Source organism: Hordeum vulgare, chromosome 1H, assembly GCF_904849725.1.
Source record: "Hordeum vulgare subsp. vulgare chromosome 1H, MorexV3_pseudomolecules_assembly, whole genome shotgun sequence".
NCBI classification, from domain to species: domain Eukaryota; kingdom Viridiplantae; phylum Streptophyta; class Magnoliopsida; order Poales; family Poaceae; genus Hordeum; species Hordeum vulgare.
This window is the reverse complement of record NC_058518.1, coordinates 36,309,626-36,381,714: the sequence shown is the minus strand read 5'-3', so window position 1 is coordinate 36,381,714 and position 72,089 is coordinate 36,309,626. Positions and strand designations below refer to the sequence as shown.

Here is a 72,089-nt window from a genome sequence, read left to right as displayed (position 1 = left end):
AACACCGACTAACTGAGTGAAAGCATAAGCATGAATGTAAAGTCGGTGAGAACACGTACTCCCCCAAGCTTAGGCTTTTGGCCTAGCTTGGTCTACTCCCAAGGTGGGAAATAACCAGCTCCAGGATACTCTGGAGCAGACTGTGGCTGCCACTGCTGTGTGAGCTCCTCTGGCTCCCACTGATAAACTGGCGTCTGGTACTCGACTAGCGGCTCGGGCACGGGTGCCTGTGGTTGGGTCAAGCCCCAATATGCGTAGATGTCCGCGGGCATAATAATGTACCTGCCTGCATGAAGATCAAACAAAGAAGGAGCAGGCAAAGTAATAGTTTCTCGAGTACCCTGACTAAACACCAGGTTATAAATCATCCGTCTACTAGCGTCTCTATCCAGAAAATCATGGCGAACCATGGTGTCATAATCCAGATATCTCTCAGGGAGAAGCATCTCTCCTTCCTCTCCCAGTCTAATCGGTATCTCAAAGTTTCTAGCAAGACGGGTAGCATAGATACCTCCATAGACAACACCTTTAGAACGATTCAGGTTCAACCGTTGAGCTACTATAGCGCCCAAGCTATAAGTCTTATCGTTATAAAGGCCTTCGTGCAAAACCGCAGGGTCTGGAGAACTAAGTGATCCAGCCTCCCCACGGCCAATCAAACATTTTCCCACAAATAGTGAGAAGTACCGAAGCACAAGAAAATGTATGCTAGCAATTCTAGTGCGAGACACTCCTCTCTCTCTCCAACGGCAATAGAACCAATGAAATCCTCCAAGTCCCGTGGACGAGGGTCACGAATATCCCCAACATAAGGTAATTTGCATACATTGCAAAAGTCCTGCAGCGTCATGCACTGGGGAACATCGTATATCATGAACTCAACCATGGGAGGATTCTTCCTCCGATAAAAGTTGAAGCTTTGAACGAAAATATTGGTGAGGAGGAGGTATTGTGGGCACTTATCTTCAACAAACGTAGTAAGACATGCGTTCTCCACCAAGTAATAAAAGTCTTCATAAAGTCCGGCGACGTGCAAAAATTCATCACTTGGCCACTCTCACGCTCGAACTTCTGTGACTCGAGGGACTACGTACTTGGGGTGGTTCTTCTCATCCTCCTTGGTGTTACGGCTTGAAGAGCCTCTCAAGAACCTCCTCATCTCTTCCTTTTTCTAGCTCTGAAAAATTCTGAAATTTTTAGAGACTTCAAAAGAAAAGTGAATAAGGGTTAACCCAACTTGTAGCAACTACTCCTACTAGTGCCTAGAGACCGTATCACGCGCTAAAACTACTTGGAACCAGCTAAAATCAACTTTTCTAGCACAAGAACAGGGTCACCAAGGTAGCAAGAATTCGCGAAGGATAAAGCACTAGAGCAAAAACTAATTGGACCAATGGAGGAGTCAGTTACCAAGGAGTAATTTACCCAAAACAGTTCAGAGAATGGTGCTTTGAGCAAGGAGATCGAAAATCACAGCCAAATGAGCAAGAACATGGGTTTGAGCTGCGAAACAATGTTTTCTGGAGGTGGAAGAAGGGGCTGGGAGCTGGAATGAGTGGAGGGGATGCCTGAGGGACCCACAAGCTTGCACCCCGCCACCAGGGTGGTAGGTGGCGGTGGGGGGTCTTGTGGCCCACTGGTCAGCCCCCCTGACCAGCTCTCAGGCCTAGAAATTTTCAAAATTTCCAGAAAAAATCATACTAAATTTTCAGGACCATCGAAGAACTTTTATTTTCGAGGTATTTTTCTCCCGGACGCTAGAACAGAAAACAGGAAAAGCTAAACTGATTATATCATTTTTCTTCTAAGCAACAGAAAATGAAGACTCAAAACAGAGGTATGTGACTCTCTGATTCATCTGTCTCATGGTCATCGAAAGAAATCCGTCAATGGGATTGATCAAGTCCTTATGACAAAACCTTCTCGAATCGCAAAAGAGAACGGAGAATTTTCGAAAACCACTAAGTCACCTCAATGGGGATATGAATCTCCCCGACAAGCAAATCATACTTCATCTTGACACGAGGAATAGGGCATTCAAAGCTCCCAATAATAATCGATGAAGTCTTTTCGATAGCATTGATGCAATGTACTGGATATCGTTTCTTCGGAAAGTGCACTGTGTGCTCGTTACCGTTGACATGGAAAGTGACATTGCCTTTGTTGCAATCTATAACAGCCCCTGCAGTGTTTAAAAAGGGTCTTCCGAGGATGATAGCCATGGCATCGTCCTCGGGAATATCCAAGATAACAAAGTCTGTTAAGATAGTGGTATTAGCAACCGCAACAGGCACATCCTCGCAAATGCCGATAGGGAAAGCAGTTGATTTGTCGGCCATTTACAGAGAAATTTTAGTGGGTGTCAACTTATCCAACTCAAGTCTACGATAAAGAGAGAACGGCATAACACTAACACCGGCTCCAAGGTCACATAAGGCAGTTCTTATGTAGTTTCCTTTAATATAGCAAGGTATAGTGGAACTCCGGGATCACCAAGTTTCTTAGGAGTTCCACCTTTGAAAGTGTAATTGGCAAGCATGGTGGAGATCTCAACATCTGGTATCTTCTGTTTATTAGTCACGATATCTTTCATGTACTTGGCATATGGAGGCATCTTGAGCATATCAGTTAACCGCATCTGCAGAAAGACGTGTCTTATCATCTCAACGAAGCGCTCAAAATCCTCATCATCCTTTTTCTTGGATGGCTTAGGAGGGAAGGGCATAGGTCTCTGAACCCATGGCTCTCTTTCTTTACCATGCTTCCTAGCAGCAAAGTCATTCTTGTCGCATCTCTTAGGTTGTGGATTATCAGGATTAACCCTAGGTTCAATCTCCACATCCTCATCATGGCTAGGTTGAGCATTGTTATGAACATCACTGTCCACATTGTCACCAGGTTCATGTTCATCACCTGATTATGTTTCTGCATCAGACGCAGAAATATCATTAGGTTCTTCAGGTGTGATAGTATTTGGTGAACTGGCGTGCAGGTTTCTATCATCCTTCTTCTTCTCCTTAGGATGAGTAGGTGTATCAGCATTGATTCCTTGAGAATCTTGATCAATTCTCTTAGGATGACCTTTAGGATACAAAGGTTCCTGAGTCATTTTGCCTCCTCTAGTAATGACTCTGACAGAGTTGTCATTTAATTCATTGAGCAGGTCAATCTGAGCTTTAAGTACTTGTTCTACCTGAGTAGTAATCATAGAGGCATGTTTACTCAGAAGCTTTAGAGCATTGACATTTCTGTCTACACAAGCACTTAAATGGCTAAGCATACGAGCACTTTGTTCCAAATGTCTGCTAACATAATCATTGAAACTCTGTTGTTTGGCAACAAAGTTGTCAAATTCATCAAAGCATAGGCTAGCAGGTTTATCAAAAGGAATATCACTCTCGTCAAACCTACGCAGAGAATTCACTTCTACTACCTGTATTGGGTTATCGAGACCGTGGATCTCTTCGATAGGTGGTAGATTTTTGACATCTTCATATCTAATGCCTTTCTCTTGCATAGATTTCTTGGCTTCTTGCATATCTTCGGGACTGAGGAATAGAATACCTCTTTTCTTAGGAGTTGGCTTAGGAGGTGGTTCGCGAATAGTCCAAGCATTATCGTTGATCAAGAGGTTATTCAGTAGATTCTCAGCTTGTTCTATAGTTCGTTCCCTAAAAACACAACCGACACAACTATCTAGGTGGTCTCTAGAGGCATCGGTAAGTCCGTTATAGAGGATATCAAGTATCTCGTTCTTCTTGAGAGGGTGATCAGGCAAAGCATTCTGTAGCTGGACGAGCCTCCCCCAAGCTTGTGGAAGACTCTCTTCTTGGAGTTGAGCAAAGTTGTATATTTCCTGCAAGGCAGCTTGCTTCTTATGGACAGGGAAATATTTCTCACAGAAGTAATAGACCATCTCCTGGGGACTACGCACACATCCAGGAGCAAGAGAGGTGAACCAGGCTTTAGCGTCATCCTTTAGAGAGAAAGGAAACAACTTAAGGATATAGTAGTGGCGGATCTTCTCCTCATTAGTGAAAAGGTTGGCTAATTCGGATAGTTTGGCAAGATGGGCTATGACCGTCTTAGACTCATAACCGTGAAAAGGATCAGATTCGACTAGAGAGATTATCTCAGGGTCGACAGAGAATTCATAATCCTTATCGGTGACAAAGATAGGCGAAGTGGCAAACTTCGGATCATTTTTCATCCTAACTCCCCGAGATTTTTCCTTCCACTTGAGAATTAATTTCTCAGCGTCATAGGCATCCATACACGCAAGGAAATCCTCAGCTATCCCTCCCTCCATAACATAACCCTCAGGTATATCAGGCAATTCATATCTAGGAGAGCTAGATCTAACAGGAGCAAAAGCAGGTTCTATCTCAATAGCATCGGCAATTTCAGAAGCATCACGAGCATTGGCTGTAACTCTAGCAATATGAGCATCAAGGAACACTCCTAGTGGAACATCAGGCAAAGGAGTATCTCTAGCAGTATCAAGCATAACATCATCAGGCGAAATAGCATCTCTAGCATCATCAGGCAAATCAGTATCAAGCATAGCATCTCTAGCAGTACCAGGCATAGCATCTCTAGCAGTATCAGGCATAGTATCAAGCATAACATCTCTAGCAGTATCAGGCATAACATCTCTAGCAGTATCAGGCATAGTATCAAGCAGAGCATCTCTAGCAGTAGTATCAAGCATAGCATCATCAGGCATAGTATCACAAGCATCATCAAGCACATGCGACATATCAAGATTTCTAGCAGGAGGTGAAGTCGCAAACTTACTCATAACTGAAGGTGAATCAAGTGCAGAGCTAGATGGCAATTCCTTACCTCCCCTAGTAGTTGAGGGCAAGACTTTGGTCTTCGGATCCTTCAGATTCTTCATAGTGATCAGCAGATATAAATCCCAAGTGACTCAAAGAATATAGCAATACCTCCCCGGCAACGGCGCCAGAAAAATGCGGACGTCAGCTGTGCTTCCTTGGCAATGGCTCCAGAAAAGGGCTGATCCTGCAATCTCTGGCGTTAGCTAGACGAATGCTTATGACAACGAACCTTCTCCTGCAACGGCACCAGAAGAATGCTGCTAGCACTCCCCGGCAATGAAGCTGGAAGAATGTTGTTGATGGCCCACCAACGCGTGGGTTCGCAGCAGTTTTCGAGGGTAGAGTATTCGACCCAATTTGTTGGTTTACCAGTCGGGAGGTGAGAATATACTGTCAAGTATTAGGAGCTGAATTTGTCAGATTCAACCACACCTAAAAGATTAGTATCTGCAAGCACAGTAGTAACAGCAAAGTAGCGAGTAACAGCAGTGTAACGAGCAATAGCAGTGGCAAGGAACAGCAGCAGCGACAGCAGTAGCAAGTAGCAACAGTAGCAAGCGACAGTAGTAGCAACAGTAGCAACAGAGCAAAACAAGTAACAACAGTAGCAATAGTAGTAGCAGCAGCAGAAGAGCAAGACAAGTAATAGCAGTAGCAATAGTAGTAGCAGCAGCAGAGCAAGACAAGTAACAGCAGTAGTAGGACAAACTCGTAGGCAATGGGTCGGTGATTTGTTTGGATGATATTCATCATGGAACAGCTATAACACGGAGAGATAAGTGGCTAGCTCCCGTTCGTCAATGTGATGTAGGCATGCATTCCGTGTGTCGTCATACGTGCTTAGGGAAAAGAACTTGCATGACATCTATTGTCCATCCCTCTCGTGGCAGCGGGGTCCAAAAGGAAACTACGGGATATTAAGGTTCTCCTTTTAATAAAGAACCGGACCAACGCATTAGCACTTGGTGAACACATGAACTCCTCAAACTATGGTCATCACCGGGAGTGGTTCCGGTTATTGTCACTCCGGGGTTGCCGGATCATAAGACATAGTAGGTAACTACAACTTGCAAGATCGGATCTAAAACACACATATATTGGTGACAACATAATAATTTCAGATCTGAAATCATGGCACTCGGGCCCTAGTGACAAGCATTAAGCATGGCAAAGTAGTAGCAACATCAAATCTCAGAACATAGTGGATACTAGGGTTCAATCCCCATCAAAACTAACTCGATTACATGATAGATCTCATCCTACTCATCACCGCCCAGCGAGCGTACGAATAGATTACTCACGAACAACGAAGAGCTTCATGGAATTGGAGAGGGAAGAAGGTTGATGATGACGATGGCGACGATTTCCCCTCTCCGGAGCCCAAGACGGACTCCAGATCCGCCCTCCAGATGAAGAACAGGAGGTGGCGGCGCCTCCGTATCAAAAACGCGACGAAAACTTCTCTTTTGATTTTTTCTGGGATGAAAGACAACTTATAGAGCTGGAGTTGGTGGCGGAAAGTGCCTGTGGGCCCCACAAGCCTGCCCACCACCACCAGGGGAGTGGTGGCGGAACAGGGGCTTGTGGCCCACTGGCCCACCCCCTAAGGTGGAACTTGGCGCAGATATTTTTGATATTTTCCAAAACTGTTCCCCGTAAATTTTTAGGACGTTTGGAGAACTTTGATTTCTGCACAAAAATAACACCAAGGCAATTCTGCTGAAAACAACGTCAGTCCAGGTTAGTTGCATTCAAATCTTGCAAATTATAGTCCAAAACAAGGGCAAAAGAGTTTGGAAAAGTAGATACGTTGGAGACGTATCAGTATTCAACCCAAATTTATTGATACGACTCAAGGGGAACCGAAGGAATATTCTCAAGTATTATCAGCTGAGTTGTCAATTCAACCACACCTGAAAGATTAGTGTCTGCAAGCAAAGCATCAGTAGCAAAGTGGTACGATAGCAACAGTGCTAGAAAAGGGTCTGTTGACGACAAACTATCCCTGACTTGCTGTATCAATGGCACCAGAAAAGTGTTGCAGCAGGTAACAAAAACGTAACAAGTAACAGCAGTAGTGACAGCAGTAGCAAGGAACAACAGTAGTGATAGCAGTAGCAAGTAACAGCAGTAGTGACAGCAGAGTAACAACAGTAGTGTCGTGGTTTTGTCACGACAGATGTCCTCGTGAAAGGACTTAGTGTTGGAGCCATCGCACCTTGGTGGCGACTCAAAGGGGTTGATCGGGAGCGAGACAGAGATTTACCCAGGTTCGGCCCCTCGTAAGGAGGTAAAAGCCTACGTCCTGCTTGGTGTTGCATTGATAGTATTTGATTACAAGGAGGGCGTAACTCGCCTGACCTAGCACTCGATGATTTCTAACCTAACCTCTCCTTCCCTTGGACTCGCCTTTATATACAGGTCGAGCCCTTAGGGTTTACAAGAGTCCTTGCCTTTACAAATCGTGATTCTTTCTATCTCTAAGTCGCCATCTTTCTAAGACTTGGAGATCTTCCCAACGATGGATTCTTCCCAAAGATCTTGAACCGCCATCTGGCTTCCGGCCTCACCAGGTCAAAGCCCGAATCACTTGAGGATGAGTCGCCAGCTTGGTTACCCGGCCCAACTAGGGCGGGTTACCCAACAGATAATATCCCCAACATTAGGCCCCAGATTGACTTGAATTTGTTCACGCCAATATTCTTACCTAGTTAGGGGCGACTCATTCCGCTCCTTTTATGCACCATACACTTAAACCGCCATCTGTTGCGGAGATACCTAAGTCGCCGAACCACTTCTTGTTGGCATCCTCTTATCCCTTTAATCTCGGAAGAGATAATGACGCAATCCCCAACGGATCGTTCGACAGAGATATACCGAAAATTTTGGGCGCCATCATAACGAATCTTTATCCCATTGGCAGTTCCTGCGCGTGGCGCCTTGATTCCAGTGCCTGACCTAATAAATAGGTGGGGGGAAGAGACAGGGCACATTTCCACCTACCCGTCTTGTCATCCCCTTCTTCCTCGCCACTATAGCGAGAACTCCGTCATCGCCCGAAGACCTCCGTCTCCGGCCGCCGCATCCAATGCATCCCGACGCCAGCTAAACGCGTAGCACTCGCCGCGGATCTTCCTCGGTTGCCTCTAGTCGTCATCACCAGGTCAGTCCTCCACCATTAGAGGTAGATCTTAGTCCTTCGAAGTTCATGCCTGCCGGTTTCTTAGAACACATTGAACGCCTCCATAATCGCTGGTTAGTTCATGAAGATGATAGTAGGCAAAGTAGCATCAACCATACCCTTAGTAGACCAGCTTTGGTTTGAAGATCTAGAAAGGTTTTCGTCAGATCAGCTTCACTGTTTTCACCCTAGCCATAGGCTGTTTTTTTATCCAGGCTTTTTCTCATTCATTTTTGCCTGCTCCGTAGATCTATATGTTACCGCCTGTCGTATGAAACCTGTTTGTAGATCCATACTTCACCATTTTAGCAAACATCTCTGAAGCTCTGAGCCATCTCTCTTAAGCAGTAGGAAATTCATAAATCGCCCTGGTATTCTGACACGACCCTTTGTTGGCGAGTCAACAAACTCCCTTGGTCACCTGACAAATGTTCGGTGAGTCAATGGATCTTTTAACCATTTAGTAAGCGCTCGGCGAGTTAATTTACCCGTAATTTCTCCCTTTGTAGCATGGGTACCATTTTCAAAGCTGATTGGCTCCCGACCGAAGTTGATCAAGCTTTTCTCAACGACTGTGTGAAGACGGGAAATCTTGACCCGAAAGAGGTTATCGGATGGCGTTCCGGGTTTGGAGAAGAGATTCCCAACACGGAGGAAGGGGGGATAGTTGTTTTTGCTGAGCACCTCGAACGAGGATTTAAGCCGCCAGGATCAAAATTCCTTAGAGACGCCATGACCTTCATGAATGTCCGCCTCCAAGACTTAGGACCTGACTCGATTAGCAATTTATGTCAGTTCCAAGTGTTCTGTGAAGCCTACTTGGGAATGGAACCTTCAGTTCCTTTGTTCTAGTATTTCTTTCATTTGAATCGCCAGACAGAATTTTCCAATGGCCCTAGCTTGGAACTTTGAGGCGTCAATGTTCAACGCCGCAGGGACAGTCCGTTCCCGTCACTCGCCATGCCAAGCCATCCCAAAGGCTGGGGCGAGTCTTGGTTTTACTGCCAGGAAACTTCTCCTGAGGGTGAGAACAAGCTCCTTGGCTATAGGGAGGAACACCTTCTGACAAACTTCAAACTCCCACACAAGTTTACTGAAGAAGAGGAGTCAGATTTTATCCTAGTGCTATCCGACTTAAGATCTGTCACAAACAACGGCCTTACTGGGGTCGATTTGATCCACTGCTGGGTTGAATGGCGCATCCTCCCCTTAAGTCGTCGGGATGGCCTAATGTGTGAGTTTGATGGCACCTTGGACCACCCCCAGTGCTACTTCCGTATAGCACTGACAGAAAACGACATCGTATCCATCATCAAGAAGTTGACCGGCGAGCCCTTGGCCAAGTGTGGCCAAATAGGTCTTAAGCCGTTCTGCAAGATCAACCCGGCGCCAAAGGTAAATAACTTAACCCGTCTTTACTTTATTCCTTCCGACTTACTTGAATTATGATTTTCATAATAAATATGCCATTTCACAAAGGCGACAAATTCTGGTCCAAGAGGCCAAAAAAGATGGCCCTGAAGCAAGCCAAGCCACCCCATAGAAGAAATCCAAGGGCAAAGGCAAAGCCGTCGTTACTAAGCCGTCTGACGCAGACGAATCCCAAGTCGGCGACGTACTTTCAGAGGTAAAATTCTATCTTCTTTGACTCGCCATTCATTGTTATAGTTTTGTGTTTATGACTCCTTATCTCTTGTGTAGAATGAGGACAACGAAAGCCAGGAAGACTCTGTAGAGGTAATTTCTATTTCCTCCGACTCATCTTCTCCTCCACCTAAGCCCGCCAGGCGGATTTGTGGGAAAGTTCCCATGTCTCACCCAAATGCTTGTTTGGATCCTAATTTCCTTTTGAAGAAAACGCAATATGCTTCCAATCGGAAAACTCGGAGTCATTCTGGAGACTTGGTGTCCGGGTTACCAACGAAAACTAAGAAGAGGCAGAATGAGGTATCCTTTTAATAGCATCTCCTTTTGTTTCCTTTTGGATCATATTTATAACTCGCTCACATCTTGAGGTGTTATTTTTGCAGAATTCTCCTCCTTTGTTAGGCGACTCAATGATGTCAGCGCTTCCGCCGATGATCCACGTTCCAGGGTAAGTTCTTATAATACTTACATTGTCCTGATGATGATAATGTCTGTTTTTAAGCGCCCCCCTTTTCTTTTAGGGCACAAGCGAAGAAGAGGAAAACTGGCGGGTCAACTCTCACTACAGCTTCGGAGCCTATTGAAAAACCGGCGCCGATTGAGGATAACCCGGCCAAGGATAAACCTGAAGATCAAGCGGATCTCCCGAATTCGCCCAAGGAACGCATGGAAACGCCTAATCCGCCAAGTCTGTTGAAAACGGCAGAAGATCCAGATGCTGTGATCATCACTCGCACTCGCTTTTTAAGCCGGCTTCAGCAATCTTATCGAAGCACGTATCATCATCAGCTCAACCTTCTATTGAACATGAAATTTCCAAGGCTAAGCTATCCCAATATGAAAATCTTGAATTTAAAGAACTCTGCTCTGGCTTTGCAAGTCGCCTGGAGGTGAGTTATGAGATGGAAAAAAGTCTGCTCCTTATGATGAAGAACAGACATGAGGTACGCCTTATTGCATACTATATTATCCTCATTAACCCCCAAGGGCCGGGTCATCTATGAAAATATGAGCCGGGTCTTGATAGTAGAATAAATCTTTCGACCTGTAACCCCCAAGGGCCGGGTCATCTGTAAAAAGGTGAGCCAGATCTTGATAGTAGAATAAATCTTTCGACCTGTAACCCCCAAGGGCCAGGTCATCTGTAAAAAGATGAACCGGGTCTTGATAGTAGAAGAAATCTTTCGACCTGTAACCCCCAAGGGCCGGGTCATCTGTAAAAAGATGAGCCGGGTCTTGATAGTAGAAGAAATCTTTCGACCTGTAACCCCCAAGGGTCGGGTCATCTGTAAAAAGATGAACCGGGTCTTGATACTGTATAATTTTGTCTAAACAATTATACATTAGCCCCCAAGTGTCAGAGATGTTGCTTGCAATAATCCTGAGACTTGCCCCTTGATAATATATTTTGACAGGAATCTCTTGCCCAAGCTGAGTCGGCATTTGGCGACTTAAAGAAAAATTTAGCCGATCAGCAAGATGCACGGGCAAAATCAGAAGAAAAACATCAAATAATCTTATCTGAGTTGGAGAAACTGAAAGCGCCCTAAAAAAGGCTCAAGCTGATCAAGACGCCGTGGTAAAGCGAGCGGAAAGAGCTGAGGCTAAACTGGAAACCTTGCAACAAGAGCTGGTCGGCTTAAAGCAACATATCTCCAACATGGCACAAGCTATCTTTGTTAAGAAACAAGACCCTGACCCTGCACTTTGTAAATAAATAACTTAGTATGAAGAAGTTACTGACAATCATTATCCCTTATATAGGTCCGAGAGCCGCCAACCTTCAGAACGACTGCGTCCTGATGCTGAAGGCGATTTACACGTTAACAGAGGAGCTGTATACCGGAAGCGTGCTGACCTGAAAGCAGTGATGGGTGCCAAGGAACCCATAACATCGATAAAAAAGATGCTTGGCTGCTTATCTACCCTTCCGCCTCAGAATGGTGAGCTAACCCGGTCAGCTGCCCGAAACGGGGTATTGACAACGTTGAGTCGGTACCTGGCATATGCTCCAAATTAAAACCCGAAGAAGTAGCAGCAGGCTTTCCGCAGCTTAAGGAAGATTGGTCAGAATTTGCTCAAGAGGATTACCAACGCGTTGTCAAAGAATCTCGCTTGGCGGCGACTCAGCTTGCAGCAAGCTTGGATTTATCAAAGTATCAAGCTGCCTATGATGATAAGAATAAGAAAGTTAATACGCCAACCTTTGTGACAACCAGCTTGACTCCGCGTCGACCCAAGAACCCCTTTGATTTGGAGGTGGATCTCTCATCAGTTCTGAACGATGAAGATGAATTTGCCGCCTTATCCAAGTGTAACTGGGTATTGGGCGACTTGCAAATTGAAGTCAGTCAGAGCTCAAAGCAGGCTAACCCGGGGACATCAGCAGAGTAATCCTTCATGGATGTGGCCATCAGAGCCATGTAATAAATTATTCGTAGAAAACGACCCTGTCTTGTGATTTCTTTAAAACCCTTGTGTCGCCCTCAGGGCGCCTTATGATGCTTGACTCGCCCTCATGGCGTTTTATGATGCTTGACCCGTCATGGCAATAATGATTTTGAACATCAACCTGTTAGGCTTAAAAACATACATCAAACCACCTCAGTGAGTAATGGATGACAAAATAATAGCCGACTCCAGATGTTAATGTGAGTCGGAAAAAATTGAAAAACCTTGTGGTAGTGCGAGGAAGGTAAAAAATAAGAATTTCGTCGGCTCATTCAAGTCGCGACAGGATAGGACGAGTTATATAAACCCAAGTGCTACCCGAGGGAGAGTTTTTGTATAAAAAGCTCAAGTATTTAGAACGGCTGATCAGGCACGAGTCAAGCTTCAGTTAAGCGGGTTCAGTGAACCAATGGTTTCCCTATTTTCCATGTGGGGCGCTAGCCGGTACCAGACATGTTTTAACCAAGGCGAGTTCAGGGTCCATAAAGCGGAGTAACTCGCCAAGAGTTCATGGGTCCATATGGCGATTCGGCCAACACACAGTCCAGTATAACCATTTGTAATGCGGTAATTTTTCGCAGGCCAAACGGGTAGTAAGGCTGATCTCAGTGAGAGGAAGCCCCCAAGTGACCTATGATTAGGGGAAAGACTGGTCATAGGATTGTAGAAGCGTATACGCTATTACCACAAAACGACTTGGGAACAGATTGCCCCCAAGTAAGCCGGCCTAATCTACAGAATCATATAAGGCGCCTATGTTTAATTCGTGCGCTTGTAGCGACTTTGATCGTCTTTGGCTTATCGATACCCAGTTTTGTAATAAGTGCATCATGGCGACTTATGCTCTCTGGTATAGATAGTGTCCATGCTTGGGCGACTTGTTGAAGAGCAAAATAAAAGATCCATACTTTCAATAAGATGAAATAGCAGGAAAGCCCCTGAGCTTGTGGGCATCAATTTTATTGCTTCATAAAAATGAAAAAATTACAAAAAGCAGAGCTAATAGCTCAAGTGTAATAAGGCCGCAAGTGGGCTATGTTCTAGGGGCGAGTTGACTCAGCCTCTGTGGTTGGCCGATCAGGCCGAAGATCCACCAGATAATATGACCCGTTGCGAAGACTTTTGCTGACGACAAACGGTCCTTCCCATGGTGGTGATAACTTATGCATGCCAGTGCGATCTTCGATCAATCGAAGCACTAAGTCGCCCTCCTGAAAGGTTTGGCTCTTGACCCGGCGGTTGTGGTAACGCCGCAAGTCCTATTGATAGATTGCCGATTGGGCGGAAGCCAAATCACGTGCTTCCTCCAAAGCGTCCAAAGAATCCTGACGTGCCAACTCGTTGTCCTGTTCCACATAAGCAGCAACTCTGGGCGAGTCATGCCTAATGTCAGTGGGAAGAATAGCTTCTGCTCCGTATACCAAGAAAAAGTGAGTAAAACCCGTAGAACGGTTTGGGGTGGTCCGGATGCTCCATAGTACTGAAGGCAATTCCTCAACCCAACACCCTGGGGTGCGTTCCAGGGGAACCATAAGTCGGGGTTTGATTCCCCGCAATACTTCCTGATTCGCCCGTTCGGCCTGCCCATTAGATTGTGGATGAGCCACTGCAGAGACATCAAGCCGGATGTGCTCATGATGGCAAAACTCCTGCATCGCACCTTGTGATAGATTAGTACCATTATCAGTAATAATGTTGTGTGGATATCCGAATCGGAAGATCAGTTTTTTAAGAACTTGACCGTTGTCTCCGCATCACAAGCACCAACGGGTTCTTGTTCAACCCACTTGGTAAATTTATCAACCGCCACCAGCAGATGAGTTTTTTTGTTGGATGGCATCTTAAAGGGGCCAACCATGTCTAGCCCCCAGACCGCAAACGGCCAAGTAATAGGTATCATCCTTAGTTCTTGAGCCGGCACATGAGCCTGTCATCCGTAACGCTGGCAACCATCACATCGGCGAACTATCTCTTCTGCATCTGCATGAGCCGTCAACCAAAAGAAACCGTGACAGAACGCCTTTGAAACCAGGGAGCGTGACCCGGCATGATGCCCACAATCCCCGGCATGGATGTCGTTCAGAATCATGCATCCTTCTTTGGAAGAAACGCATCACTGGAATACCCCAGAAGTGCTTCGCTTATACAATTCGCCATTGATGATGACCATGGATTTGCTTCGACGAACAATTTGGCGAGCCAACACTTCATCTGAAGGTAACTCGCCTCGGGCGAGATACGCCAGATACGGAAGAACCCAATCCGGTGTAACACGGAGAGCCACCACGAACTGGGACTCAGGGTCTGGTATTGCCAAGTCCTCTTCTGAGGGCAACCTTACGGAAGGATTATGCAAAATATCAAGAAAGACATTGGGAGGAACTGGCTTATGCTGTGAGCCAAGACGCGAAAGGGCATCAACTGCTTCGTTAAGGCGTCGGTCGATATGATAAACTTGATAGCCATGGAAATGGCCCGCCACATCCGACACGGCCCTTCTGTAAGCCGCCATCAGGGGGTCGCTAGAGTCCCAAGTACCTGAAACTTGCTGAGCCACCAGATCAGAATCGCCAAGACATCTGACCCCCGTGAGGTTCATCTCTTTGGCGAGTCACAAAACATGAAGCAAGGCTTCGTATTCTGCAGCGTTGTTGGTACACGGAAACATGAGTCGGAGAACATAGCAAAATTTGTCTCCCTGGGGCGAAATCAGCACCACGCCAGCCCCCGAGCCTTCCAATTGCCTAGACCCGTCAAAATAAATAGTCCAGTACGTAAGGTCGGGCCTATCTTCCGGGTTCTGCAACTCGGTCCAATCATTGACGAAATCAACCAAGGCCTGAGACTTGATAGCCGTGCGAGGGGTGTATCGCACGTGGTGTGGCCCAAGTTCGACCACCCATTTGGCGATTCGCCCCGTCGCTTCTCGGTTCTGGATGATGTCTCTGAGAGGAGCGGAGCTAACCACCGTGATGGGATGCTCTTGGAAATAGTGTTTGAGCTTTCGACTCGCCATAAAGACCCCATAGACCAACTTCTGCCATTGCGGGTATCGTTGCTTGGAGAGAGTTAGCACCTCACTAACGAAATACACCGGGCGTTGCACCGGATATTCCTTACCTTCTTCCTTCCTTTCGACGACCACTGCCACGCTCACCGCTTTGGAGTTTGCCGCAATATATAGAAGCATAGGCTCCTTTTCAATCGGGGCGGCCAAAACCGGCGGGTTGACCAGCTGCTGCTTCAAGGCTTCAAAAGCTTCATTGGCCTCGTATGTCCAAACAAAACGGTCAGATTTCTTAAGCAACTGATAAAGGGTGAAAGGATCGATATGGTTGACTAGAGGGGGGGGGGTGAATAGACAACGACCACTTTTTAATTAATCTTAGCAAGTTAAGGTAAACAACATATGGGTTCACAAATATTACGACAATGAGGTGAACCCTAATGGAGCTAACAACAAGAGCTATTAAGACAAGTAAGATATAGTCAACAACATAAGCATACACAAAGTAAAGGTTAGAGATAACCACAAGTGGAACCGATGGAGACGAGGATGTGTTACCGAAGTTCCTTCCCTTTGACAGGAAGTACGTCTCCGTTGGAGCGGTGTGGAGGCACAATGCTCCCCAATAAGCCACTAAGGCCACCGTATTCTCCTCACGCCCTCGCACGATGCAAGGTACCGTGATTCCACTATAGGTGCCCTTGAAGGCGGCGACCGAACCTTTACAAACAAGGTTGGGGCAAACTCCACACAAAGCTTGGAGGCTCCCAACTAGACCACGAAGCTTCACCACAATGGAATATGGCTTCGAGGTGACCTCAACCGTCTAGGATGCTCAAACACCCAAGAGTAACAAGATCCACAAGGGATTGGTGGGGGAATCAACTTTTCTCTTGGTGGAAGTGTGGAGCTAGGCCTTCTCAACCAATCCCTAAAGAATCAACAAGTTTGATTGGCTAGGGAGAGAGATCGGGCACTTTTGAGCTTAGGGAGCAACAATGGAGCTTGGGGAGGTGAGAGATGAGGTTCCACAGCTAGAAGAACCCTTTATATAGTGGGGGGAAAATCCATCCGTTTTCCCACTCTCTGCCCCAGCTCCAGCGGTACTACCGCTGGCTGCAGCGGTACTACCGCTGGCACTCCAGCGGTACTAGCGCTAACCAGGGGTGGTACTACCGCCGACTAGCGGTACTACCGCTGGTTGCAGCGGTACTACCGCTGGGCCCGTGGTAGTGCAAAGGCACTACCACCGCCAAGATAGTCTTCGCAAAAAGGTCCGTCCACGAACAACCGCTAGGCAGGCGGTACTAAGCTCCTGGAGCGGTACTTCCGCTGACCAGGGGCGGTACTACCGCTAGCATTCCAGCGGTACTACCGCTAGGGTCAGCGGTACTACCGCTGGGGACCATTTTGCAAGGAGGAAAGAAACACAGTGGTGGGGGCCGCTCCAAAGATGAAGGTAAGGGAAAATATGTGAAGTGTGCGCGTGCAAAGATAGATTCCACCCAAACCTTTCCACTACGGTTCCCCTCTTAATAGTACGACTTTCCTATGACTCAAATAAAGAGAATCGTAGAGAGCGCCGTGCTTCCGTTCCATGAATGAGGAGGCGAGTCGTCTTGTGCCGTTGACGTGTGTTATCTGAAACCTTAACACACACGGTTAGTCCTTTACGGTACTGCCATCAATCACCAAAATTACTTAGGCATAAACTATGCCCCAACAATCTCCCCCTTTTTGGTGGATTGATGACAATACCGGATTTGCACAGTAAGAAATATGAGAACAAAAAAGAGAGAGAGATATGACATTACGGGGCATATGACTCACAATATATGATGGAAATAAATCTCACATAAGTTCATGTCTCACAAACGATAGCAAACTAGAAGCAACCCAAGTTCGAAACAAACCACGAAAGAAAGCAAAGCAAAGCACAAAGCAAAGCAAAGTTCGACTCTGAAAGCAAATCCAACTCCTAGACTCTCTCCCCCTTTGGCACAAGACACCAAAAAGGCGCACACCTAACGCCTCAGGTGGTTACTCCTCATCCTCAGCATCGCCAGACTCGTCGGTACCCTCCGGATCATCCTGCTCCTCCTCTTCCGCCTCATCGCCAGACCACTGGTACCCTTGAGCCTGCATCCAAGTAGCCTCTGGAGTGATGTCGTCCTCTGATCCGCTGGAGATGTCAACATCAAGAGTCCTTAGGACACGCTTGTGCCTCTGGTGGCTCTCCTTCTGAGCCACGTGCGTTTGGTACTGACCCTTAGCCTGCATATAGAATAGAGTCTTCATCTTATCCTGCAGTTTGATGGCCCAAGATGGCATGGCAGAAGAGCGGGACTAAGAGGCGGTTCCTCTGTCAGCAGCAGTCTCTGTGTCAGTATCCATGTGCTGAGAGGAAGTTGATGGGTTGGCCCATTTATCCTTGACGCGAAGCTTGACAGGGTCGTGCACAATGTAGTCAGACTGAACGTAGAGCTCCTCCTGCGGATAAGTATCTTGCCACTTCTGACGAATATAAGCGAACAGATAGGGCCCGTAGATGGGAACCTTACGCATCATGATGTAGTTCCAGAGCTCCGTGAACATCACATCAGAAATATCAAGAGGGGCAGACTCCTTAGTCATAGGCTCCTCACAAAGCAGCAGCATCTCAGCCAAAGAGCCATGAACCTCGTCGAAGTTGCCAATGCGAGGGAAGAGGGTGTTGCGGAAGATCCGATGCATGATGTCCAGATGCTTGGGGAGCACACCCTTCCTCACATAGAGTTGCTGCAATCTTTCCTTTGAAGGGGGCCTATCAGTGGGAGCTGCAGCATGAGGACGCGACCCTAGTGGAGTGTCAGCTCCCTGGAACTCAACCTTGAGGAATTCCATGAATTCACGCCAGGTACCGGTCATCTTCTGAGTCCCAGTCATCCACACCATAGAGTGCTCTTCATCAGGAGAGAAGTGGACCGTGACATAGAACTGGGCAACAACAGTGGGGTCAAAATCTGTCTTGAAAGTGATGATGTCCTTGATGCCCAGTTTGTCAATCAGAGAGAGGGCATCACCAAAATAGTCTAGGTTCCGCTGAAGATGAGCTAGGTCAATCCACTGAACGGGAACAAAGTTCTTCTTGAAATGCATGACAATATCATGGTAGATCCTGCAGTGATCCTTTGCCCAAACATGGTCAACATTCTTGATCACAGCCTTCTCTTGGAGATAATGGTTCTGAGTGCGAAACCGCAGAAAGTCCTTGGGGGGCATTGTGCGGACATTGATCCCCTTGTCCTTTTGCGCGGTCTTCTTGAAGGACTACCTTTTGGGTTGTAGACCTGAAGTGGCGGAACCCTCTGGAGCATCTGGGTTGCGATAATGCTTTGACTGCGTGTCCCGTGGGGGGTTCGAACGGCGAGGACCACCTGTGACACAAAACACACAGCGAAAAGAAGCGACAAAACGAGTCAAGGCAATGAACTAGAAAAGGCAGAAAAGTAAACACTCATTGCCAAGCACATGAAAAGAATGCACAGTGAATCCTCCTGGCGGTAGTACCGCTACCCCTGGCGGTAGTACCGCTGGGGGTCCTAGCGGTAGTACCGCTACCCCTGGCGGTAGTACCGCTGGGGGTCCTAGCGGTAGTACCGCTACCCAGATCTGACAGATAAAATAGGCCTCATGGATATGGCTACACGAAATTTTACGAGGGGCATGGGCTGTGTATGAACACTAAGAACTCCACCACAGCCCTACACACATGAGAATCACAAGTACCACTGAAATAAGTGCATGCCTAGGCAAGAGAGAGCAAGTTTTAGATCTAATCCAAATAGTTCAAGTACTTGATCTAAAACATGTCAATCCTAGGGCATGGCAAAAATAAACAGCAAAGATTCGTAGGACCTACACTCCCCTCAAATATCTCCTTCATGCCATCCAAGAACAGGACACAAGATCAAAGACATGAATCCAAACCACCAATGCTCCTAACCCTAGAACAAGAACATCAACCAATAGAAGAAGGGGAGGAGCTTTACCGGGATTCATGGCCCTTGGAGGAGGAAGGAGAAGTGGAGCAACCCCTCCAATCCAACGGAGAGAAGGAGCTCCACGAATAGAGATCAAAACAGGGGGATTTCGGGCTAGGGGAGGGAGGAGCCGCGAGGAAGAAGAAAGAGCCTGGGAAAAACGGGCTCCCCCTCCTTTATATAGCCCAAGGGGTACGGGCCAGCGGTAGTACCGCTGTGGACCTGGCGGTAGTACCGCTACCTGGCGGTAGTACCGCTGGATGCAATGGTAGTACCGCTGGGGTCCTGGCGGTAGTACCGCTCCCCCTTGAGACAGCCCTAAAAATTTCCTAGCAGGTCGTGTTAGATGGGAATCTTGGCGGTAGTACCGCTGGGGTCCTGGCGGTAGTACCGCTGGGGTCCTGGCGGTAGTACCGCTGGGGTCCTAGCGGTAGTACCGCTACACCTGGCGGTAGTACCGCTGCAAATGACACAACGCAGCCTAGGATAAGAGAAGAACTTGGGTAAATGACAAGTAATTAAAAAAAATAGCACCTAGAAATATGTACTGACTTGTCCTTGTATATCCTTTCTTCTATACGAAAGAAAGGTGGGAGGGGCGGTGGCTGAGGCCACCTATGTTTGAGACAATGGTATGACACCACGAAGAATTATCCTTGGGTTCATGACCAATGCTCGTCTTTGGAGCACAAGTGCCATTTGACAATGGCTAAAGTGAAAGACTAGATTGATTTATGCATAATGGGGGGAGAGAAAGTTCATTGAGAGAACAACACTCCCCCTTTGTCCATGCCTACATCTAGACCAAGATGGAATGCAAAGTGAGGTGCAACATGCCTAGTTTCAATCCACATTACTTGAATCAATGATATTTAGCTCATGCCTTAACTCCCAGAACCTTGCTTCATCTAGAGGCTTAGTGAAAATATCTGCAAGTTGCTCTTCAGTGTGGATGAAGTGAACCTCAATATAACCTAGCTTGATATGTTCACGAATGAAGTGATGGCGAATATCAATATGTTTGGTTTTGCTATGTTGCACTGGGTTGAGGGAAATCTTGATAGCACTTTGATTGTCACATAGAAGAGGCACTTTGTCACAAGTGACACCATAATCCTTTAAAGTTTGCCTCATCCATAGCAATTGTGCACAACAACTTGCAGCTGCCACATACTCAGCTTCGGTGGATGATAAGGAGACGCAATTCTGCTTCTTTGACGACCAACTTACCAATGAGCGACCAAGGAATTGGCATCCTCCAGACGTTGTCTTCCTCTCCACACAATCTCCTGCCCAATCTGAGTCAGAATAGCCAACTAGATTGAAGTTTGCTCCTTTGGGATACCAAAGGCCAAAGTTTGGGGTATGAGCCAAATATCGAAAGATTCGCTTAACAGCCATGTAATGGCTTTCTTTTGGTGCGGATTGAAACCGTGCACATATCGCTACACTCAACATAATATCCGGTCTAGATGCACAAAGGTAAAGGAGGGATCCAATCATGGAGCGATATACCTTTTGATCCACACTGCTTTACCATTGGGATCACTGTCAAGCTTGCATCTTGTTGGCATGGGGAACTTTGACCGGTTTGACATCTTCGAGCTCGAACCGTTTGAGCATGTCTTGAGTGTACTTGGCTTGTTTGATGAATGTCCCTTCTAGACCTTGTTTAATCTCGAACCCGAGGAAGAACTTCAACTCTCCCATCATGGACATCTCAAACTTCTCAGTCATTAGTGCAGCAAATTCTTCATTGAAGGAAATGTTAGGAGAGCCAAAGATAATATCATCAAAATATAGTTGGCATATGAATAAATCCCCTTTAACCCTCTTAGTAAAAAGAGTGGGATCTATCTTCCCAATTTCAAACCCATGATCTTGTAACAACTCAGTAAGATACTCATACCACGCGCGTGGGGCTTGTTTAAGGCCATAGAGTGCCTTATTAAGTTTGTACACATGATTGGGGAGCTTGGGCTGTTCGAATCCCAGGGGTTGTTTGACATAGACCAAATCATTTAAAGGACCATTAAGAAAGGCACTTTTCACATCCATTTGTTGTAATTTGAAGTTATGATGAGAAGCAAATGCAAGCAACATGCGAATAGATTCTAGACGAGCAACAGGGCCAAAGGTTTCACCGTAGTCGATACCCTCGACTTGGGAGTAGCCTTTAGCCACCAATCTTGCCTTGTTTCGAATCACAATCCCATTGGCATCTTCCTTGTTCTTGAATATCCATTTGGTCCCGATGACATTATGTTCCTCCGTTGGCCTAGGCACTAAATCCCAGACTTGGTTGCGCTCGAAGTTGTTAAGTTCTTTGTGCATGGCCATAAGCCAATCCTCAACATCGAGCGCTTCCTGTACCTGTTGAGGTTCACAATACGAAACAAACGCGGGATGCTCACAATAATTCCAAATCTGTTGATGGGTGGATACTCCCCTTTTTAAACTGCCAAGTACATTCTTCATAAGATGTGACTTGACTCTCAGCTTGTTCGCAATCTTGGCTGCTCGACGCTCCAAGAGTTCTTCATTAGATAACGGGGGAGCATCGACTTGTTTACTTTGCTTGCCCTTGCGTCTTGAGCCGGCTGTTGGTGCTCCAGAAGGGAATTGTGAGACAGTCTCCTGATCATCTTGTCCTCTGACATGAGCAGGTTCACTAGTTTGTTCTTGTATTTGTGGTTGCTCTTGATCTTGATCTTGTGCTTCTACTTGGTCTGGATCTCGGGGTTGCACTTGATCTTGATCATGAGCAGGTTCGGAGTCTTGGGGTAGTGCTTGAATATCCTGAGACACATCATCATTGTTGGGCAATTTATCTTGACCTTGAGCTTGTTTATTTTGTTGAGAGTCTTCTCTTTGTTCATCGGAAGCATGCGGGGCTTGTGGAGGTGATGGCTCCACTTGAGTAAAGCATTGTCCTTCTCCTTCGGCCACAAGGGGTTCCTCAATGGGGAGTATTTGACCAATCTCCATTCTTCTTATGGCTTGGGGAGGAATTTCATCACCTACATCACAAATACCACTTTGCTCCACTTGGGAGCCATTATTTTCATCAAACTCTACGTTACACGTCTCCTCAATTAGTCCGGTGGACTTGTTGAGGAGACGGTAAGCATGAGAGTTTGTAGCATAACCAACAAAGATACCCTCATGTGCTCTAGAATCAAATTTAGCTAACCGTGCACCTTTCTTGAGAATGAAACACTTACAACCGAATACCTGGAAGTACTTGAGATTGGGTTTGTTTCCAGTTAGAATCTCATACGGAGTCTTGTTCAAGCCTTTGCGGATGTAGAGCCGATTGGATGCATGACATGCTGTGTTGATGGCCTCTGCCCAGAAGTTATAAGGAGATTTGAATTCTGCCATCATTGTCCTTGCAGCGTCTATCAAGGTCCGGTTCTTCCTTTCTGCCACGCCGTTTTGTTGAGGGGTATATGGTGTAGAATATTGGTGTTTTATTCCCTCATCACCTAGAAACTCATCTAAGGTGTAGTTCTTGAACTCGGTGCCGTTGTCACTTCTAATCATCAAGATCTTTGCTTCATGTTGACGTTGCGCTTCATTCGCAAAGTTGATGACCGTTTGTTGAGTTTCACTCTTCTTTCTAAAGAAATATACCCAGGTATATCTTGAGTAGTCGTCAACAATCACTAAGCAATACTTTCTGCCTCCAAGACTATCAAATGATGGAGGACCAAACAGATCCATATGGAGAAGTTCCAATGGCCTCTTAGTGTAGATAAGAGTCGTTGGACGATGAGCAGTTTCATGAATCTTTCCTTCAATGCAGGCACTGCAAACACGATCTTTAGCAAAACTCACATTTGTTAGTCCACAAATATGGTCCCCTATCAGAAGACTTTGCAAAGATCTCATATTGACATGAGCTAAACGGCGATGCCAAAGCCAGCCCACGTCAACTTTAGCCATTAAACATGTCGCAGTCTTAGTGCGTCGCTTTGAGAAGTTCACCACATAAAGACCATTTTCGACATATCCAACATAGGCTACTTTAAGAGTCTTGCTCCTCAGGAGGACCACAGTATCAAGATTAAAGAATGTGGAAAAATCCATAATTGCGAGTTGACGAACCGAAAGTAAATTGTAGGCAAGTGACTCAACAAGCATGACCTTCTCAATAGATAAATCTTGAGAGATGACCACCTTACCAAATCCCAATACCTTTGAAGAGGATGCATCGGCGAATTTGACATGGGTGAGCATAGATGGAGAAGGATGCACATCCACCACTAAGTCCTTGCTTTCGGTCATATGATTTGTTGCTCCACTATCGAGCAACCATGACACCCCAGCGGAAGCAAACTCCTGCAATAGATCAAGGCTTGGTTTTAGGTACCCATTTTTAATGGGTCCTTTCATGTTAGAGACAAGGGTCTTAGGAACCCAGATAGCCCATTCAATATCCTCATCGTAGGAACCAACAAATCTGGCATAAACATGCCCATCACTAGCACAACATAAGACATAAGAAGAATTGAATTTGTCGGCTGTGTTAGTAGGAATGGTTTTGCCCTTCTTGAGGTTTCCATAGTCCACCTTGTTCCTGTTCACCTTCTGAGTCCCCTCACCCTCTTTGACAAAGATGTCCATGAGGGTGGGAGATCGTTTGTTCCTGTTCCTCCTTTTACCTTTTGACTTGGAGGTAAGTCCAAGTCCCTCCTTTCCTACAACACCCCTTTGGAGTGCTCAAGAGGTCGTTCAGAATCTTCTCACCTTGTATGCATGCCACAAGGCCCTTCTCAAGTTTCTCCTTTAACTTGGCATTTTCGTCCACAACATGTACATGCTCACAACAGGGGTTAGTTGCACAAGCATTATCAATTAACACAAAGGGAGGGCAAGTAGAGATCTCCTTGGTAAGCTTTGCTTGGAGTTGATCATGAGGCTCTTTCAGAGAGAAATGAGCACCTTTCAAGACCTTGTGGGCCTTGTCAAGTGTGTCAAACTCCTCTTTGAGTCTGTCATGGCCAACCCCAAGAGCATACTTTTCAGACTTAAGCATACGAGTAAGAACAACATCATGATCTAGTTTCTTTTGCATTTTAGCGCAGTCATCGTTATATGACTCCTCAAGAGCCAAACGAAGAGTGCGCTCCTTTTCTAGAGCATTAGATAATTCGGCAATTCCATCGGCATAGTCACGACCGTGTCCCTGAAGCTCGGAGATGGTCTCCTCATGAGACTCAATGAGGGCAGTGGCCTCACCCAGTTGTTCCAGGAGAGCAACAAAGTGCTTCTTGGGTTCTTCCTTAATAGTGCACAGAAACTTGTCAAGATCATGCTCATTAAGTTCCCCAACATCACTATCTTCAACACAATTTAACAATGAAGGAGCAGAAGCAATGTTGGTCTTAATGATGGGAGTTACCTGATTGATACCTTTTGCCATGAGGCACTTGGTGATGTGGTTCTCGTTGGGGGCGTTGAAGAGAGACACCTTCTGGGGAGAGGTAGTGGCAATAGCAACAGTTGCCGTTGCCACTGTATCATCATCATCATCATCATCGGAAGGATACTCCTCAAGGGCCACCATCCCTTTTGGGTGAGGTTTCTTCACAAAGTTGTTCTTGATTGGAAATGATTTGGTTTTGTCTTTGCGAATGAGCTTGCCTCCGTTGTCTTCCCTTTTCTCATCGGGACATTCGGCCACGAAGTGACTCACGTTACCACAGTTATAACATGTCCTTACTCGTTGTTTGGGTTTGAATCCACTCGAGTTGTTCTTGGTGAAGGTGGGTCTTGAGTTCCTCTTGTTGCCCCAGAATTGCCTTGATGCAAGAGCCATGTGCTCATGATAGGCATACTTTGTGTCTTCAGGGCAGCCCTCCTCTTCCTCATCTTCTTCTTCTTCTTCAAGCATTGCTTTTGCTTTCAACGCAAGGTCGGGTGAAGTTGTCTTTGCTCGAACACGAGAAAGTGCATTGTCGGCTATTTCGTTCATGATTGACATTGCAATGAATTCATCCAACACCTCACTGGAAGACAAGGAGTGGAAGTCTGGCCGCTGACGAATGACACATGACATGGCTTTGTTGAAAGGCATGATGGCTTTAAGGAACTTGCGCTTGACCCATGTATCATCCACATCCTTGCTCCCATGATCCTTGAGTGACACAGCAATAGCAGTCACCCTCCGATAGAGATCATGAGGGTCCTCGTCTTCCTTCATCACAAACTCATCGGCCTTATCAAGTATCACTTCATAGTTGGATCGTTGAATGCTTGAGCTTCCCTTGTACAACACCATAATATGCTCCCAACAATCCTTGGCCAAAGTGAAGGGACGCAAGTGAGGAAGATCTTCAGGTGGCACTGCAGACTGGAGAATAAACAAAGCAGAGTGATTGTATTGATTGTCTGCATCTTCTCTTGGAGTGAGGTTGCTTGGATCATGGGTATAATATCCTAGCTTGATGATTCTCCACAACTTTGTTGAGCTGTGATTCAAATGAGACTTAATAGAAAATACCCAGTTAGCAAAGTCACCTTTCACAAGCTTAGGAGGAGGACCAACAGGATTAAGACGAGGTGCGGGAACGGATCCTCCATAGACCATGGGGGGTGGAACTGAGGCATATGTTCCAGTCCCATCCTTTTCGTGAGATGAGGAAGGTCGCATACCTTTAGCCGCTTCCTTAGAGGAGTTGGCCTCCTAATCGGTGACGGTGGGTTTAACCACTATAGCCGGTTCGGGTGATCTTTTAAATCCCTCAATTAACTCTTTAAGCATGGTCTTGACTTCGTTCGTCAAGGACGTCTTGAGGGCGGCCATAGCCGTATTCAAGTCGTCCCTTGTGACCGAAGTCAAGTCCATGGCCTCGGGTTGCCCATGGTTAATTCCCTCTTCGCCTTCCATACTCTTCGGGTGGTTAAGCCCTTAATAAAGAGACGTGGCTCTGATACCAATTGAAAGGATCGATATGGTTGACTAGAGGGGGGGGTGAATAGACAACGACCACTTTTTAATTAATCTTAGCAAGTTAAGGTAAACAACATATGGGTTCACAAATATTACGACAATGAGGTGAACCCTAATGGAGCTAACAACAAGAGCTATTAAGACAAGTAAGATATAGTCAACAACATAAGCACACACAAAGTAAAGGTTAGAGATAACCACAAGTGGAACCGATGGAGACGAGGATGTGTTACCGAAGTTCCTTCCCATTGACAGGAAGTACGTCTCCGTTGGAGCGGTGTGGAGGCACAATGCTCCCCAATAAGCCACTAAGGCCACCGTATTCTCCTCACGCCCTCGCACGATGCAAGGTACCGTGATTCCACTATAGGTGCCCTTGAAGGCGGCGACCGAACCTTTACAAACAAGGTTGGGGCAAACTCCACACAAAGCTTAGAGGCTCCCAACTAGACCACGAAGCTTCACCACAATGGAATATGGCTTCGAGGTGACCTCAACCGTCTAGGATGCTCAAACACCCAAGAGTAACAAGATCCGCAAGGGATTGGTGGGGGAATCAACTTTTCTCTTGGTGGAAGTGTGGATCTAGGCCTTCTCAACCAATCCCTAAAGAATCAGCAAGTTTGATTGGCTAGGGAGAGAGATCGGGCACTTTTGAACTTAGGGAGCAACAATGGAGCTTGGGGAGGTGAGAGATGAGGTTCCACAGCTAGAAGAACCCTTTATATAGTGGGGGGAAAATCCAACCGTTTTCCCACTCTCTGCCCCAGCTCCAGCGGTACTACCGCTGGCTGCAGCGGTACTACCGCTCGCACTCCAGCGTTACTACCGCTAACCAGGGGCGGTACTACCGCCGACTAGCGGTACTACCACTGGTTGTAGCGGTACTACCGCTGGGCCCTTGGTAGTCCACGAAAGTCTTCGCAAAAAGGTCCGTCCACGAACAACCGCTAGGCAGGCGGTACTAAGCTCCTCGAGCGGTACTACCGCTGACCAGGGGCGGTACCACCGCTGGCTGCAGCGGTACTACCGCTAGCATTCCAGCGGTACTACCGCTAGGGCCTGCGGTACTACCGCTGGGGACCATTTTGCAAGGAGGAAAGAAACACAGTGGCGGGGGCCGCTCCAAAGATGAAGGTAAGGGAAAATATGTGAAGTGTGCGCGTGCAAAGATAGATTCCACCCAAACCTTTCCACTACGGTTCCCCTCTTAATAGTACGACTTTCCTATGACTCAAATAAAGAGAATCGTAGAGAGCACCGTGCTTCCGTTCCATGAATGAGGAGGCGAGTCGTCTTGTGCTGTTGACGTGTGTTATCTGAAACCTTAACACACACGGTTAGTCCTTTACGGTACTGTCATCAATCACCAAAATTACTTAGGCATAAACTATGCCCCAACAAAGGGGAATAGCTTTTTATCCAAGACGACTTATGAAGCGACTTAAAGCCGCGATACTACCCGCCATCCGTTGAACTTGATTGATATTTGGTGGTTTCCCAAGCGAAGTAATCGCCTCGATTTTGTCCGGGTTGGCTTCAATGCCGCGCTCAGATACCAGGAAACCCAACAATTTTCCTGCAGGAACGCCATAGACACACTTGTTGGGATTAAGCTTCATTTGGTATACCCACAGATTGTCAAAAGTTTCCCTTAGATCTTCCAAGAGCGTCTCCTTCCTGTGAGTTTTGACCACAATGTCGTTAACGTAAGCATGGACGTTGCGTCCGATTTGGCCACGGAGACAATTTTGGATGCAGCGCTGGTAAGTCGCCCCAGCGCTTTTGAGCCCAAATGGCATGGACACATAGCAAAAAGCCCCGAAGGGGGTTATAAAGCTGTCTTATCTTGATCTTCCACAGCCATCTTGATTTGGTGATACCCGGAATAACCGTCCAGGAAACACAAACGCTCGCAGCCCGCCACTGAATCAATGATTTGGTCGATACGGGGAAGGGCGAAACGGTCCTTTGGACAGGCTCTGTTAAGATCTGTGTAATCAATGCACATGCGGAAGGTGCCGTTCTTCTTGAGCACCAGGACCGGGTTAGCCAACCATTTGGGGTGGAAGACCTCTACGATTAACCCGGCGGCCAAAAGACGGGCGACTTCTTCCCCGATTGCCTTCCATCGTTCCTCATTGAACCTGCGAAGATATTGCTGAATCGGTTTTGATTTCGGGTCAACATTAAGATGGTGCGCAATGTATTCTCTCGGTACACCAGGCATGTCAGAAGGTTTCCATGCAAAGATGTCCCGATTCTCACGGATGAATTCAATGAGTGCGCTTTCCTATTTGGGGTCCAGCCCCGCCCCGATAGTGAACAACTTGGTTGAGTCGCCAGGGACGAAATCCACTATCTTAGTGTCGTCTGTAGGTTTGAACTTGAGAGGCGGCTCTGCGTCTGTTGTTGGCTTCTTTAGAGGTGACATATTAGCTGGATCAACATTGGCCTGGTGATATTTGAGCTCTTCTGCAGCGCAAGCGACTTCCGCGTAAGCCGCATCCCCTTCTTCACACTCTCTTGCGATCCTCCTGTCACCATCAACCGTGAGTTTAAGGTAAACATAGAAAGGGCGAGCCATGAAACGGGCATAAGCCGGTCGCCCAAACAACGCATGATAGGGGCTCTTTAACTTGACCACCTCAAACATAAGTGACTCACTACTGTAATTAGATGATGTTCCAAACGCAACTGTGAGTTTAACCCGGCCTATGGGGTATGCCAATTTACCTGGGACAGTTCCGTGGAATACCGTGGTTGAAGGCATTAAATCTTTCTCCAGCAAGTTCATCCTTCGAAAAGTGTCGAAGTATAGTATGTTGATACTGCTACCACCATCCATTAGTACCTTCGATAAGTTATATCCCCCGACTTGAGGAGCCACGACCAACGCTAAGTCGCCGGGGTTGTCAACTCTGGGCGGGTGATCCTCCCTGCTCCACGATATAATCTGCTCGGACCAGTGGAGGTACCTAGGAAGCGCCGGCTCAGAGACACTATACGCTCGGTGATTCACCTTTTTATCACGCTTGCAGGCATTGGTGGTGAAGACGTGGAATTGCCCGTTGCTTAATTGTTTGGGATTGTTGCGGAAACCGCCATTATCATCTTGCCCCTACGGAGCCCCTGTGGGGGTGGCTGTTGAAAAACCCCGGGCGGGTTATACCGCCGTTGGTTATGCACTGGATACTGACCGCTGCTTGGCTGCGAGCCGCCCTGAGCCCCCGGTTCGGGGAAGCCGCCGAACGGGTTCTGGCGTTGATTAGGTGCACCAAACTGTTCCTGTCGTTGGTCCGGATCAACGCCTTGCCCTTTTTTGATCGCCTCTGCCCGAAATTCCCGCATCATGTACGAGTCCTCCCAGGAATGAGTCGCCGGTCCGTCCGCCATGGCGTGGTACGGGCAGGGGCCCTTGAGTATCTCGTTATAATTGCGCGGCTTCTTGCCACTGTAACCCCTCTTCTTCTGGCGCTGGTTGCCGTTGTTGGCATTGGTGTTGGCGACTAAGTTCGAGGATTCTTCCGGCTGCCTTCTCTTGCCGTTTGCTCCGAGGCGTCCCCGAAGCCGGGTATGATTTTCGGATGACTCGCCTTTCCTCGGCGAGTTGGCCTTGCCACCATCCTCTCCTGGATCTTTGGTGTCGTCCGCCTCGGCGTACCTAGTGAGGGTGTCCATTAATTCCCCCATATCTTGGACTTTTCGCTTGAGTCGCCCCAACTTCTGTACCAAGGGCTCATAGTGGCAGTTTTGCTCCAAGATCAGCATAGCCTGAGCCGCCGTGATGCCGTCGACGAGTGAATGATTTCCGCGACCTGCCGCGTCCAGTGGTGGGCCGACTCATCACGGCGCTGAACGCAGTGCTGTAAATCGACTATTGTCATCGGGCGCTTGCAAGTCCCCCGGAAGTTTTTGACGAAACGCTCTTTCAATTCAGCCCAAGTCTGATGGAGTTGGGGGGCAAGTTTTTTAACCAAGCACGCGCCGTTCCCTCGAGCATCATTATGAAGTACCTGGCACAGATTGCTTCACTTACATCGAGCATGTCCATGGCTATTTCGTAACTCTCAACCCATGACGTCGGCTCAAGGTCCGGGGTGTAGTTAGGCACCTTTCTTGGTCCTTTAAAATTCTTCGGCATTCGCTCATTGCGAAGGGCGGGGGCCAAGCATGGCACCCCTACCTGTCTGCCGCCTCCAACAAGCGGCGCTGGGCCGGTTTGGATGTCCGGGTGATCCCGACCCGGCGGGTCCCGATGATCAGGCGAGTTGACCTGGGGAAAGGGTCGCGGTCCGCTGTTTATGGCGGGCTGGTCCTCTTGCCGACTCCTGGTGCGGCTTGCCTGGGGGGTGGAGTGCAGCCGATCGAGATTGTGCGAGAACTGGGCGTTTTGAACCACCGCCGTCTTCAACATCTCAATGGCGTTCCTTGCTATTATTTCAGCCGGGGTGTTGCCATGAATCGGAAGGGACTCTAAATGGCGAGTCGCGGCGAGGACGTTGTCCACCAGGTTGGAAAAGTGACCTCGAGGTGTCTGGAATCGAGGGACGCGATCAACAGTTGGCTGAACCGGCGGGTTTGGTGGCTGGCCCGGCCTTCCTCCCGGAGCGTCTCCTGCCTCGGGAGTTCGTGGAGTGTCGAATAGGCGGGTTGGGTTGAGATCAGGGGGTAAAAGCCCCTGGTGCCTCCGCTGATGGACAGCGTCAGATGCGCATTGATGCCTCTCGAGCCGCCAGTTTTCGGTGTTCAAGCGAGCCGCCTCAGCGGTGATTTGAGCTTGCTGGGTCTCGATCCTGGCGGCTTCTACTTCAGCGTCTCGCTGAGCCTTTGCCATCCCATCTCTTAGCTTTGTTAATTCGGCATTTATCGTGTCCTGGTTTTCTACTGTTACACGGGTCGCCATGAGCCTCGTTATCTCTACCACCAAATCCACCAAGATCGCAGCTGGGCTTCTAGATGTTTTGCCAGTTCCGTCGTTGCCTGCCGGGTTTGGCGGGGGCTGAGTCGCCCGTGCCATGTAAACGGCGATCTGATGGCGGGTCCGATCGAGAACCTTGGGATCCATTGCTAGTGACAGGCCTCCGAGGCAGCCCCCATGTAGAGACTGAATTGAATCTGAGTCGCCCATGGATGATTCGTCATCAGTGTTGACCGGCGTGGTCTCCTGAGTTGCCGATCGTTCTGGTTCCTCAGATCCCTGTGTGAAACCAACAAAGACCGGGCGGGTTAGATTTGGCATCGCGACAGGGCAGACGTACCTGGCCGGCTCGACGATGTCGGTGAGGATGTCCGGCTCAGGAATAGGTGATCCAACCATGCCGACAAAGACGTTGATCTTGCCGAAGGGGATTCTATAGCCAGATTCGATTGAATCGGCCTCGGGCCCCCACAGCAAGTTATTGATGTAGTACTTCCTGCGGCGGCTCCGTGTCATGAGCCCCGCCGCGTAGCTCCCAGACCCTGGTAGGGCTCCCTTTGAGAACTCAACTCCACCGTGCGCAGGCCCCACGGTGGGCGCCAACTGTCGTGGTTTTGTCACGGCATATGTCCTCATGAAAGGACTTAGTGTTGGAGCCATCGCACCTTGGTGGCGACTCAAAGGGGTTGATCGGGAGCGAGACAGATATTTACCCAGGTTCGGCCCCTCGTAAGGAGGTAAAAGCCTACGTCCTCCTTGGTGTTGCATTGATAGTATTTTGATTACGAGGAGGGCGTAACTCGCTTGACCTAGCACTCGATGATTTCTAACCTAACCTCTCCTTCCCTCGGACTCGCCTTTATTTACAGGTCGAGCCCTTAGGGTTTACAAGAGTCCTTGCCTTTACGAATCGTGATTCTTTCTATCTCTAAGTTGCCATCTTTCCAAGACTTGGAGATCTTCCCAACGATGGATTCTTCCCAAAGATCTTGAACCGCCATCCCACTTCCGGCCTCACCAGGTCAAAGCCCGAATCACTTGAGGATGAGTCGCCAGCTTGGTGACCTGGCCCAACTAGGGCGGGTTACCCAACAGATAATATCCCCAACAAGTAGCGACAGAGCAACAATAACAGAAGTGACAGCAGTAGCAGCAAAGTAACGTAGCAAGGACCAGTAGTAAAAGACTCGTAGGCATTGGATCAGTGATGGATGAGTATGCCGGATGTGATTCATCATGTAACAGCTATAGAACGGAGAGATAAGTAACTAGCTCCCATTCGTCAATCTAATGTAGGCATGTATTCTGTATGTAGTCATACGTGCTTAGGGAAAAGAACTTGCATGACATCTATTGTCCATCCCTCCCCTGGCAGAGGGGTCCTAATGGAAACTACGGGATATTAAGGTTCTCCTTTTAATAAAGAACCGGACCAACGCATTAACACGTGGTGAATACATGAACTCCTCATACTATGGTCATCTCTGGGAGTGGTTCCGGCTATTGTCACTCTGGGGTTGCCGGGTCATAACACATAGTAGGTGACTACAACTTGCAAGATAGGATCTAAAACACACATATATTGGCGACAACATAATAGGTTCAGATCTGAAATCATGGCACTCGGGCCCTAGTGACAAGCATTAAGCGTGGCAAAGTAGTAGCAACATCAATCTCAGAACATAGTGGATACTAGGGATCAATCCCCGTCAAAACTAACTCGATTACATGATAGATCTCATCCAACTCATCACCGTCCAACAAGCCTACGATGAGATTACTCACGAACGGTGAAGATCATCATGGAATTGGCGATGGAGGAAGGTTAATGATGACGATGGCGACGATTTCCCCTTTAGATGAAGAACAAGAGGTGGCGGCTCCTCCGTATCGTAAAACGTGACAAACCCTTCTCCCTGATTTCTTTCCGGGCGAAACAGAATATATAGAGCTGAGTTTGGAGGTGGTGGAGCCTCGTGGGCCCCACAAGCCCTCACGGCGTGGCCTGGGGGGGGGGGGGTGGCCGCGGCCCATGGGCTTGTGGCCTATTGGCTGACCTCCTCTAATGGATCCTTGCGCAGGTATTTTTCATTAATTCTAGAAAAATTCTTCGTAAATTTTCACGTCATTCCGATAACTTTTATTTCTGCACAAAAACAACACAATGGCTATTCAGCTGAAAACAGCGTTACTCCGGGTTAGTTCCATTCAAATCATGCAAATTAGAGTCCAAAACAAGGACAAAAGAGTTCGGAAAAGTAGATACGACGGAGACGTATCAACTCCCCCAAGCTTAAAGCCTTGCTTGTCCTCAAGAAATTCAGTTGACAAACTGAAATAGACAAAAGAAAAACTTTTACGAACTCTGTTTGATCTTGTTGTTGCAACTATGTCTAACTCATAACCAGAATTTCAGCAAGATCAGAAGCAAACAACATAAGAAAATGACATCTAGGTCTCACGGTAAACTCATATCAATGGCATAATCAGCTAGAGAGCAAATAATAATAAGCCTCAAATGTCAACACTTCAATCAAACAACATGAAGCAATAGGAACAGGTGGTATCTCGTTAGCTCTTTCTAAGACCGCAAAACATAAATGCAGAGCACCTTCAAAGACCAAGGGCTGGCTAAACATTGTAACTCATGTCAAAGAAGATCCAGTCACAATCATACTCAACACAGTTAAAAGCAAAGCATAAAAACGACAGAGGTGCTCTCTAATTGGTGCTTTTGTAAAAGGAGGATGACTCAACGGGAACATAAGTAGACATGCCCTTCGCAGAGGGAAGCATTGATTTGCTGAGGTGCCACAGCTCAAGCTTTTAAAACAGAGATAATAATTTTGGGTGGTATGCTCTCATTGTCAACGCAATGACTAAGAGTTCTCAACATCTTCCATGCTACACAAGCTATAGGCGGTTCCCAAACAGAAAAGTGAAGTTTTGACTCCCCCACTACCAATCAATCACACTCCACGGCTAGCCGAATCCTCGGGTACCGTCCATACCAACATCAATTCTGGGGGAGTTTTGTTTGCAATTATCTTTTCGATTTGAGCATGGAACTAGGAATTCCAATTACCGGCCCCTTTCTCGTGAATGATAGCGAATAAACACATATCGAGGATAACACGCCTAACATGGAAGATACTGATAGCCCCCTGTCACCACATGAGTGGTTCGGGCATGCAAAACAGATTATTTCTTGAACGCTTAGAGAGTGGCACATGCAAATTTACTTGGAACGGCAGGTAGATACCGCAAATAGGTAGGTATGGTGGACTCATATGGAACAACTTTGGGTTTATGAAAGTGGATGCGCAAGCAGTATTCCCGCTTAGTACAAGTGAACGCTAGCAAAAGACTAGGAAGCGACCAACTAGAGAGCGACAACAGTCATCAAAATGCATTGAGATTAACTAACATTGAATGCAAGCATGAGTAGGACATAAATCACCAGGAACATTAATATCATAGAGGCTATGTTGATTTTTTTTCAACAACATGCGTGAACATGCGCAAAGTCAAGCCACTTGAATCATTCAAAGGAGGATACCATCCTATCATACTACAACACAGTCATCTTAACAATCATGTGGGCATTCAAGACAAACCATTATAAGCTCCTAGCTAAGTAAGCATGGCATAAGCAACTATGATCTCTAAGTTGTCATTGCAAACATGTTTCTCTCACAACAAAGCTGAATCAGGCAAGATGAGCTAGTCATATTTACAAAAACAAAATAGATCGAGTTCGTACCAGCTTTTCCAGGCTCAGTCACTTCATCATATATCGTCATTATTGCCTTTCACTTGCACGACCGAATGATGTGAACAATAATAAGAGTGCTCGTGCATCGGACTACACTGGAATCTGCATGCAAACACAAAGGAAAAGACAAAGTAATATGGCTCTTTGATAGCTAAACAGGTATGCATGCAAGAGCCACTAAACATTGTAACCATGATGTTCTACCTTGACCCAAAGAAAAAGAAAACTGTTTACACGGGAAAGCTCCCAACAAGAAAAAGAAGAAAAAGAAAATCTTTTTGGGTTTTCTCAAACTAGACAGACACACGAAAAGAAAACAAGAAAAAGAAAATACGCTAGCATGGATAATACAGTGGCAAAGTGTGAACACCGACGAACAAAGTGAAAGCATAAGCAAGAATGTTAAGTCGGTGAGACCACGTACTCCCCCAAGCTTAGACTTTTGTCCTAAGTTGGTCTACTCCCAAGGATGGTCCTCGCGAAACCCAAAATAATAATGGGGGTTATACGGGAGCGCCGCAGCCACTGCCTGAATAGCTACCTCACGGAGACAAGCAGCCTTTGCCTCCCTCTTATACTCCTCTGCCTCTCCTCTGGTTATGTAATATCTCCGTTTTACCTCAAAGTCAAGGAAGACATGAGCAGGAAGGATAATATGGAAAACACGATGCCGGTTAAATATCAAACGTTATAGGAGGGATTCGTCATCCCTCTCAAGGAACTGGTAGCATGTCAAAGTGACGCGGTCAAGGAAAGCTGTATGGAGCAGGGGATCTCCTTCGCGGATGGGTACTCCAAGAAAATTTGCTATAGGAGTGGCATAGATCCCACCAAAGAAATCCCCTTCATTAGCATTCTTATTCAGCCTCCTTTCTATTATAGCTCCCATGTTGAAACTTTTATCACCCGTCACTGCGCTCTTAAGGATACTAAGGTCGGATGCATAGAGGTGACAATGCTCAATTTTGCCATTAATGCATCTGCCTATGAAGAGCACTACTAGGAAAAGGGCTATAGATGATATAGACACTAATGGCGCACCAGACAAGTGGTGCGCCACTACTATATAGCAGTGGCGCACCATGTGCAGGTGTGCCATTAGTGTAATGGACACTAATGGCGCACCACACACTCGGTGCGCCACTACTAATTTTTTTTTGCAAAACTACTAATGGCGCACCACCAGCTGGTGCGCCATTAGTAACCAGGGTTACTAATGGCGCATTTGTAGGTGGTGCGCCACTACTATATAAATATATATATATATATATATATATATATATATATATATATATATATATATATATATATATATATATATATTTGTTGCAAAACTACTAATGGCGCACCACGAGGTGATGCGCCATTAGTAACCAGGATTACTAATGGCGCATTTGTAGGTGGTGCGCCACTACTATATTTTTTTTGCAAAACTACTAATGACGCACCACGGTGTGCCATTAGTAACCAGGGTACTATTGTTATAAAAAAGATTACTAATGACGCACCGTCTGGGATGCGTCATTGCTATAAAAAAATTACTAATGGCGCACCGCTGGGGATGCGCCATGGCTATCACCCCCGTACACACACGCACGCGCATCACCCTCTTCCCCTGGTCTCCCCTCCTCCCCACTCCACCACCGCTGTCCCATTTGATTTCCATTCCCGTCCCTCCCTCCTCTCGCCCCAGTCAAAATCCACCTCCTCTCGCTCTCCATGCCGCCCGCTTCCTCCCCCTCCTCCTCCTGATCCCCACGGCGCTCTCCCTGCTACTGCTCTACAAGCGCCGCCTCTCCGTCGCGCTTAACCCCATCCGTAAGCCCGCACCCCCTTCCCCTCCTGTCCCCGGTCTGGTTCGATCGAGATCTGAGGCATTTTCTTGGCATTGCGGTTCTTACGGTATTTACGCCGGATTTTTTGCAGAGAGGAAGGATTTGCGTGCTGGGATTGCGAGCCAGGTTAATTTTTTTGCAGGAGTCAAAATTTTCGGGTTTTGGTACAGGGGCCGGGGATGTTCATGGACTCTAATGGTTTCTTTACTGTCGGTGAAATGTTTTGGCAGGGCCATAGTGTCGAGGATAGCAAGCTAACTGTGTTTCCTCTGGTAAAAAATTTCTGTTATGTTTCTTGTGTCTTGGAAACCAATTAATTATGGATTTCGATGCAGAAAACTGTGAGTTCTTTGAAGGAACCTGTTGGTGCCGTATTATTGGAGGAACCTCTCAAGTTTGCCAAACATTCGATTGAGTCCACGGACCAAGGTGTGCATTTTATTTGCGGTTTTGGTAAATGTTACACTGTACTGTAAAGATTTAGGTGTTGCGAGCTCGTGTCCTTAGACGGTTTGCACATGAACTGTTTGTAGAATTGCTACCCGGGAAGAAGGCTAACAGGGTACTTTCTGAGATTACTAATTCATGAATATATTAGTTATGAACTGCAACCCGTTAAATGAACGCAAAAAGGTAATCAACTTTACCAGAAGTGGCAAAAGGAACAGGCGAAGGTAAGCGTCGTTGGCTCTTTTACCATCACGTGATTTCCTATCCAATCCTAATGGAGGCGATTTATCAGGGCTGTCTACATCTGAAAGCCGTTTGGTTCTTTTAGGTAACTCATAGGTTTTATCCATCCCATCCTGGATATCAGTGGTACATGAATGAGTGACAAACAGATAGAGTTACTCTGTTACATGAGTATAGACAAAACAAATTTTACTATGGCTGTGAAATGATTCATAGATGTAGCAATGTTTAGATAAGTCGTAGTAACATCCACTCTGACACTTCTTCAGTAGTTTATAAAAGACACCTCAGGGGAATACATTTTCGTCCCTGGTTGTTGGTTCTGGTGGGGTGAGCATCCAAAGTTCTGATGGGCTGAGCATGCAAGGTTCTGATGGGCTGAGCATGTAAAGCTCATGATGTTAGTTGGCGAAACAAAATTACTCATCAGGTTATAAAGCTTTGTGTGGCACAGGGGAATGTGTTTCCCTCCCTGTTTAAAGCCATCCTACATACAGTCATTTGGTGAAGCTATCCTAGAGTCCTGCAACTTCAAGCTCCACGGCGCGGGGCTGCGCCGCTGCTGCTGCTGCTGCTGCCACGGCTGCCTGTGCCTGAGCCTGCTTGCCCTTGAAGTAAACAACCACCCACACAATTGCTTGAAAGAAGGTCAGCGCAATGCCACAGCTATTGGACACCTGAATCAGAGAGAAATCTTAACCTGGAGACACTAGAAAATACTACGTTGACGACGACACATAAAACTGATGGCGCATCTAACGACATACCAGAATGAACAAGTCGAGCGGCTTTCCTTGTCCGCAAACACTGTCCAGGAGATGCAGTTGAGCATAGACGAAAGCACCAGCAGGATGTTCATCTGACTCAGGTCTCTGGTCTTCCAGGTCGTGTACTAGTTTTCAACACAAAGCAAAACTTGTTTGTTACTTCACATTCAATAATAAGCACTCATATGCTACTTGTGTATCAGTATCCTTCATATCGAGTAAGGCATGATCGAATTATACTGTGTCGAACAGGAGTAGGACTTGCAAAGTGATCTCCCATGTCTCTGAATATGTCTGCCAATGGACTGGCAAACTTCTCTCCAAGTTTACCATTTATCTGGGGTTTGCCTCATTGTCCCATGGGTACATTTTTGCTTAGTGGTTTTCATGATGGTTTTCAATGTAATGCAGTAACTGAACTTCTATGCAGTATGCACTGGTGGTTTTCAGAGATCAGATGCATGCTCTTAGATAGTTATTTTTGGTATAGAATCCCTAAACTTCTATGCAGTATGTACTTACGTGTGGATTTTTTCTTTCTGTAGATAGAGCGTGAGGGTAAAGATGTTATGATTACTGCATTCTCCAAGATGGTCGGTTATGCTCTTCAGGTGCGTCATGCTATAGTTGGTAAAACAACGTGGGAGGAAGATGAATTTTCTATATTGTCAACCTTATAGGATTTGACACACCATTAGCTTTCATTTCTCAAGGACGTCACATTGAGATACTGTCCAAGGAAGGAATCAGTGCTGAGGTAATTTCTTTTGGAAAATATATTTTCAGTGTAACTATTGATATGATTTTACTCTACATGATACAGGCTATGCATGCTTCCTTATTTTGTACTGATATGTTTCAATAGGTGATCAACCTCCGATCAATTAGGCCACTGGATAGAGCCGCCATAAATGCATTTGTTAGGAAAACAAATAGATTGGTGACTCTTGAAGAAGGCTTCCCCCAGCATGGTGTTGGTGCTGAGATATGGTTCTCTTTTTGTCTCTCCCTCTCTCTTGATGGAGCTTGTATAGTAAGAATTATTCTGACACATACATGCCTTATTTTGCAGCATGTCTGTTGTAGAAGAAAGATTTGAGTATCTTGATGCTCCAATTGAGAGGATTGCTGGAGCTGATGTACCCATGCCCTATGCTCCCAACCTTGAGAGATTGGCTGTCCCACAGGTCCTGCAACATCTCTTTCTCTTTGATCCGTTTTATGGCTTAAACTTTCGAGTAGTGTTGTTTTGCATGGCTGCTAGCTTTTCTAGTTGCATCCATTTATTTCCTTCTACACAACTGATTACTATAGATGTTTGTTTAAGCCTTAAGTTTTGTGTTTGGGCCACACATACATGCATTCTTGCTGACTTAAATGGCAATAGGCCAGCTGAACCTATTATTGTACAAGTTGGATTTTTTTAGTATCATCTGAGTGAATTGCACTATCCCGAGAAAGTGCAATAGAAAATCCAGAACCAGCAGGGATTAGGGAAAGTAACTGTTTTATACTCTTAGTCCATACTTCATAGCATAGTTTAACAAATCGAACCGGAAATCAAACCGGAAAGGTTGTCGGTTCAGGTTTTTACCGGTCGGACCGTTGGTTCACTGGTTCGATTGTCGGTTTTTAAGAAAAAAATAATAAATGTCGAGTAATATATGTGCTAATATAGTGTGAAACAATGGTCACATATAATTATTTTTGTGTGGTGAACGACAAAGTAGCATACCCGAGTTGGTTATAGGGCCGTGGGCAGGCCTTGCGTATTGCTCACACGACCTGAAATCGAATCACACTTTTCCCAATTTCTATTAAAATATTTTCCTGATTTTTCTCGATTTAGTGACCCATTTTTTCACTGGTTTTCCAGAAAACCGGCCGGTTCGGTCTTATTAGCTTCAAAACCCGATGAGGCTACCGGTTCCGATTTTTTCGAGTCCGACCGCCGGTCTGGTCCAGTTTTTTAAACTAGGCTTCATAGTAAGGGCACGCTGTACATGGAGGTTTGGTTGCATTTGAGGGATGTTGAGTATTGGGGAATATTCAACTTTTCAAGATTCAAACTTATTCTATCATCTTTATTTTGGTTCCCTGTCAGTTGTCGGAATGACCTGCAAATTATGCAGATATCGCAGTGTATCTAAATTTGTAGTGTGTTTACACTCAGGTTGCTCAATTTGCATATATCCTTTTCACTGCAACTACCAGGTGTGCTTGGTTATTTGACCATAATTTTGAAAGCATGTGCCACACATAATGGGAGACAACAATACAACATTGTCAGCACCAGCATTTTTCCACATCCTAAATCACTTGTGTGGAATGTTGTCTGCCACCCTGTTATGCCTGGATGGTGTCCCTTCATAATTCTAAGTTGGTGATTCTCCGCCCTGTTGTCTAGCCGTGGACACCAGGGGGTGGCCTTTCTGGTCAAGGTGGTCACGGCATGAGTATTTATTTGCTTTGTTTGTAATGCTTGATATTTAGCGTCTGAAACTGGGTTTTGCATGACTCGGGGGGCATTTAGTGGTCCAAAGTTTCCTTGCATCTTTGGACTCGCATTATTGACTAGGTGTATTTGATCTGGGGCTCCATTGTAAAGGGAAGCCTGAAATATTCTGTCTGCCACCAAATTATTTCTGGCTTTGTGTACTGCAAACATAGGACCGTAAAATAGCAAAATGGAAAATGTTGTGATGTTATTGGTGTGAGCAATCAGAAGGAAGCAATAAAACATGCTGTCCTGCGTACATTTCACGACCTGTGTAACATTTTTTTATTAGCTGATCATCTTATTAATGTGACCAAACTTACTCTTGTTGTTGACTTTGCAGATTTTCGGTAGGACCGGCCATCTTTTGGGTATTTTTTTGGTGCAGCTTTCTTATGGATTAAGCTATTGATGTATATAGAAAGTTACAAATATGCTTTGTTTTTTTGCTCATTTTCTCTTTCCCTTTATATTTACCCAGGTTCAGTCATTTATTGTTTGCTTTCTGTTTCATGTATGTAGTTTGTGTGTTGTGCTAGCTTGATGTTTTGTGTGTATGCTTTTTATGACCGATGATTTACTGCAGGTTAGCTTGATGTTTGTTTGCCTAGTGCATAGAGATGCCGTCGTATGTCGTGTACAAGGGTAAGGTTCTCGGAGTCTACGATGATTGGGAGGAGTGTCGGAGACAGGTTCACCGTTTCAGCGGTAACAATTACAAAGGGTACACCACAAGGGCAGAGGTGGAAGTTAGATACACGCGCTATCTAGCGGGAGAGAGGAGGGAGCGTTGGAGGAACCAGATGAAGACCAGTTTCATCGCGATTATGCTCATCGTGATGACCGCAACTATCTTCTATGTGATGGTAGTTTAGATGATCGACATTGACTTGTAATGTGAAGACAAACTCGCTACTCGCGGTCTCGAGACTTGTAATGTTCTAACTTTGTTCGGTATTTTAAATTCGAAGACTAATATGATGAATTGTATTCGGAGACTAATCTTCTATTGTATTCGACAAATCTGTTGTTTATATGTTGTGCTCTCTATATTCTGTGCAATAATATGTTTTGTAATCTGTGCAAATATCTGGAAAAAAATACCTAATATTCATACTAGTGGCGCACCACTCAGCACTTTAGTGACGCACTACAAAAGCACACTAGTGGCGCATCGTCAACTAGTGCGCCATTAGTAAGCCAGAGCACATGGGTAAATATGGCCCCTGGGAGGCATACTCATGGCGCACCATGAGCTATACTAATGGCGCACTGCCTGGTGCGCCATTAGTATACGAGATACTAATGGCGCACCATGGGCTATACTAATGGCGCACTGCCTGGTGCACCATTAGTATACCAGATACTAATGACGCATCATGAGCTATACTAATGGCGCACTGCCTGGTGCACCATTAGTATACCAGATACTAATGGTGAACCATGAGCTATACTAATGGCGCACTGCCTGGTGCACCATTAGTATACCACATACTAATGGAGCACATGTGGTGCGCCATTAGTAAAAAATTCTAATGGCGTGATACTAGTGGTGCACCTGTAGTGCGCCATTAGTAGCCAAAACAGGTGTGCCACTAGCATGCCTTTTCCTAGTAGTGGAGGGCAAAGTAATGCAAGGCAGGAAAATGAATACTCCCCATGGTAGCTTGCGTAATGTCTCTAGTTTCTCCAACAGTAATACCAGAGCAAAAATCTCTAACCGAAGATTTAGGAGGATCATTGAGGCTACCCCAAATAGGTATTTTGCAAATTCTATTGAAATCCTCTAAATCAATGGTATACGATTTTTCATAGAGATCAAACAGTACCGATGTGTCACGGCGAACTGAAAATTTGAATCTACGAACAAAAGAGGTAGTGAGAGCAACATATTGTTCACATTTATCGGATATGAAATCTTCGAGTCCGAAGTTGCGAAGAAGTGCATCAAACTCATCTTTGAAACCTGCCTCAATCATAAATTCATCAGAAGGCCATTCACATGGTTGTACCTACGCGTCCCTTGGTTGGTAAGGATCAGGCTACCGAATCGCAAGACGGGGACCTTTATTGCTTGAGGAACCACCATGGAAGTTTCTCGTGAACATCTTCCTTTTCTGAAATTTTCAGTGACCCAAAGGAAAAGTGAACAGGGCTGAACTAAACAAGTAGCAACTACTCCCACAAGTGCCTAGAGGTCATATTACGCATCAATACTACTTGGGACCAGCTAAAATCAGCATGCAAATCTCAAGAACATGGTCACCAAGGCAACAAAATTACGCGGAGTATAAGGCACTAGAGCAAAAACTAATTGGACCAATGGAGGAGTCACCTACCAAGGAGTAATTTCCCCAAAACAGTTCGGAGAATGGTGATTTGAGCAAAGAGATCGAAAATCCCATCAAGAGGAGCAAGAACACGGGTTTGAGCTGCGAAACGATTTTTTCTAGAGGTAGGAGAACGAGATGACAGCAAGAATGAGTGGAGGGGTTGCCTATGGGCCCCACAAACCTGGGTGGCGTGACCGGGGGGTGCCCGCGCCCCAAGGGCTTGTGGCCCACTAGTGCAGCCCCCAGACAAGCTCTTTGTCTCAAAAAAATTCAAAAATTCCAGAAAAAATCATACTTGATTTTCAGGACGTTCGGAGGACTTTTATTTTCGGGGTACTTTTCTACCGGATGCTAAAATAGAAAACAGGGAAAACTAAACTAAACCTATCATTTTTCTTCTAAGCTACCGAAGGTGAAATCTCGGAACAGAGGTTTGTGACTCCTTCATTCATCCATCTCATGGTCATCGAAAGAAATCCGTCAGTGATGTTGATCAAGCCTCCTCGACAAACCTTTTCGAATCGCAAAAAGAGAACATTGAATTTTTGAATAGCCACTAGGTCACCTCAATGGGGATGTCTATTTCCCCAACAAGCAAATCATACTTCATCTTGACATGAGGAATAGGGCATTCAAAGCTCCCAATAAGAATCGATGAAGTTTTTCGATAGCATTGATGCAATGTACTCGATATTGTTTCTTCGGAAAGTGCACCGCATGCTCATTACCGTTGACATGGAAAGTGACATTGCCTTTGTTGCAATCTATAACAGCTCCTCCAGTGTTTAAAAAGGGTCTTCCGAGGATGACCGCCATGGCATCATCCTCAGGAATATCCAAGGTAACAAAGTCTGTTAATATGGTGAAGTTAGCAACCACAACAGGCACATCCTCGCAAACTGCCGATAGGGAAAGCAGTTGATTTGTCGGCCATTTGCAGAGAGATTTCAGTGGGTGTCAACTTATCCAGTTCAAGTCTACGATAAAGAGAGAGAGACATAACACTAACACTGGCTCCAAGGTCACATAAAGCAGTTCTAACGTAGTTTCCTTTAATGGAGCAAGGTATAGTGGGCACTGATACGTCTCCAACGTATCTATAATTTTTGATGGTTTCATGCTATTATCTTGTCAAACTTTGGATCCTTTGCATGCCTTGTATATATTTTTTGGGACTAACTTATTAACTCAGTGCCATGTGCCAGTTCCTGTTTTTCCATGTTTTTGACCCCATTCAGAGGAGATTTTGAAACGGAGTCCAAACGGAAGAAAATCCCTGAAAATATTTTTTCTGTAACGGAAGAAGATCGGGAAGCTTGAGAGCCAAGGCATGGGAGACCGAGGGGCCCCACAAGCCCTCACCCCGTGGCCAGGGAGGAGGCCGCGGCCCAGAGGCTTGTGGGCCCCCTGGGCGCCCTCTGCGCTAGGGGTTGCGCCTATATATTCCCTAAAAATCCCAAAAAAATAAGAGATCATCGAAAGTACTTTTCGCCGCCGCAAGCTTGTGTCTCCGCAAGATCCCATCTGGGGCACGTTCTGGTGCCCTGCCGGAGGGGGATTCGGATACGGAGGGATTCTTCATCAACACCATGACCTCTCCGATGATGCGTGAGTAGTTCACCATAGACCTACGGGTCCATAGTTAGTATCTAGATGGCTTCTTCTCTCTCTTGGATCTTCAATACAAAGTTCTCCATGATCTTCATGGATATCTATCCGATGTAATCTTCTTTTGCGGTGTGTTTGTCGAGATCCGATGAATTGTGGATTTATGATCAGATTATCTATGAATCTTATTTGAGTTTCTTCTGATCTCTCTTATGCATGATTTCATATCCTTGTAGTTCTCTTCGAGTTGTGGGTTTTGTTTGGCCAACTAGATCTATGATTCTTGCAATGGGAGAAGTGCTTGGTTTTGGGTTCATACCGTGCGGTGACCTCACCCAGTGAAAGAAGGGGTAGCGAGGCACGCATCGTGTTGTTGCCATCAAGGGTAAAAAGATGGGGTTTTCATCATTGATTTGAGATTATCCCTCTACATCATGTCATCTTGCTTAAGGCGTTACTCTGTTCGTCATGAACTCAATACACTAGATGCATGCTAGATAGCGGTCGATGTGTGGAGTAATAGTAGTAGATGCAGAAAGTATCGGTCTACTTGTCTCGGGCATGATGCCTATATGTATGATCATTGCCTTAGATATCGTCATGACTTTGCGCGGTTCTATCAATTGCTCGACAGTAATTTGTTCACCCACCGTGATATTTACTATTTTGAGAGAAGCCTCTAGTGAACACTATGGCCCCCATGTCTACTCCACACCATATTTTCAGCCTTACACTTTTTACTTCGTTGCACTTTCCGCCTTGAGATCTCACTTTGCAAACAATCTTGAAGGGATTGACAACCCCTTTGAAGCGTTGGGTGCTAGCTTGTTTGTGTTCGCGCAGCTACTGTGGACTTGACGAGACCCTCCTTTTGGATCGATACCTTGGTTCTCAAACTAAGGGAAATACTTACTGCTCATGTGCTGCATCACCCTTTCCTCTTCAAGGGAAAAAACAACGCAAGCCTAGTCCCCGTCAACGTGTCAATTTCTGGCAGTGTTGTTTGAGAAGTAGCAGGCACACCGAGATCACCCAGTTTCTTAGGAGTTCCACCCTTGAAGGTATAATTAGCGAGCATGGTGGAAATCTCAACCTCAGGTATCCTCCTCTTCTTAGTCACAATATCTTTCATGTACTTAGCATACGGAGACATCTTGAGCATATCTGTCAAACGCATTTGCACAAAGACAGGTCTAATCATTTCAACGAATCGCTCGAAATCCTCATCATCCTTCTTCTTGGATGGTTTGGGAGGAAAGGGCATGGGTTTCTGAACCCATGGTTCCCTTTCTTTACCGTGCTTCCTAGCAGTGAAGTCATTCTTATCGTACCTCTTATTCTTAGGATGTGGGTTATCAAGATCAACAGGTTCAATCTCCACATCCTTATCATTGCTAGGTCGAGCATCAACATAAACATCACTATTGATATTATCATGAGGCTCATGTTCATCACCAAATTGTGTTTCAGCATCAGAAACAGAGGCATCGTTTAGACTCTCAGGTGTAGCAGCAACATGGTTGCTAGCGTGCACATCCCTATCATATTTCTTCTTTTTTCTAGGATGACTAGGTGCATCAGTGCTAATCCTTGATAATGTTGTTCAATTCTCTTAGGATCACCCTCAGGATACAAAGGTTCCTAGGTCATTCTACCGCCTCTCGTGACGACTCTGAAAGAATTGTCATTCAAGTCGTCGAGCAAGTCATTCTGAGCTTTATGTACTTGTTCTACTTGAGTAGTAACCATAGAGGCATGTTTACTCAGGAGCTTAAGATTATTTACATTTCTGTCCACACAAGCACTTAAATGACTAAGCATACGAGCATTCTGTTCCAATTGTCTGCTAACATAATCATTGAAACTCTGTTGGTTGGCACCAAAGTTATCAAATTCATCCATGCATAGGTTAGCAGGTTTATCAAAAGGAATATCACTCTCATCAAAGCTACGCAGAGAATTTCCATCTACTACCTGTATCGGGTTATCAAGACCATGGATCTCTTCGATAGGTACACAACTGGAAAAACATAATTTGCCAATAGCTTTTAGCTTTGCCGTCAACAATTTCACGGGGTTGACGGCAAAGAGACTTTGCCCTCAGCCAAAATAAATGCTGACGGCATAGGAGAGGCTCACGACATAGATAATCTAGGCCGTCCGCTTTATCTAAGCCGTCAGCCAGCTGACGGCAAAGGAGAAAAACACTGACGGCATAGGGAGGCTGACGGCATAGGGAGCTCCCCGGTCCCACGTTCGACGAGGGCTTAACGGGGCACCGCTTTCCCCACAGCCAGCTGACGGCAAAGCCTAACGGCTGTCTTTGCCGACAGCTAGCTGACGGCATAGCCCGGTGTTTTCCCCTGTGCACACGACCTAACTGCATGCCCTATCCTTTTATCTCTCCTTGCTCTCCCTGCTCCCCCGACCCACCGCCATCGTCGACCCGCGCCCGCCCCGCGCCAGCCCCTACTCGCCGGCGCCGCCTCGTGCCAGCCCCGCCCCGACCACCCGCCGTCACCCCGCACCGCCCCGCCCCGCCCCGCCTCTGCCCCGCGCCGCCCACCTTGACCCGCCCCGCCTCTGCCCCGCGCCAGCTCCGCTCCACACCAGCCCCGCCCTGCACCGCCCCGCCGCGCCGCCCTGATGTTTGATGTGTATCCCCGGCAACGGCGCTAGAAATACTTCTGCTACTGCAACAAAAGACCTTCCAACGGCGCCAGAAATAGGAGTGTTGCTTGATACTCCTCAGCAACGACACAAGGAATTCTTCAGCTGCGGCTACTCCTTAAGGGACTTCCTAGGCAAGTATGCAAAGGATTTCCCCCGTGGCCTTGGAGCCTTGTGTTGGTGTTGCCTCGAAGAGGAAAGGGTGATGTAGCACAGCGACGGTAAGTATTTCCCTTAGTTTGAGAACCAAGGTATCAATCCGGTGGAGAGTATCTCAAGATCCTGCACAAACACAAAAGCTTGCACCCAACGCTATGAAGGGGTTGTCAATCCCTTATAGATTGTTTGCCAAGTGAGAACTGAAAGCAACAAAGTAACAAAGCAAAGTAAAAGTGGAGGTGTAAACGATGCATGTGAATAGACCCGGGGGCCGTAGTGTTTACTAGTGGCTTCTCTCATGAAAGCAAGTAGATGGTGGGTGAACAAATTACTGTCGAGCAATTGATAGAACTGTGCAGAGTCGTGACGATATGTATGCAATGATTATTTCTATATATAGGCATCACGTCCGAAACAAGTAGACCGATACTTTCTGCATCTACTACTATTACTCCACACGTCGACCGCTATCCAACATGCATCTAGTGTATTAAGTCCATAAGAACAGAGTATCTCCTTAAGCAAGATGACATGATGTAGAGGGATAATCTCAAACAATGATATAAACCCCATCATTTTACCCTTGATGGCAACTGCTTGATGTGTGCGTTGCTGCCCCTACTGTCACTGGGAAAGATGACCACATGGCAGATTCCAAAACCAAGCACTTCTCCCATTACAAGAATCATAGATCTAGTTGGCCAAACAAAACCCAAGACACGGAGAGACTTACAAGGATATCAAATCATGCATATAAGAAATCAGCAAAGACTCAAATATATATCATAGATAATCTGATCACAAGTCCACAATTCATCAGATCTCGACAAACACACCGCCAAAAAAGATTACATCGGATAGATCTCCATGAAGATCGTGGAGAACTTTGTATTGAAGATCCAAGAGAGAGAAGAAGCCATCTAGCTACTAACTACGGACCCGTAGGTCTAAAGTGAACTACTCACGAGTCATTGGAGGGGCGATGATGATGATGAAGAAGCCCTCCACCTCCAAAGGCCCCTCGGGCAGGGCGCCGGGAAGGGTCTCCAGATGAGATCTCACGGAAACGGAAGCTTGCGGCGGCGAAAAAGTATTTTCGAGGCTCTCCTGATTTTTTGCGGAATATTTGGGAATATATAGGTGCAAAACCTAGGTCAGGAGGCGGCCAGGGAAGCCACAAGCTTGCCCACCGCTGCCTCCCCCCTGGTGGCATGGTGCAAGCTTGTGGGCTCCCTAGGGCCCACCTGGCTTGGTCCAAAGGCTCCCTGGTCTTCTTTCCTTCGGGAAAAAATCATTTTGGGGATTTTATTCCGTTTGGACTCCGTTCCAAAATCAGATCTGAAAAGAGTCAAAAACACGGAAAAACAGGAACTGACACTTGGCACTGAATCAATAAGTTAGTCCCCAAAAAGATATAAAAAGGTACATAAAACATACAAAGAAGACAAGATAACAGTGTGAAACCATCAAAAATTATAGATACGTTTGAGACGTATCACGCCCCGCGCCAGCCCAGGCCCGCACCAGCCCCGCCCCACCGCGCGCCAGCCCAGCCCCGCCCTACGCCACCCCCGCCCCGCCCTGCCGCCGCCCCGCGCCAGCCCCGCTCGACTCGCCGGTGAGCTCCTCCTCCCCTTTTTTTTTCTTTTTTAGTTTATTTTTCTATGTTAGTTAGAGCTGTTAGTAGTAGATTTTTAGTTAAATTTACTTAGCAATTACTTAGTGGTAGATTTTCAGTTAAATGTAGTTAGCAATTATATAGTTAGGAATTAGAAGGAGATTAAGAGAAGAATAATAAGAAGAAAAGGAAAAGGAGAAAGAAGAAGGGGAAGAATTATTTAGTTAGAAATTATTTAATTACCGCGAGTAGAAAAAGAGAAAGAAGAAGAAGAAAAGGAAAAAGAGAAAGAAGAAGGGGGAGAAAAGTTAAATTTAGTTAGCAATTATTTAATTACCGCGAGTGCGTATTTGTGTTGATTGAGTGCATTTAAATGTGCACTAGCTTATCCGCGAGGGTTTAGTTTTCGACGACCTCCCCTGCATTCGAAAGTGAGCACATTTGTTAACTCCTCCTCCACCCCCTTTATTTTGCTCTGTTCCGGCCTTCGTGCTGATGACACTATCTAGCTACGTATTTTTAGTATTAAAATGCAAAGTTGTTGCTAACCAATATGCGTCTCCCGTTCGAAAGGGTTCCTGTTATAAATATGCATGCATTTGCATATTTATAACGGTGATTCTTTCGAATTGTCCAAAGTTATCCATGGACAGTCCGGGTATGTGTAGATTGGGTCGTTTCCCACGCTTTGCTCCGGATCCCATGCAGAGTTTCGACAGCTCCTCCTTGTTGTTCTCCGAGTACACATCCTCTCGGTTAGTTGCCGAGACGTGTATAAGGAGAACAGCGTGGAGGTGCTGCCGAAATTTTGCGTTGGATCGGGAGCAGAGTATGGGGAAATGACCCAATCTACACATACCCGGGTGGGATTCGGACCCATCTTTACCTAGTAGCTGGTAGGTGTGCATGCCGTGCATCCCAATGTATTAACCATGATTAAAAAATGGCCATAATTAATTTAACATACTTGATGAACAAATAATTTATATTGTTTATATGTGGATACTATATAGCTAGCTTGCCAGAATGACTGATCGTGAATGGATGTACACGGGTCACCATAGTCAGAGAGATATGATCGATGAATGGTTGAGCAAAACCTATGAATTCGTGGAAACGGCATTTTCTAAAGGCCTGCCAAATACATGGTGCCCCTGCACTAAGTGCAAGAATTATTCACGACACACAAAGGATGTAAGGGGTAAACACCTGCAGATGCTTGGTTTTACTCCCGGCTATACCTTGTGGACATTTCATGTTGAGTCGGCCCAACGTAACAGAGACGAGGTGTTGCATAGGCGCACCGATGATTATGGTAAAGGGATTGAAGACATGGCGAATGACTTTGATGATGCTCGAAACAAGGACGAAGAGATGGAGGAATCCGCGAAAGCCTTCTATGCCATGTTGGAGTCTTCAAAACGTCCTCTTCACGAGCACACTAAGATTTCTCAGCTAGATGCCATCGCACAAGTAATGGCTCTGAAAGCCCAATGCAACATTGGAAGAGACATGTTTGACTTAGTGATGAACCTATTTGGGCGCTTTCTACCCGAAGGTCATATTATGCCTTCAAACCTATATGAGTCAGACAAAATCCTTAGTGCACTCAAGATGCCGTATGAGCAGATACATGCTTGTGAGAAAGGATGTGCCTTATTTACGAAAGAGTATGTGGATGAAACATATTGTCCATTTTGCAAGTCCTCCAGATATGTTGAGGTAGAAAACAGTGAAGGTGAGAAGAAGCAGAGCAAAATCCCCGTGATTGTCCTACGGTATCTGCCAATCCTACCAAGACTTCAACGACTTTACATGCTCGAAGAAACAACAAAACAGATGACATGGCACAAACATGGAATTAGGAAAGAATTAGATGAACACGGAGTTCCGATGTTGGTACACCCTTCAGATGGTGACGCATGGAAGGTATTCGATAATATACATAAGGAAAAAGCTAAAGAACCAAGGAATTGTCGAATCGCCATCAGCCTCGATGGGTTCAATCCTTTTGGTATGACGGCTACCCAATATAGTTGATGGCCTGTATTTGTCATTCCCCTCAATCTTCCACCATTATCCATTATGCAAAGAAAGCACATATTTCTGACGTTGATTGTTCCAGGGCCAAACTACCCGGGGAAGAATATGAGTGTGTACATGCAACCGCTGATGGATGACTTGAAAGAAGCTTGGGTGAATGGGGTCAACACATACGACGCAGCTAAGAAAGAGAACTTTCAAATGTATGTTTGGTACCAATACTCGTTGCATGATCTGCCGGCATTTGCGCTTTTCGTTGCCTGGTGTTTGCATGGAAGGTTCCCATGCCCACAATGCAAGGAAGCTCTTAAGTTTAATTGGTTGCCGGCGGGTGGGAAGTATTCCTGCTTTGACTTGCATAGACAGTTCTTGCCTATGGACAATCCATTCAGAAAAGACAACAAGAATTTCATGAAAGGTAAAGTTGTCAAACACTCGGCACCACCGTACCTGCGTTGACGGGGGCACAAATTAATGAACAGTTAAAATCTATGGAGCCTGATCCAAACCGTCCAGGGTATTTCTTGGGTTATAATGAGGAACACGCCTGGACCCACAGGCCATGCATCTGGGATCTCCCCTACTTCGAAGACGTCTTACTTCCACACAACATTGACATGATGCACACTAAAAAGAATATCGCCGAGGCCCTTCTTGGCACATTTTTCGGCACTGATAAGGGCAAAGATAATACAAAGGGTAGAGTTGACCAGGAGACTCTGTGTGATAGGCCATCACTAAACATGCGAGAACCAAAAGGAAGAAAAAATTGGTCCAAACCATCTGCCTGGTACAATCTTGAGAAGGGAGCAATAAGGGAAATCCTCTTGTGGATGCAAAAAAAAGTTGTTGTCCCCGATGGGTATGCTGCGAATCTAGCGAGGGGAGCAAGCATTGAAAAAATGAAAAAAATTGGGCTCAAGAGTCATGATTGGCACATATGGCTTGAGCGGATAATGCCGGTGATGTTGCGTGGCTATATCCCCGAGGCTGAATGGCTAGTTTTGGCCGAGTTGAGCTATTTCTTCCATGTTCTTTGTGCTAAAGAGTTGTCGCGCGCCTTGATAGATGACATGGAAGAGTTGGCGCCTGAGTTGCTTTGCAAGTTAGAGAAGATTTTTCCACCGGGCTTCTTTAATCCGATGCAACACATGATTTTGCATCTCCCAACCGAGGCAAGATTGGGTGGACCTGTGCAAAATTGTAGGTGCTACGCAACTGAAAGAATGCAGAAGACACTTCGAGGAAAATGTAAAAATAAACGTAGAATTGAAGCATCGATGGCCGAGGCCTTCATTACCGAGGAGGCGACAAACTTCATAACAGCACAGTATGATGCCTCTATGCACAGCTTGCATCCAAAGCCTCGGTACAATCTGGGAGACCCCAAACGACATGAATCCAATCTCAGCCTCTTCAAAGGGAAGCTCGCACCTTCTAGTGTGGGAAAACCAAAGTTGCTGTGCATCGAGGAGTGGAGCACACTAACGATGTATATATTGAACAACTTAATAGAAGTTCGGCCATACATCGAGTAAGTGCTCCGTACATTGTTTCGCAACTTTTAACAAGTTTTCTGTCTAACAACTGTTATTAATTGATACAGTCGATACGTCGAACAATTCTCGAATGGTGTTGCAATTGAAAAAGAATCCATTCTCGAGTATGAACTTCTTGAAAAGACAGGAGGCGGGTATCCCGGTTTCATCTCTTGGTTCAAAAAAATGGTACCTCCCTTAGATCAATTCTTTAATAGTTTTGTTAGGGTAGTTAGGTCTATTTAGTTATAATACTTAGTTTCATTCTTCATTAACTTACAATCATAGGTGCCCCGGGGATGGTTGGCCAGTAAGATGGATTGTTGGGAGATGATAGTGGACAGGTGGTGCACAGAGGCTTGGTTGAGCACCCACACTATGGCCAAGGACCGTCGTGCCCAATTGGTTGGTGTGCCACACCACCAAGGCAATGCCAACATCAAGCAATACGCCAAAAAATGGGTATGTGTGCCTTGTTTTGTTTCATCAATAATTCATTCGTTCATGATTTTTGTTGTACTAATTCTTTGCCTTTTCGTGTAGGCCAAACACAATAACCAGCCCGAGCCTCAGGGATACGACACATTTAGCATGGCCCATAAGGGCTCGTACAAGACGGCGAAGGCATATTCTCAGGGGGACGGGCCGTCGGCGTACACAAGTCTGTCTGCCTACAACAAGATGACGTCTTATTCTGAGGTGGTCAAACAGTTGCGCGGGCCTGACTTTGACCCGAGCCAGAATCCTATCGATCCCGAGGCGTTGATGATCTCTCGTGGCGGTAAGAGTCATGGCTCGCTGGCCATGTGTGATGGCTTCGTCCCTATCACTAAGACTCTATCTCAGATCAAGGCGAGGCAAACGAGCTCCGCTCCTGTAATACGGCAACGCGCGAGGCCAGTTGATCTTGCCATCGAGGTTAGTTTTCTTCATTATTTCTTTCGTTCATTTATCCCTGGATGGATGATGAAAATTTCTTTTGAGGAGTGGTTGCAGGCCGCACTTATGAAGGAGAGGGAGGCCACCAGGCTCTTGTTGGAGGAGAGGGACCAAAATACGTAGAGGTTGCTTGAGGAGGAGAGGGCACACAATAATGCCCATGCGAAGGCCATGCACGACTTGGTTGCGGTAAGTTAGTTGTGTGAGAAGCAAGGCTATGTGTGAGAAGCAACACGGCTATTTCTGTGACTCCTCGAAAACTAATTTGCAGGCTATGTGTGAGAAGCAAGGTTTGCCTCCCCCTCCGCCGATGCCTTCTCCGGTGGGAACGGTGAGTTCCCTTTCAATAACCAACCTTGCACGGTCTTATACCATTGTTTGTCGTCGTGCTAACCATATATTTTAACTCTTGCCTTGTTACAACATCATTCCAGAGTTGATTCCCATGATCCCTTTACTTCTCCTGGTGAGAGCCCTACCAACCCAGCGACCAATGGAGATGGTGCTTCTCCTCCGTTTCTTGGCATTCGGTAAGTTATTCCTCTCCTTCTTATTCTTCTTATTGTGTAGATCAACTTAGATTATGCCATGCTTTAGTTAGCTTAGTAAATTCTAGTTGATATTAGCCATGCTTTAGTTAGATTAGTAAATTCTAGTCGATAATTAGCTTACTTACCTAAAAAAATACATAATTAGCTTACTTACTTTAAACATGACATAATTACTCGATAACACAAAAAATAGCATAATTAGTAGATATTAGAGCTCAAAAATGACATAATTACTTTAGAAAGTTTTAAAAGAAGCCAGAAGAGAAGAACAAAGAAGAGATGAAGAAATAAGAGAAGAAGAAAGAGGAGAAAAAGATAACTTCTCTTCTTTCTTTTTATCCATCTTCTTCTTCTTCTTCTTCTTCCACTTCTTCTTTTAATTGCTTAGCTTAATTTATATAACTTCTTTCTTATTGTATTCTTCTTCTAACTTCTTTCTCATTATGCAGATTTTGATAAAGCAGCATGGCATATGGATGGATGCTCCAGGGACTGTACTCATCTAGTCTTAGATGAACTTTGTAATGCACTTGTATTTGCGGATGCACTTGTGATGCTTTGTAATACTTTGTGATCTAGTTTGCACTTTAATTACATATATTGGTGCTATGTTGGTGCTGTTTGCACTTTGTGATGCACTTGTGTGGTGCTGTTTGCAATTGTGGTGCTGTTTAGGGCCTGGGAAAAAATATATATATTGTTGTTTGTATCTATGTTTTGCAAATGCAGGGAATTAACAGAAAACAAATATGAAAAAAAAGCAGAGAGGGTCTTTGCCTACAGCTTACTGACGATAAAGCCTTTGCCGTTGGTGTACTAACAGCAAAGAAGGACACGTGGAGACATCCTATGTAACCTGGCAACTTTGGGAATACAAAATTTTCCCAGATTTTCGGCTTTGCCATCAGCTTAGATTCGGCTGTGGGCAAAGAGGGGACCCAGGGGACCTAGGTTTTCGGCTTTGCTGTCAGCTTTGCTCCGGCTACGGGCAAAGAGGGGACCCAGCGGACCCAGGTTTTCGGCTTTGCCGTCAGCTTTGCACCGGCTGTGGGCAAAGCCTTCCGTTAACCTTCTAACGGGGCTCGGCCTGCGCCGTTGCCGCCATTACTCTATGCCGTCAACCCGTGCCACAAAGCTGATAGCAAAGGCTTTACCATCGGTCGATTTTCAGCTGACGGCAAAGAAGGTGATTGCTGATAAAATCGTGGCCGGATCCTTTGCCGACCGCACACTGACGACAAAGCATTTGCCGTCCGTTAAACTGTCCGTTGCCGTCAGCAAACCAGCAGATTCCAGTAGTGGTAGTAGATTTTTGACATCTTCAGATTTAATGCCTTTCTCTCGCATAGATTTCTTGGCTTCTTGCATATCTTCAGGACTGAGGAATAGAATACCTCTTTTCTTCGGAGTTGGCTTAGGAGGTGGTTCGGGAATAGTCCAAGCATTCTCATTGCACAAGATGTTATTCAATAGAATTTTAGCTTGTTCTACAGTTTGTTCCCTAAAAACACAACCAACACAACTATCTAGGTGGTCTTTGGAAGCACCGGTAAGTCCATTATAGAAGATATCAAGTATTTCATTCTTCTCAAGAGGGTGATCAGACAAAGCATTCAGTAGCTGGATGAGCCTCCCCCAAGCTTGTGGGAGACTCTCTTCTTCAGCTTGAGCAAAGTTGTATATTTCTTGCACGGCAGCTTGCTTCTTATGGGCAGGGAAATATTTTTGAGAGAACTAGTAGACCATATCCTGGGGGCTACGCACACAACCAGAAGTAAGGGAAGTGAACCAAGTCTTAGGATCATCCTTTAGCGAGAAAAGAAACAACTTGAGGATATGGTAGTGGCGGATCTTTTCCTCACTAGTGAATAGGGTGGCTATATCGTGCAGTTTCATAAGATGGGGTACAACCGTTTCAGACTCATAACCGTGAAAAGGATCAGATTCGACCAGAGTGATTAACTCAGGGTCGATAGAGAATTCATAATCCTTATCGGTCACAAAGATTGGCGAAGTAGCAAACTTCGGGTCGTATTTCATCCTTGCGTTGAGAGATTTTTCTTTCCACTTGCGCAGTAATTTCTCAACATCATAGCTATCCTTACACGCAAGAAAATCCTGAGCTATCTCTCCCTCCATAACATAGCGCTCAGGCATAACAGGCAATTCAGGCATAGCAGCAGGTTCTACTTCAATAGTATCAACAGTTTCAGAAGTATCATCACATCTAGCAGCAACTCTAGCAATCTGTGCATCAAGGAATGCACCTAGTGGCAAAGCAGTATCAAGGATGGTATCATCATAAGCATCATGGGCAGCAGAAATAGCATCATCAAGCACATGCGACATATCAAGATTTCTAGCAGGAGGCGATGTCGCAAACTTACTCAAAATTGAAGGTGAATCAAGTGCAGAGCTAGATGGCAGTTCCTTACCTGTCCTCGTAGTTGAGGGCAAGATTACAGTTCTTGGATCTTTCGGATTCCTCATAGTGACCAGCAGACATCAATCCCAAGTGACTCAGAGATTATAGATGTGCTTCCCCGGCAACGGCGCCAGAAATATGTCTTGATGACCACAATTATAGGGGATCGCAACAGTTTTCGAGGGCAGAGTATTCAACCCAAATTTATTGATTCAACTCAAGGGAAAGCGAAAGAATATTCAAAAGTATTAGCAGCTGAGTTGTCAATTCAACCACACCTGAAAGATTAGTGCTGCAAGCAAAGTATCAGTAGCAAAGTGTATGATAGCAACGGTGCTAGAAAAGGGTCTGTTGACGACAGACTATCCCTGACTTGTTGTATCAAGGGTGCCAGAAAAGTGTTGCAGCAGGTAACAACAGAATAACAAGTAACAACAGTAGTGATAGCAGTAGCAAGTAACAACAGTAGTGACAGCAGTAGCAAGTAACTGCAGTAGTGACAGTAGAGTAATAGCACTAGCGACAGAGCAATAGTAACAACAATGACAGCAGTAGCAGCAAAGTAACGTAGCAAGGACCAGTAGTAAAAGACTCGTAGGCATTGGATCGCTGATGGATGAGTATGCCAGATGTGATTCATCATGTAACAGCTATAACACGAAGAGATAAGTAACTAGCTCCCGTTCGTCAATCTAATGTAGGCATGTATTCCGTATGTAGTCATACATGCTTAGGGAAAAGAACTTGCATGACATCTATTGTCCATCCCTCCCATGGTAGCGGGGTCCTAATGGAAACTACAGGATATTAAGGTTCTCCTTTTAATAAAGAACCGGACCAACGCATTAACTCGTGGTGAATACATGAGCTCCTCATACTATGGTCATCTTCGGGAGTGGTTCCGGCTATTGTCACTCCGGGGTTGCCGGGTCATAACACATAGTAGGTGACTACAACTTACAAGATAGGATCTAAAACACACATATATTGGCGACAACATAATAGGTTCAGATATGAAATCATGGCACTCGGGCCCTCGTGACAAGCATTAAGCATGGCAAAGTAGTAGCAACATCAATCTCAGAACATAGTGGATACTAGGGATCAATCCCCGTCAAAACTAACTCGATTACATGATAGATCTCATCCAACTCATCACCGTCCAGCAAGCCTACGATGAGATTACTCACGAACGGTGAAGAACATCATGGAATTGGCGATGGAGGAAGGTTGATGATGACGATGGCGACGATTTCCCTCTCCGAAGCTCAGAACGGACTCCAGATCTGCCCTCCAGATGAAGAACAGGAGGTGGAAGCGCCTCCGTATCGTAAAACACGCAGAATCCTTCTCCCTGATTTTTTTCCGGACGAAACGGAATATAGAGCTGAGTTTGGAGGCGGTGGAGCCTCGTGGGCCCCACAAGCCCTCACGGCGCGGCCTTGGGGTGGCCGTGGCCCCTGGGCTTGTGGCCCACTGGCTCACCTCCTCTGGTGGATCTTTGCGCAGGTATTTTTCATTAATTCTAGAAAAATTCTCCGTAAATTTTTAGGTCATTCCAAGAACTTCTATTTCTGCACAAAAACAACACCATGGCAATTCTGGTGAAAACAGCGTTAGTCCAGGTTAGTTCCATTCAAATTGTGCAAATTAGAGTCCAAAACAAGGGCAAAAGAGTTCGGAAAAGTAGATATGGCGGAGACGTATCACCAAGTTTTTACAAAAATACGATTTGGTGACATTATAGGTCATCTTCAAGTTTTTGTAGAATTTTTAGAGGAAGTTTTTAAAAGGTTTTAGTGCCAAACAGGCCCTTAAAGGAAATCAAAGTAATTTTTGAATAATTAAACTTTAGGAAAAATATTAAAATAAAATCTCCAATGAATTTGTCAGAAGAAAAGAAATGTTTTGATGCAAGCACTCAGGTTTTAACATAACTTTAAAAAAAAATACTTGGGGTAGTATTTTATAATTAGGGGAAAAGGAGTGGTTCAAAATCAACTGAAAACCCAACATTTCATATATTAAATAAACATGGCCAAATTAGAATAATATCCCCATTTAACTAAACAAAGAATTTACAATGGTCTCAAGCAAGGGCTCAAGCACTAAATGATCTTTAAAATGACACTTGAAAGGAAGAGTTTTTGGAAAGAGGCTTTGAAAAGAGTCATGAAGCAAATTATTTTCAAAAGAATTTTATTCCATGCAATATTTTATTTTATAAAAATATTATTAAATTTTTGGGGTGTGACAATTTCCATGCGGGTTCGGTCTCAAATAGGCGATAAACCTGGACCATGGATGGCATTCTCGTAGGGAGACGAGAAAGGATCCAAGGTAGTGTATTGTTGTGGAGATAGTGGACTCTTGTACGACTTCTGAAAACTAGTTCAAAAATACTTGTAGTCATAGTACAGGTGAGCCAGGAGTCAAGGCTGGACTGCTGCATGAAACCCCACAACCCCCTTGATGATACATGAGCATGATTAGATAGATCCGATTTTAAGTCTTGTTGAGTACTTTCGTACTCATGTTTGCTTAATAACTGTTGCAGAAGATAAATGAACCATCTGGTGGGTTCTACCTAGATGTTGATGATGACAAGTAGGTGGTGTCCCAGCTACGACCTGGCCCCTTGAAAGGGAACTGTAGATAGTCAGGCTTTATGCCTTTTACCATCCATGTGTCTATACTCGGACAGTTTAATGCTTCCACATGGCTTGTATGACTTTGTGTGTATGACTTGAGTGTCGGGTCATGTGACCCTATCTGTAAGAACTTATTATGCAAGGCTCTTCTGAGTCTTCTAAATAAATGTTGTGATGTTGTATGGTTATGTTGTGGTGCCATTGTTGTATCTATGCATATTAGGTATGTCACGCGTACATGTGATATGTTGTGATATATATGGGGTTCGATACCTAGTTGTGCGCCTTTGGTAGTACTCTTTACAGAGAAATGCCCCTTTGTGATTCCACTGAGCCTTGGTAGCTTGCTACTGCTCCAAACATATTGGTTGACCGACATGTATCCTTCTTTGTTGTTGTGTCTATCCCTTCGGGGAAATGTATCGCAGTGTAATGGAGTCCTTGTAGCTTACTTCGACTCGTCTACACACGCTGATGACCAACACCTGCTTTGCTGGGTTCTGTACGCATGGCTCTGTACGGATGTGCCACTTGGGTTTATAACTAGTTATGTCGACCCGGGTTCTTTGATATTGGAATGCTAGCAACACAATTGCATACGTGAGTCCAAAGAGGTAAACGGTCTCGGCTACCTTAAGGTGGCAGCTGTGGGGTTAACCGTGTGTGAGACCGCAAAGTGATGTGATATGTTACATGTTGGATTCCTATGGCTTAGGATCGGGGTCCCGACAACGTTGGTAGAAGAGCCTGACTAATTGTAGGACTACCAAGCCAAACTGGTCGAAGTCAAGTATAGAAATGATTTAGTTATATAAGGGAATTGATTGTGGAAGGGAACATAAGGCTCTCTTGCTTCTCTTATCAAGTCAATCTATTCTGAGTCAAAGTCATCTTTTCTACCGGGATTAAGAACTAGGGTCATTATCTATCTCTCAGGATCACGTGATACTACTCCGTAGACTTGTAGGAAAAAATGGTTTGAGTCAACTCCAGTTTTTAAGTTTTACTTGTGAGTAAAATTGATGACGATGGAACCCTAAACTTGAAAGTTGAGTGGTTATGCTATCCAATCTTTTGCACGATGTCTCAAAGTTGTTTTTGAGCATTTTCAGCCGTTATGCTGCCCGATTTTGCTAGATCTCTAAAGCCTTTGCATTATCTTCTATTACAAATGTCTCCTCGTCCTTCTCGCCAGGTGGTCCGTTTGACTAGGTGCATTGATGTACCGGGTCACACGGTGATACATCTCCAACGTATCTATATTTTTTGATGGTTCCATGCTACTATGTTGTCAACTTTGTATGTTTTATATGCATGAATATGCTATTTTATATCTTTTTGGGGACTAACCTATTAACTCAGTGCCAAGTGCCAGTTTTTGACTTTTCCGTGTTTTTCACCTTTTTCAGAGAAGAATATTAAACGGAGTCCAAACAGAATAAAACCTGCGGGATAATTTTTTTCATAACAGAAGATACGCACGGGACTTGAGAACCAAGGCACGAGACCTCGGGGGAGGTCACAAGCCCCCTAAACACGGCCTGGGGGGCCGCGCCTAGCAGGCTTGTGGGCCACACGTGGCTCCATTGCCCTACCTCTTTCGCCTATAAATTCTCTAAAAATCCAAAACCACCGAAGAGAGCCACGAAAATACTTTTCTGCCGCCGCAAGCTTTTGTCTCCGCAAGATCCCATCTGGGGACCGTTCTGGTGCCCTGTCGGAGGGGGATTCGGACACGGAGGGCTTCTTCATCAACACCATTGCCTGTCCGATGAAGCGTGAATAGTTCACCACATACCTTCGGGTCCATAGCTAGTAGCTAGATGGCTTCTTCTCTCTCTTGTATCTTCAATACAAAGTTCTCCATGATCTTCATGGAGATCTATCCGATGTAACTTTCTTTTGGGGGTGTTTGTCGGGATCCGATGAATTGTGGATTTATGATCAGATTAGCTATGAATATTATTTGAGTCTCCTATGATTTCTTATATGCATGATTTCGTATCCTTATAATTCTTGCAATGGGAGAAGTGCTTGGTTTTGGGTTGATACCGTGCGGTGTCCTCACCTAGTGCCAGAAGGGGTAGCGAGGCACGCATTGTGTTGTTGCCATCAAGGGTAAAAATATGGGGTTTATATCATACTGCATGAATCTATCCCTCTACATCATGTCTTCTTGCTTAAGGCGTTACTCTGTTTGTAATGAACTCAATACACTAGATGCATGCTGGATAGCGGTCGATGTGCGGAGTAATAGTAGTAGATGCAGAAAGTATCGGTCTACTTGTCTCGGACGTGATGCCTATATGTATGATCATTACCTTAGATATCATCATAACTTTGCATGATTCTATCAATTGCTCGACGGTAATTCGTTCACCCACCGAAATACTTGCTATCATGAGAGAAGCCTCTAGTGAACACTATGGCCCTCGGGTCTATTTCACATCCTATTTTCAGTTCCTCAAAATTACTTTGTTGCACTTTCCTCCTTCAGATCTCACCTTGCAAATAATCGTGAAGGGATTGACAACCCCTTGATAGCGTTTGGTGCAAGTTTGTTTGTTTTTGCGCACGTACATTGGTGCCTCATCTTGATACTCCTACTGGATTGATACCTTGGTTCTCAAACTGAGGGAAATACTTATCAATATTGTGTTGCATCACCCTTTTCTCTTTAAGGGAAAAACCAACGCAAGCTCAAGAGGTAGCAAGAAGAATTTGTGGCGCCGTTGCCGGGGAGTATTCAAGTGAAGCTTATCCAAGTAACTATAGCAAACTCATCTCTTGCATTTACATTATTTTCCTTTTGCCTCTCGTTTTCCTCTCCCCCACTTCTGAAAAACAAAATTTACAAAAATATTTGCCACAGGGACCGTGGAATAGTGTCTCTTCATGATGTTCCTTCGGAGATTAACTTAGACCGTGGAAGTACTTTGACATCTCGTTTCTGGGAAAGCTTCCAAAATGCCACACAGACTCATCTCTCATTTAGCACTGCTTTCCATCCTCAATCAGGTGGTCAAGTAGAACGAGTCAATCAAATCTTGGAAGATATTCTTAGAGATTGTGGTACATCTTTCAGCACGAATTGGGAGAAATGTCTTCTGTTTGTCGAATTTGCTTATAACAATAGTTATCAATCAAGGTTGGGCAAAGCTCCTTTTGAAGTTCTCTATGGACGAAGGTGTCGAAAACCTCTTAACTGGTCAGAATTCGGAGAGAGGCATCTCTTTGGTCCAGATATGATTCAGGAGGCATGAACCAAGTTCACATTATTCATGAAAAGTTGAAAACAGCCCAATCTCGTCAAAAGAGCCAATATGATCGTCATCATAAAGCTATGAGCTTCGAAGTTGACGAGAAGGCTTACCTTCGGGTTACACCTTAGAAGGGTACCCATCGATTCAGTATCAAAGGAAAATTGGCTCCTCGTTACATTGGACCTTTTCGCATTCTTGCCAAACGAGGAGAGGTTGCTTACGAATTGGAACTTCCTACGCACCTTTCTAAAGTCCATGATGTTTTCCATGTCTCGCAACTCACGCATTCACTACTAGAATCCAGTTCTTTGCCGTCTGCTGGCTGATGGCAAAGAACCTCTTTGCCGTCAGTTAACACAAGGCGGACGGCAAAGGGATGACAGATGGCAAAAATACTATTTGCCATGTGTCGGCCCTTTGCCGTTTGCCAGCGGACGGCAAAGGGACCAAGGGCAGACGACAAAGAGCACGGATGGGTCCATGCCTGCCGTGCCTGACGGAATGCTAGCTTTGCCGTGTGTCGGCCTTTGCCATCTGCCTTTGGGGCCTTTGCCGTCGGGGGGCGGACGGCAAAGGGGCCGACCGTGTAACGGCCGTCTTCTCCCCCTCGCGCTCACCGTCTCTCTCTGTCCCCCCCCAACACAGTACTGTCTCTCTCCCCCTCGCGCTCACCGTCGCTCGCGCCCACCGCCGCACCGCCTCGCTCCCACCGTTGACCCCCTCCCCGCGGCGCTCCCCTCCCCGCGGCGACCCCTCCCCGCGGCCACCCCGACCCCTCCCCGCGGCCACCCCCTCCCCGCGGCCACACCCCTCCCCGCGGCGACCCCTCCCTGCGGCGCCCGCCGCCGCACCGCCTCGCTCCCACCGGTGACCCCCTCCCCGCGGCGCTCCCCTCCCCGCGATGACCCCCTCCCCGCGGCCACCCTGGCCCCTCCCCATAGCCACCCCTCCCCGCGGCCACACCCCTACCCGCGGCGACCCCTCCTTCCGGCCACCCCCTCGCCGCGGCCACACCCCTCCCGGTGACCCCTCCCTGCGGCCACCCCCTCCCCGCGGCCACAACCCTCCTGGCGGCCACAACCCTCCCTGCGGCCACCCCCTCCCCGCGGCCACACCCCTCCCGCGGCAACTTCCCTGGTGAGTCCAATTTTTTTGTTTCTTTTTTTCATTTCAGTGCATCTGACGATGAAGTTTCCTTGTACCTGACTCTAGATAATTTTACCTTAACCAAAACAGAGGCTATATATCATCTGGTTAACCCCGAATTTTTTGGTTGAATGCTTATGTGCTTTGATCCAAACAGCCCCCTAGCTAGTTTATATTTGGTCATTCTTCAGTAAACAAAATAAAGATTACATTCCATATTAATATGAAATTTTATTTCCAACTATTAGTATCAAAGATCAGTAATTTTCAAGCTAATTGTTGATGTCTAGTTCTACCATTACACTCTTATGGTTTGAAAGGCACAATAGTGGGCTGATCTCCTTTTAGGGATAACTATTCGTATGGTGTACTAGGCTGGCCTCTTTGCTTCCATAATAGGGGCTGATCTCCTTTTATATTTCCTAGAATTTGGGCCTTTTGCGTCCAGTCATATGTAAAGCAATCCACGGGCCTGGTTAAGGCAGGCACAAGGGGGGCAACGCAAGGAATGGATAGTTCCGGTGGCACATATAAGAAATGAAAGTTATCCCGAGATATATGCATCGGTTGCTTCTTTGTGCTTTTGCAATGTGGTCTCTTCTTTCAAGGAGGAAAGCAAAAATCTAAAAAAAACACTAGATTCTAGATAGTTTCCATTTCTAGTAACGGGGGTTAATAGAAAGTTAGAGTTATGGAGGCCGAGTGAGGTCACAAGGGATATACAGGAAGTAGAAGAAAAAGAGGAGAGAGGAGAAGAAGAAAGAAAAGGACCCCGACCCCCCGCCCATGAACCCCGATGCCCGACGCCACCAACCCCCGACCCTCGACCCCCGACCCCCGACGCCACTGACACCGACTCCCGACCCCCGACACTCGACACCACTGACCCCCGACACCCTACTCTCGACCCCCGACGCCCGACGCCACCAACCCTCGACGACTCACGCCACCAACCCCCGATCCTCGACCCCCGACCCCGACGCCACTGACACCCGACTCCCGACCCCCGACCCCCGACGCCCGACACCACTGACCACCGACCCCCAACTCCCGACGCCCGACACCACTGACCCCCGACCCCCGACCTCCAACCCCCGACTCCCGACCCCCGACCCCCGACGCCACTGACCCTCGACCCCTGACCCCCTACCCCCGACCCCGACCCCCTACCCACGGGGTCACAATTTTGTAAATTATGAGTTAGGTCACATATTTTCCGATTATCTTAATTATAAAAACAACATATTTGTGTTGATCGGGTGAATTTCAATGTGAAGTTGTTCGACGACCTCCACATGCGTTGAACGAGCTCCGCCCTTGCGTTTGTTGGTGAGCACAAATGACTTCTCCTCCTACCCCCTTAATTTGCTCTGTCCCGGTCTTCGTGCCGATGAAACTTGCTAGCTATAGGTTTCTTCAATCATGAGTATGCGTGACCAGTATGCGTCTCCCGTTCGAAAGGGCGACATCTATAAATATGCATTTCTTTGCATATTTATATCGCCATCCTTTCGAATTGTCCAACATTATCCATGGACAACCCGAGTATGTGTAGATTGGGTTTGTTTTCCCGTATGCTATGCTCCGGATCCGATGCGGAATTTCGTCAGTGCCTCCCCTGTTGTTCTCCGGGTACACATCCTCTCTGCTTATTGCCGAGACGTGTATCAGGAGAACAGCGGGGAGGTGCTGCCGAAATTCTGCGTCGCATTTGGAGCAGAGCATGGGAAAACGAACCCAATCTACACATACTCGGGTGGGATTAGGACCCATCTTTACCTATTAGCGTGTAGGTTGCATGGACGTAATAAAACTGACAAACTTGATTAGCGTATGAATATAGATGATGAATTATATATTTACTTCTTCTGCCCCCATAGGTAGCTAGGAAACATGAGTGATCGTGCTTGGATGTACACTGGTCACCCTAGTCAGAAAGACATGACCCATGAATGGTTGACAAAAACCAGGGGGTTTGTGAGAGCCACATTTGCAAATGGTCAGCATAAAACATGGTGCCCCTGTCCCAACTGCGACAACTGGAAAAAGCAGACAGAGTTCAAAATGGGTAAACACCTGCAGAAGTGGGGTTTTACGCCTAATTATATGGTGTGGACTTTTCATGGTGAGTCTGATCAACGTGCCAGAGCTGAGGTGATTCGTCGTCGCATCGACTAGCATGGTACCGGGATTGAAGACATGGTGCAAGACTTTGATGATGCTCGTGATTCGGACGATGAGATGGAGGAATCTGCAAAGGCCTTCTATGAAATGCTGGAGTCTTCAAAATGTCCTCTCCACGAGCAGACTGAGCTTTGTCAGCTGGATGCCATCGCGCAAGTAATGGCTCTGAAGGCTCAATTCAACCTAGGTAGAGAATGCTACGACGCGATGATGACGATATTTGGACGCTTTCTACCCAAAGGCCATGTACTGCCTGCAAACCTGTACCAGTCAGAGAAAATCCTCCGTGTACTTAAGATGCCCTATGAGAAGATACATGCCTGTGAGAATGGATGTGCCTTATTTAGGCTTCAGTATGCGGCCTTGAACTATTGCCCCATTTGCAATTCTTCTAGGTATATTGTGGTAGACAACGGCATGGGTGAGAAGAATCAGACCAAAATCCCCATTAGTGTTCTTCGATATCTGCCAATCGTACCAAGACTTCAACGTCTTTTCAGGGTCGAAGAGACGGCCAGACAGATGACATGGCACAAATTGGGCAAAAGAACCGAACTAGATGCGGATGGGAACAAGATGCTGGTAAACACTTCAGATGGTTTTGCGTGGAGGCACTTCGATGCATTACATAAGGATAAATCGGAAGATCCAAGGCAACCTCGAGTTGCCATCAGCACAGATGGGTTCAATGTGTATGGTATGACGGCAGCACAATACAGTTGTTGGCATGTATTTGTCATTCCACTAAATTTGCCACCCGGAGAGATTATGAAAACAAAGAACATTTTCCTGACGTTGATAATTCCAGGGCCCAACTATCCGGGGAAGAATATGAATGTGTACATGAAGCCGCTTAAGGATGAGTTGCAAGAAGCCTGGGATAATGGGATCAAGACCTACGACGCGGCTACCAAAACAAATTTCAAAATGCATGTGTGGTACATGTACTCGACGCATGATTATCCGGCGTTTGCGCTATTCGCTGGCTGGTGTGTGCATGGAAGGTTCCCCTGCACCACATGCAAGGCAGCTCTTCAGTTCCGTTGGCTGCATGCTGGTCGCAAGTATTCTTGCTTCGACTTGCATAGACAATTCCTGGATCCTGACCATAAGTTCAGAAAAGACAAGAAGAATTTCATCAAAGGTAGAGTTGTCAAAAACACTGCACCAGCTGCGTTGACAGGCCAACAAACCCTTGATCAGTTAAACGCTCTTGAGCCAGATCCTTTGCGTCCAGGATACTTCAAAGGGTATAATACGGAACACGCCTGGACTCACATGTCATGCTTATGGGATCTCCCTTACTTCAAAGACCTCCTTTGCCCACACAACATTGACGTGATGCACACTGAAAAGAATATTGCGGAGGCCATTTTTGGCACATTGTTCGGCATAGAGGGGAAGTCAAAAGATAATCCTAAGGCTAGAATCGACCTGGAGGCTCTATGTGATAGACCGTTGCAAAACTTGCGACAACGGAAAGGAAAGCAAAGCATAGCGAAGCCAAAGGCATGCTTCAATCTTGAAAGGCCAGCTATGAGGGAAATGTTGTTGTGGGTGAAAATGCGGTTGATGTTCCCCGATGGGTATGCTGGGAGTCTAAAGAGGGGAGCGAGTCTTGAGAAATTGAAAATATTTGGGCTCAAGAGTCATGATTGGCACATATGGATTGAGCGGGTAATGACGATGATGTTGCGTGGCTTTATCCCTGAGGATGAATGGCTAGTACTAGCAGAGCTGAGCTATTTCTTCCGTTCTCTTTGTGCGAAAGAACTATCGCCTAGCGTGCTAGATGAAATGGAAGAGTTGGCGTCGGAGTTGATCTGCAAATTATAAAAGATCTTTCCACCGGGCTTCTTTAATCCAATGGAACATTTGATTTTGCATCTCCCGACCGAGGCAAGAATGGGGGGCCCATTCAAAATCGATGGTGCTACTCAACTGAGAGGATGCAGAAGACGCTTCGAGCTAAGTGTAAAAATAAACATAGAATTGAAGCATCGATGGCCGAGGCATTCATTACTGAGGAGGCCACAAACTTCGTGACAGCACACTACGAAGCCAAAAATCATCATTTGCATAACTCGAAGCCTCGGTACAATGATGGCGATCGAGAAAAAGTTCGATCCAACCTCACCCTATTCAAAGGTAAGCTCGCACCATCCGCTGCTTCGAAAGGGAAATCGTTGGATGTCGAAGAATGGCGGACCATTTTATTGTATATCTTCACCAACCTAACAGAAGTGCAGCCGTACATCGAGTAAGTTCTCGGTAATTTATTGTTCCGCAACTTCTAATTGCTTTGAACTACTCTTATTCCCGGATATTTTATATAGTCGATACGTCGCCGAATTCTCGGATGGAGCGGTCAACGAAAAGGATTCCGTCGAAGAGTATGAGCTTCTCGCAAAGCATGGAGGCGACTATCCCGGTTTCATCTCTTCGTTCAAACAAAGGGTAATTTATTACCATTAAGGGCCCATTTGATTTATTGGTCTAATTTGCGGCTAATACATCCATTCTTTCGTATTAAACTTGTAGGCTGATGCAGAGTCTATGGATGCCGAGTTGAGACAAGTCGCTAATGGTTTTGACTATAAGATCCGTTCATTTGACAAATACAACATCAACGGGTATCACTTTCGTACCTTTGGCAAAGAGCTATCTATGCCCGACCTAAAGACTACAAATTGTTCTGTCTCTGCTATCGGCGAAGGAGACACCGAGTATTATGGAAGAGTTGAAGCAATTTATGAACTTCTATTCTATGGTGAAAACCCACCGACCGTCGTAGTCTTCAAATGTTATTGGTTTGAGCCGAGGGAGACTAGAAGGACTCATGAACATATAGGACTAGTCGAAATCAACTGAAACACCCACTTAGATGTTCCCGATGTCTATATTACGGCTCAACAGGCGACACAAGTTTTCTATCTACCGTGAGCCTGCCAAACTGATCCAAATCTCAAAGGTTGGGATGTCGTTTATGAAGTGCCACCACATTTTAGACCACCTACCCTCAATGAAGAGGATTACGAACCTCACATTAACCCAGACACATATGAAGGAGAATTCTTCCAAGAAACACATATGTCCAAGAAACGTTTCAAGAACCGCTCTACTTCACCCCAGAACATTGAAGTAGACAGCGACAGTGAATCCATCTTAACCCCTGAGCCCGAATAGGAAGAGCTAGAAGAAGAAGAGGTTACTGCTGCGGATGACCTGTCACTTCTTGACCGATTACATAATGGTGGCCTTCCACATGTTCTTCGTGATAGTAATGATGATGATGCATTTATTGATGATAGTGATGATCATGATGCATTATTGACCCCGAAGCATATATAGACGAGGACAATTGTTATTAGTTCATGTCAGGTATTCAACTATTATACTATATATAAATTTTGAGTTCATGTTAGGTATTCAATTTTTATTAGTCATGTTGGTATTTATGACGATGATACACTTAAATTATATACATTTTATTACTCCTGTTGGTATTTATGTTGTACTAATTTCATTTACTCTTTGTCATGACAGGTGTTGAAAGACGGTGGGAAAGGGTCGAAAGCACTCCGCGGCTGCTTCTTCGTCGGCGGGTGATGGGATGGGTACTTCCATTCCTGCCTCGCCTCTTCGGAGAGTGTTGCTCTCTACTTTGCAAGGACCGCCCCCCGTGAGAGGAGGTCGACCCCCCGCGAAGTCGAGAGGCACTAAAGGTACACGTTGTATTCGTGTTGGTATTTATGTTGTACTCATGTTGTATGCATATTGGTATTTATATACATTTTATTACTCATGTTGGTATTTATGTTGTACTAAAGGTACACGTGGCCGCGGGAGAGGTAGGGCTACACGGTCTCCGCCACCACCCCAAGCTAATTCACCTGAGCACATGACTTAGGGTGGATTCGTCTGAGGTGGAGGCAACACGGTCTCCGATTCACGAGCCTCGGGTCGACGAGCCTTAGGTCGACGATCCTTTGACCCACGAGACTCGTGTCCCAGAGGCTTCCTTCCAGGCGACTCCGGAGCAAAGCAGGGATGAGGGTACGTCCCAAGAGACCCAGTGGGATACCTGGCCTGAGGCAAGTGGCCATGCTGGTAGCGACGAGGAGCTGGGTGAGGGGGCTACCGTCTACCAGCGTGGTAGTTCGGGGCTCCCGCTCGTGCCAGCGACCCCCGAGCAGAGGTGGTCGATTAGGACAAAAGGGGACAAGTAAGTTAATTTACTCTTATTTAACCTTTTGCCTTCGCGTTTTCTGAAAAATCTAATGTTTTGGCTTTAATTTGTCATACCCTAGGGGTTGGATTATTGCCAAGGGTGTCCGCAAGCCCAACAGTGTCCTTGGTGTTCTTTGCCGTCAAAACTTCCCAGGGTTTGTTACATTGCCCGGTCGGGAGCGAGAGGTAGGAATGACCTGGGAGCACTACTTGGGTGCCCCGGCCCTGCCGGAGGTGGAGATCGACGGTGTTTTGTGTGACACGAGGGCGGACATGGTGATCCGAAAGTTCTGGGTAATTTCTCTTTCACTTATAAATCAACCATAGCTATTTATTGTACTAATCGGTGTTGTCTCGTTTGCACACCTACTACAGGTGTGAGGAGGGATACGAGGAGGACGAGGCAAAGGTTATCGAAACCGAATGTCGCCGCCTACTTCAAAACTTTCGGCACGAGGCTCGGGTGCAGGCTGTTCGGGACTACTATGCCACGCGGCGTATTAGGCTTGACAAGGCGAAGTGTCGTGGTGCTAAGATGGAGAAGGAGCATTACATGAAGGTAATTACATATTATTAAGGCTTTGTAGTTAGTTTCCTTGATTTGGTTCTTACGCGCTCAAATTTTTCTTTATTAACTTAGGTGCCGCCGAGATGGTGTGTGGATAAGATGGATTGTTGGGAGGCCTTGGTGGATCAGTGGTGCTCCGAAACATGGGAGGCCAGCCACAACAACGCCAAGGAGAGGCGTGGCAAAATGGTTGGCGTGCCACACCATCAAGGGAGCGTCAACTTAATCCAATTTGGCGAGAACTGGGTATGTGGCTTGCTTCATGCCTAATGCAATTCATTCTTAATGCTATCTTGAGCCCTTAAGCAATACAATTTTCCTCTCTCTCTCTTTTAGGCGCGTCACAATAAGACGGAGGCGCAACAGATGTACAACCTCTATGCGATGGCCCATACTGCCTCGTACAAGAAGGTCAAGACATTCTCTGAGTCTGACCTCGAGCATCCAGAAAACTTCACCAACATCTCCTCCCACGACAAGCTCGTGAAGCATAGAGATCACGGGAAGGCGAGGAAAGGGGAGGAGTTTAACCCGAGCCAGGGGCCTATTGATCCAGAGCTGGTGATGATAGCTGGCAACGGGAGGCCCCATGGCTCGATCGCCATTGGATACGGCCTTATACGTTGTCCTAGCTCTCTCCGGCAGATAAAGGCACGCGCAACGAGCTCTTGTCCGGAGATAACACGTCGTCCACGGCCAGTCGAGCTCGCCATCGAGGTTTGTTTAATGGACTCAACTATCTTTCCGCATTATGTTGTGCGTTGGAACCAATATGAATACATTGCTAACAATGAGTTGTGTTGTAGGCTGCTATTCAGAAAGAGAGAGAGGCAATCCAGGCGGCTATGGCGGAGAAGGATAAGGAAATTAGGGAGCTGGAGGAGAGGAGGACCGCATTGGTGGAGGCGGAGAGGGCACAAAATGATGCGTCTACGAGGGCCATATACGAGCTTTTCGTGGTAAGTTTCTTCTTCATGTTATTTCAAACCTTGCATTTGAATGTCCGTTTCATTAATAAATAAAAAGTTTGACTTGTCGAAACCAAATGTACAGTCTATGTGCGAGAAGAACGGCCAAGTCCCTCCGCAGATGCCAGTCATTAACATGGCGGGGACGGTGAGTTTCATTTCAGTGGAGTGATCTTAAGAGTGTCCTCATGCTAACTACACATTGCAAACGATGTTTGGTGCAGAATATGTCCCGAAACGCATCGCACGACCCTTCTACAGTCGAGCCTTCTCTAGGGCAGCCTTCTCGAGGTGAAACAAGCCAGAGCCACCGTGCTTGACCCTAACTTAGGTATGTTATTTCTAGTGTTTTAATAAAAGATAGCTAGATGACATAATTAGCTTAGTTAGCTCCAAAATGACATATTTCATAAAAAATGATCTATACTTAGCTAATTATCCTCGAAATGACATAATTAGCTCCAAAAAGGCATTCTTAGCCAATTTAGCCCGAAGAAGGGGACAAGAGGAGCAGAAAGAGGAAAAATGAAAGGAAGGAAGAAGAAGAAGGAGAGGGAGGAGGATAAGAAGAAGGAGAAGGAGGAGAAGAAGGAGAAGGAG

At 46.1% G+C, this 72,089-nt stretch overlaps 1 protein-coding gene and 1 long non-coding RNA gene across 2 annotated transcripts; both read left to right on the top strand.

Moving 5' to 3' along the window:
- The first annotated feature begins 36,387 nt into the window (after positions 1-36,387).
- LOC123407293 lies at positions 36,388-38,636 on the top strand. The gene is made up of 5 exons (XR_006612585.1): positions 36,388-36,621; positions 36,730-36,764; positions 36,869-36,910; positions 36,974-37,067; positions 37,172-38,636. It is a non-coding gene; the product is annotated as an uncharacterized LOC123407293 (long non-coding RNA).
- Positions 38,637-38,666: 30 nt separating this feature from the next.
- On the top strand, positions 38,667-41,430 carry LOC123396190 (pyruvate dehydrogenase E1 component subunit beta-1, mitochondrial-like; the record flags this gene model as incomplete). The annotated part of the gene is made up of 6 exons (XM_045091225.1): positions 38,667-38,709; positions 38,797-38,855; positions 38,964-39,088; positions 39,171-39,285; positions 40,939-41,008; positions 41,182-41,430. Coding segments are annotated over 5 exons (411 nt in total), but the record flags the coding sequence as incomplete, so codon positions are not given.
- Positions 41,431-72,089: the final 30,659 nt, after the last annotated feature.